This window comes from Ylistrum balloti, unplaced genomic scaffold (assembly GCF_031769215.1).
Source record: "Ylistrum balloti isolate Yb309-2 unplaced genomic scaffold, AGI_CSIRO_Ybal_v1 Utg370124, whole genome shotgun sequence".
Taxonomy (NCBI): Eukaryota; Metazoa; Mollusca; class Bivalvia; order Pectinida; family Pectinidae; genus Ylistrum; species Ylistrum balloti.
The window spans coordinates 997,048-1,069,136 of NW_026782139.1; the positions used below are offsets into that span (position 1 = coordinate 997,048).

A 72,089-nucleotide genomic window follows, 5' to 3' on the forward strand; every position below is an offset into this window, starting at 1 on the left:
ATGGACTGATTATGAACTGTCGTCCAAGACGCGTGGTGCTGTATCAACGACGACACACTCGCTGTCACCGGGACCTGTATAACTTTCAACTAGACTCCGGGCCAATCAGTCATAAACAACCGCTGCCGCTTTGACAGTGTTGTCCATTTAAGTTAATTGTCAATGGTCTCACATAGGAATGAATCTATCTATTATAATCATTCACAGCTGTAGGTTATGCCATATGATGTTAAAAGCATACCATTTCAACATCCATGTTGTTAAGGAAGGGTATCATTATAGGAGTATGTGTGATGCTTTAATAATTTTGTTTTGTGAGGAGAAGTATAGATTAATGACTATATTAATAACATAGTACGGAAGAGCACAAAACACAAACATTCGAAACTTCTTGGAACTGCAGTTATAGTATTTTGGTTAAAACCAATGTATCACCATCTAGATAATAAAAAGGAGAAATAACTTTCCTTTTTGGTTTGTTCAAATTTACGTTCAGCAAAATACAGTAAGTAAATAGTCATTTCGAGAAACCTAACTCGCCTTTTTGAGAACAAGTATATAATACTTTCTTTTTTTTTCTATTTAAGTTTTAAAGGCAACGATGATCACCATAACAATATATATGGAATAGGCTATCGTTAGTAATATACATACATTCTTTTACTTTTTAATATTATATCAGATCAGCCAAGACTGAAGATACAAACTATCCGGCGTAGTGACTGTATTGTAAAATATAAATTATCAGTGTTTATTGATTTCAGAATTTTCTCAACAATATATCTCCATAACACATGAGAAAATAAGTAATGAATGTCTGAAAAATCAGAGCTCTCCAGTCTTCTCCAGTTAGCTATCAAATTAAGAGATGACGTATTTAACTAAATGCAGTTAGTGGATTACAAGTATATATGAACACCTGCTTCATGTAGCTGGCATGTTTTTGTCAGACCAAGATGAAAAAAGAAGGATTTAACTACTTGATATGAAATTTATAAATAATGTGATGTCCACTTTGGTCATACAAACAGAGATATGCTTACAACAGAACAGAAGTATTGTGCTTCCCAGATGATATGGTAAAAGTCTAGAAACTGGAAAAACATTCCTATGGACGTTGGAAGTATGGTGCATTTTTTCATTTTTGTTTTTGTTTTAATGTATCTAACTGTTATTAACATGCGTATCTAGAATAGTAGTTTTCATAACACAACCAGTAGAAGATTAGAGTGTGATTTTTCGATGACTACATGGTCACCTTCATCAGACAAATGACTAGTGTGGAGCGTACTAGTATTGACTTACGTACCGTCCGAGATGGTAAGAAATCAAACAAATTTTTCGGCTTTGCTATAATCCTATGTACACTACGGTCGAAAATAGTGTGACGAAATGGTAAACCAGTTACAGAAAAAAAAAATAAAAAAAAAGACTTTTTGACCTTGTTAATCCTATCTTATTCTGAGAGAGTACCTGTTTGATATTTACAGTAAACCAGGATTGACAAATTAGATGGGTTCTCCGAAATTGTACGTCTTCACCTATAAACAGTGAAAACCTGATATGATGACAATATAATATTCATTCGTCTCTCGCAGAAAGGACCATGGACAAAGCACCAGTCCAACTCAGTTAAACTTACCTAAACATAGTCACTAAATTGTCTTGAATCTTGACACTATATAACAGAAATAAATTTTGATCGTCCTTGCTTTATAATGTGTTATTTTCTGCGAGTAGCGGATTTGTGTTCACGAAAAACAATATGAACGTATGTGTCATAGGAAACACCAACAGCAGAATTCAAATCATAAAATAAGAAGACAAAGGTGAAAGTAAAAAATGAACAACACTGAAGCTCCTTATATTCCTTTTGGTATCTCTATCGTCCCTTAAATAGAAGACGTCGAAAAAATAATCCGATTCTACTTTGTTATCATCATTTCAGAACCAAGTGATCAACCTTTATACTGAATTGATTAGCACTAAATATGTATAACTGTTATTTAGTCTAAAGTGATATTAGTCACGGCTACAATCGATAGGTCTGTGATCTTCTCTGGCAGTTTCCAATGATCAATTATCTATAGGACGAGATTGTTTTCATGACATTGCCTTTTGGAATACGATTTGTTGGTCAACAACCCATGCGGTAGCTCTATCGCCAGGATTTTTAACCCACTAACATAAAATAACGGTAAACTGGTAAATAGAAATATCCCATTCCAAGGAGATTCAGGTAGCTATTACGTCTAAACTTACATATGTCTTCTTCATAGGCTTTGCTGCTTTAGCCGTTAGGCTCTTGGCCAAATGAAATATCTTTATGGATAATAATACAAAGTCCAAAGCCTTTCCTTGTCTATTTGTGATCGATGTCCTTTTCTTGACATTCTTGTCCCAGACGTTGCTAATACCCGCAATTACATGTAATATTTGTCTGGTATAAGACAGGCTATTTACATCACGTTCTTCACTAATTCCTCTTAAATGTGTTTATAAATAAAGGATTTTTTTGTTAGAGGAATATTAATACATACGAACTCTCCTACAGTGTAGTATACGCTGCAGTTAAGAAATATAGACTATATTTTCTTCAGCATCACTGACTCCTGAAAAACCACAAGGAGAATAAGATCGGATGTTCAAGACGAGTAAGCGTCTTCTGCTTCATCAACGACACTCGCCATGTAGACCTTTGTCAATCCGAAAAAAATTGTCACGTTCTCAAATGAGAAGAAGGTATACAACAACGAAACCAACAGGCAAATTACGAGCATCAAATACCTCCAGCTTCATATCGCACACAAGATGTATTAATATGACATGGTATTCAAGTATGCTCTGGAAATGCGAAAAATCGATTTGTTATTTTCACGTTCTCACCAATACTAAACAGTTTTTGAGGTATTATCACACTTAACAACAACACGAAAATCTAGAGTAGATCAACAACATCCGCCATGTAGATCTTGGTCAATCCTAGTAAGTCATGTCACGTTGTCAAATGAGAAGAAAAAAAAAGACTAGTGATTAAAATATGACACAAGTAAAAACATCAACGAAACCGTGAATATATACCATCCTTGTATTTGGTAGGTAGAATATTTGTGTCACGTCACTATATTACAAATGCTCAGATTTTCAGAAAACAAAACGAACGTTGTCGTCTTTCTTATGATCGAACTTTAAAAATCTCATATCTATCACATAATGACCCAAAGCATAAAGCTATCAATTTGGTGTTTGTTTTTGATGCAATTTTTGCCACAATATCCTATCAATGTTTTCTGTAATGATATACTATTTTGTTGTTTGTTACACTGACGTTCATTCAGTAATAAAACCAACTGACGATGCCTCGTAAAAGAAAAAAGAAAAGATTACTGTATTTACTAGTACTGGAAGGATCAACCATATATAGCTTGAGAAAAAAGAACTGACAAAGCACCATAGTAAATGTGCTGACAGAATTAACCTCGGATGTGATTGTAACGCGTTTGTGTTGACCAGCAAAGATAATCACTGACGCCAGCCCCATTGGGATTCAGCATATCAGATCTGCCTCTGGTTTGATTGAGACCCGGGATGATGTTATTAGTGTAGCACGGATTTAATGGAGCATGTTATGAGAGGTCGGGGATTGGGAACATCTTATGGGGATCTGCCATTACTGTTACTGAATCACCGGTATTATCAAAGCCACAACAACTGATAACACTTATATATTATATGATGAAAATGTATTTTTTCACTATATATATCCGAACTTCCTAACTGTTAAAAATGCTAGTCGGTTATTCCATACGAATGTTAATAATGCTTATTCATATTTTATACTTAGGCTTAATGAAGAAATTCATCTTTTGTATCATCTCCGGTTCAAATCGGAAATGGAGTCAATAGAGCGCAGACATGGACTTAGTGCTAGACGAAATAGTATCGGACAGACGCAGGTAATATATGTGCCATCAGATCACATGACCGCTCAAACGGTAGTATTTTGTGCGGGTGTCTACGTTAAACTTCAAAATTCTGGCTTGTATGATGTGATCATCATAGTATCAGACAGGGTCCTTTGAAGACAACCAAAACGGAAAGGACGATACTCCAAGGTCGTATATAGTGTAGCTGTAGGATTATCTCCAAAATCAATTCAAATCTGTGTTGCTTCTTTACACATCATTACACTATAGATTAGGTTCTGACAGGATTTATATCGTCTGCAATGGCTCGTTTTCGTTTAAAGAGGTAGTCTGTGCTGCTGATGTCCTAAGCATGGACGGCGTTTCTTACCTGACAGTCAATTTCACATTGTTTGACATGTGAAAAGAATGATACAATAATAGAAACAAAATGCGGATCCCTTTCTATTCTGTATGTAAATGTCATAAATGCTGAAATTAACATTTCCTTTGTACAATGTAAATCCTTTTTTCCAGTAAACCATCAAGAAAATACCAACATGGCAACATAATCATAATTCAAACTCAAATTCCATAACACTAGGGTAAAATGTGAACAAAAGAAAGACTTACACGGACATTCCTGAAAAAGTACAATGGGAACGAGACCAGGTGTTCATAATTAAAGTTTCAGGTAAATGGTAAAAAAAAATCAATATAGGCTCCTACGAAATAAACATTAGATCCTTTGATTAAGACATGCATTTCGGCAAATTGTCTAAAATGTCAAAACAATGCAACCATGATTGTGGAAATGTATAAATGACAATGACATGTTGGTATATTATGAAATTTAAGTAAAACTGTCAATGAAGCATTTAGAACAAAACAATCATAAGCAAAAAGTTATTTTACTTTGAGATTAGATTAATATCCACTTATGCTACCAAACTATCAAGTGCTAGCATACTGAAATGTTTTTAAATCGGTAGATGATATACAATCAGCAACCATTATAAATCCTTATCGCCAATACACTTCATGCTGAATTAATTTTCACCCAGCACCCAGAGAGCACAGAAGCAAATTCCGAGCCTGGTGTTCATTTCTGTTTCTTTGGCCTGCAAATGTGACGTGAACAGTGTGATCAAGAACTAATGCAGACATAAAAATGATGCCAGAACCATCATAAAATTACACAATAACTCGATATACAGAGTTGGAAAGCATTGTTCACAAAGGGATGCTTAGATATCTTTAGAATCAAAACGAGTTCTTGTTATGCTAAAGTATATGATAAACCATACGTCTGCAAATAGAAGATAAGACTTTCATTTGCTGAATGTAATAGAGTGATCACGATCGACCTGTTTTGGATGTAAGGCCACCATCAGGACATCGCTTTTTCTGAAACCAGAGACGGTTGTTCCCAGGAGAGTAGGACAATTTACATATATTTGAACCCATTCCTCTGATACGCGCTTCGCTCAATCATGGAATGCTTGATGCAATCAGCACGAATATACCTAGGTACGCGTTTCCCGTAATTCAAGTCCGCTGACAAGAAAAACATTTCATGTCAAACTGTTTATTACATAGATCACAATAGAAATTAACTCTTAGCCAATGGTTATCCAGTGGTATTCTTGTCTGCAAAAGAAAAATGAGCACATAATTTTTGCCACTGTATATATAATATTTATCCAAAATAATCCCTACAAATTTGGTAAAAAAATGAGATTTTTGAAAATATTTCATAATCTGTATTTCTTTTATATTGACTTATGAGATTTTAGATATAAAATACATATTATATAAAGAATAAATCCTTAAATAAATATATTTCTATAAACATTGCGCGTGTGGCTTTGCCGATAAATGCTTATTATTTCCCCGTTTAAGTAATTAGCAGTCAGGCTTAAATTCAGTTTAGAAACAGATTTTATGTATGCAAGAACGTATTTTGTTATGATGACTGACTTCATTTTCAAAACATTTGCTTATGTACGGGACGACAAATAAGGAAATTCGAATGATCCTTAAATTGTTAACGTAATTATGAATAAAATTGTTTCTATCATATTAGAATACCTACAATGGTTTCGCCTCGCATATAGCACCCTGCGGGAACGGACAGTAGTTGTCATTCCAGTGAGTGTGTAAGTTTAGTTCGAGGCAATGTTCGTTACCATGGGAATTATTTGGTTGGTCTTTGTTCCACTTGCAATAATTATGAGCATGGCCACAGGGTCGCATTGGCACAGGATTATTGTTTTCTATCCACACCCAGCTGCTATTGGCATTCATATTTGTACCTCCTACCCAGAAAGAAGCATCTGCAAGAATGAAATGAAAATTTCAATGCATTCTGTACGTTAAGATAAGAAACAGTGTCTTCTCAATATCAGTTTCAATAGATCAATTGTTATTGGTAAAGACGTACTATAACTAAAAACATATTGCTTTGTGCAATAAAATTAACTATAAGTGTAAACACCGCAGCGATAACATCTTTCGATTGACATTTTTCATACCCTACCATAATAACGTCATTTTGAAATGCAAATATAAAATTGTATTGATAAAGACATTGCAGAAGTACATGTAAGTCTCTCACATCTGCATCGTGATCGAAAGTAATTTTGTGTGTGAGTCGACCTTCCAAACAAATCGTACTTCTGATAATACCTAAAGTTACACTGGTTGTGAAAGTGTACATCAACTGAGCATTTTCTAACTACGATTTAAGTAACTAAAATATATGTTACATGGAAGTTAATCATCACGCTATTGTTAGACTCTAAGTTTAAATATCGCACCAAGGAGGAGTCATACAATAAACAATTGGAAAATTATTGATATGGGAGAAGGTAGGACTAAACGAAAGAAAGGAATTCCACAGTTCATTTCCGTTCTACCCCTAAACGACCGTACAACATGCAGTTTCTTATAAATGTATCTGACGAAAGAACCATCATCAAATAAAGAGTTCGCACAAGTTAACACAACGTCCAGAGGTCAGAGGGCAAATATGAGATGATTCCTCATACACGAGGACTGACATTACCGTAATTAGATTATGCACGAGCAGAAGAGAAAATGAAGGAAGACAATTGGCGTTTGGGCAATTTTCGTTTGGTAATTCCATCTTCTCGGAGTAGAGGGAACAAGTAAAAAACCTCCAAATGTTGCTTAGGTGTTCTCGTATCAGATATCACAGACAATCTTGCTGTTATTCGCAAACCTTCAGATGTGACCTACACAGCATGCAATTACATGTCTCGCATGAAGCAAAAATCAAACCTGATAGATATTTATTACAACGTTATTAGAATGTTCATATTTTTAATTGTTGAGACCAAATGATATTCTCCGTAATATGCAATATAATTCTGAAATCGAATTGGCTATAATATCGAATGAAGTTTTAATTGTTTGAAAGAAATGTCAGGAATGTAGGATGGGAAATTAGAATTGTGTTAGGATGTGATATGGAGTTGACAGGTCTATACCATAAATCTATCAATGGTGAAGGATTCAATGTGGCTACGTCAACCATAAAATAATACACATCAAATGACACCAATCCTCTTAATACTTAAATTATAGTGAATATGCATACGTCGCACCCGCACTCCTCCCTCCAGAAATCTGTTCTCCTCTTCCGAGTCGATAGAGGCCAAATGCCCACCGATGAGGACACAGTGTTGCTGAAAGACAAAATGCCGCCAAACGTCAAACTATTCTAAACATGGACGTATTATTATTTGCATTGAATTTTATGCCCTCTTAGAAACTTAACGAAATTGAGAATAAGTGCATGTGGTTTTGCCGTTTGGGAGATTGTTTGTGTCATCCTATTGAAGCAATATTACTATATCCAATGTGACTGCATGCTTTCTGTAATGACTTTTCCAATGTCCTTGTAGGGGCGAGAAGACCTGAAAACTACAACACATGGTAAAACAAAGAACAGGAATAGCTAGTATGACAAATTAAGTTCCTAGTCTTACAGATAGTTTATGAAATATAGCCAAGAGCAAAAGTTTTCCTTCCTGAGAGTAGAGACTGGTATACTTGATTTTAATAGTCATATTGTGTCTAAATATTTCGAAATAGAAATCTTATCTGTTGCATTTTGGCGCTTGTCGAACTCCAAATCTGGATTTTAACTTTTCTGCGATCAATTTGGATGAGATGAAGCAGTAAGATGCAGTTGAAATAATAATTTCGCACTTTACAATGTCCTAATCAAAATTTGCATTAAACTTTTTTTTTTCACTTGTGTGTTCATTTTTTAATCTTCAACGGTTCTGTCTAGGTCAAAACAGAATAAAAAACGTTGTATATATGCTAATTATAATAAGAAGAAAACGAAAATTGATTATCATCCTCTATTGTGATACATCATCTATGTCTGTATCCTCTCGTCATTACCAAGGAGAGGCCTCAGTTAAACCAACACTTTCTGTTTTTATAAAGATTGAATTCCCTAAAATTTTGACATTTTTTCTAACGTTAGTGACTACAACATCGTTCAAAGACTATAAACGAATAAAGATATTTACAGCAACACGCATACTACTGACTTACCATATGTTCGATCCAGGAATCAGATGTATTGACGAAGATGTAGCACGAGTGATCATGCAATACCCAACCAGCCTTACATCTTGAATTGGCTACAAATAGACAGTACAGGTTTACAATGTTGTACTCTCTTGTACAATTGTTTACATCTTTAAATGGCTACAAATAGACAGTACAGGTTTACAATGTTGTACTCTCTTTTACAATTGTTTAATTTGCGGGGATAATATTTCGCGTCTGTCACGGTTGTTGGGATTAGATAGGTTAAAGTGTCAGCAGTGGTCTGTTTCTCAAGTTAATGTGAAGCACAGATTACAAGGGATTAGGAGAGTCGAACCACGCACCTCGGGGTTATGTTCACCAATGCATTAACTAACTGAATTAACTCGGGAAAGTAAAACATTTCATTGTGAGGGCATGTAATTATAATTAATCACATGATACTTTCTCTGGTAGTAACGATGATATACGGTATCAATTTGTCTTGCTTATTATTTATTAAACTGTTTAAAAAAACATTAAAATTATACATCACCTTTTGTGCAGTACCATTCGGATGCAAATATTAACACCAGGAATACACGAAGTCTCAACATATTCACCTGCAAGAACATCAAGTGCGAATCTATTCCTAGTAGGGCTGAAATCTAGATAAGAGAGCACGTACTTCGGTATCATAAGATAACATTGTGGTTATCGAGACCTACTGGCTTTAGAAGAAATAACATTGCCCTTTACTTTGAAAGCGGCTTATATACCTCAGAAATGGATTGAGCAGTTGTAATAAGTAATTATTTGCAAATGATAAATCACTCTTTTTTATGGTTTATCGGTTAAAACGTGAAAACATTAAACAATACAATAACGCCAAAAGGGGTATGGGATAAAGTGTTGAAGATTTGTAAGTGAATGACATTTAGGACAAGATAGTTGACAATGACATCTCACTTTTTTCAGATATTTATGACTAGGTTTTGCATTATCAAAGCAAAAGTACAAACCAAGGTCAAAATACTTGTCTATTTTATCAACATGTGACGACTGTACATGAATGGAAGGGTTGAACGCTTTGAACTATGAAATTTACGAGGTGGTGAGAGGATAACCATATGTCTTTTGTGATAAGTAATGTATACAACAGTTAAACAACTAATCTGTAGCTAAAATAGTAATTATTGAAATCACCTGATCATCCTGAACGTGAAAAAAGACAATTTGGAAATGCATAAACATAAAAGAAAATTATCAAAATTGCTGTAGAAATTAACATTCCAGGTCCTTATGTCAGCGCCTTAGAAACCTGGCATTGCATCGGATGTAAGGATCTAATAGAAAATTACTATCTCTACACTGGTTCCAAATCCGAAATCTTTAATCAATAAAAGTACTATTCATGTCATATTTGCTACAAGGCATATACCGATATAATACATAGCATTTTGAACTTCAACAGGTTATCACAGAATTGCTTTGGGGCTACACGTGTTCTCATCCATAAGCACAGGGGAGTTGTCTCGCTTTCAATTATTATGATCTTCACAAAACGATGATTCATAAAATCTTGCGTTTTTGGAATTACAATTTGATATCAATGCTTTTTAAAATGAACTTCCTGCGTCGATGGTTTGCAGGTAAATACACATTCATGCTACTATAAACACAGAATAACCAGCAACTCAAAACGTTGACGTCTTCATATATGTATATATATATATATATATATATATATATATAGTGGTATTGCAAAGGCGCTTCTAAGTGGCAACATCATATGTAACTATATATGTATATAGCTACATATGATGTTGCCACTCGGAAGCGTCTTTGCAATACCACTACACTAAAATATCTACACCTGGGCAAATATTTACACCTTGACACTGGATCATGATATCCTGATCCGTAGAATAACAGAATTGGACCAATGCATTATTACACAATACACCTCCATTTTTGACATGTACTGCTGAAGCAAGCGTTCGTCAAGTAAACGAGACATCATATGAAGTATAATTCATATTGTAATATGCAAGATTTGCCGAAAACATAACAATTTTGGGAAATGTCCTTACAGGTCAATGAAAGCATTATTTTGATAACGCTAGAATATTTTGTATAAATTTGTAGTTTGGCCAGATGACAATTTGTGTGATTATGACGTAACATTTGTATAGATTATGGTTCTCCAGAATCAACAACCTTTTGTGTGCAGATGTATGCTCAACGCGCACAGCCAACACAAAGACGATCACATGTTATTGAAAAATTACATTTGATTAGGGTAGATAATGAACCATGACAAAGGTTCCTATAACAGTTGAATATTTTAGTGTGACGTTTTGATGACAACATGGTGACTTTCATCAGACAAATGACCAGTGCGAAGCGTACTAGAACAAGAATTGTCTTGACACTATGAAAAAATTGTTGAAAATTCGTGAAATTCCAAATTTAGTTCAATTCGAAGTCTTTTGACGTTTCCTGTCTCGTTAACTACCTATATAGTGCAATAAAATAGTACAAAAGAAAACATTTATTTCCAAAAATGTTGAGTTTCACAAAGCTACCATTGTGTCTTCAATGAAAGTTTGTTAATAAGAATAGTACATGTATATTAATCACTAACAGGTATATATTTTATTAGGACACGTTACAGAGGTCAAAAACACCAATTAAAATACCTGAACATAGGGAACGAATGTCTGCGAACATGATGGCGTACACCTTAAGCATTTAAAACAATAAACTTGAGGCTGACAGGAAAACCTGGCGTTCTCCTATAACGTATAAAATGAAACTTTAGACTTTCTCACCGGTTAATCGTTTTGTCCAATCATAAAACGCGTCACCATCGAGATGCATATGCCATACTACAACTTCATACTAAATTTATGTCAATAAAATTGAAAAATAACTAAATTTCGGATAATCCGACGCCTCCATTTTGTAGCTATTTCGGTGACAATGTCATTTAACTGCATTTTAAGAAGTGACCTATAGATATCCTTTCAAGGATTTTTATCCTGATGTGCTGCATACAACAAACTGTAGATATTAAAAGGTTTAGGCCAATCAGAAGGCAGAAAAAGACGGCCATCTTGCGAAATCAGAACATGAAAGATTTTTCCATGTCTATAGGTAATCGATATAACTACCCCAAAGTTTTTTCTCTAATAAGTGGAAGGAGAAAAAAGAAGAAATGTAGGATAAAATAATTGTAGGAATTGTCGTAAAATCAGTTAGTACAAAGCTTGGTAAATAGATAAATTAATAAATGAATTAAATGCGTTGAATTTTCGCATTTTATTTCGTTATTGTACACTCAAAGAAAACTGTGGAAAAAAGGTGGTCCCGGGAGGTCAGTTTCCCGCCCATACACTGCGCATTGTTTAAACGCACATGGACTTTCTTGCCAAGCATATCGGACTGCAGACACGGTCATCTGGTCACATTGCGTGGTGTTCAGTGTAACAGACGATATGTCATATGCTTCTATTGTAGCTGCTTTCCAGTTATCAAAATTTTTATCACATATCCTAGCTGCACAGCATACCTGTAATTTGTCAAAGATAAAATGAAATGAATGGAAATGAAGTTGTAAAAACTATATCACCATGATCTCATTACACTAGATTAAATCTCTGGCTTCTGCAGAAGTCAATAACTGATTATATATATGTTGTTTAAGTAATGCACAAATTTCGGATATGAAATACAAACGCTTTTTCCTCATTTGCATTCCTCCGTTTTCTGCTTAATTATTTAAGCGTTGAATCTTGCTTTTGTCGATTTCATGGAGTGGTGAATTAGTTGATCATTACACAAATTTAATGAACTGCGCAAAAAGCAGTTCATGTTGAATTTGTCCTACGAGTAATTCAATTTGTTACTAGCTAAAATCAGCAAAAGTAAGGTTTTTTATTTTGAACAAATCCAAGTCTGCAGTACCAGAACTTGTGCAAGTCTAGATCTGGTCATATTCGTGGGAAAAAAACTAGACTTAATTTGGTGATGACGAGTGATACTTGCGTAGAAACTGAAATATATCAAAATACGTTTCAGTTTTTTTTAATAAGATATGTGTTTGAAAATTACCAGCGACTCACATATTCGGTTATCTACGGCGTCGCCTGAACCCATGTAATCGTCAATAGGTACAATTACGCCCGAAAACAGTTAAGAATAAAAAAGTATTTCTCCAAATCTTCATCGCACAAAGAACTAAATTTTAATTACATTCTTTTTGTGTTTGATTGATTTTAAATTTCGCTACGGACGTTATGAACATAAATTTTGTGTGTTTATTTTTCTTTAAACCAGAAATTATTCATTTATCTTAATAGATATATATCACATTTAATCTCTAGCGATTTGTTCTTAGCGTCATTTACATCGTACGACATTGTATAGTATATCAATTATGTAAAGTCAATGGTTTTAATATTTTCTTGTTGTAAAATTACCAATGTTGGCCATGCCTCATCTAACTATTTTCCTTGCAAACTCCACAAATGATTTCCAGACTTTCCTATTTAGCACTCTCTTAAATATTACCTTAATAAACAACTCCGATTCCCGTTATGACAATATTTTTCAGTCGCAATATATTTAGAAAACAACTTCTATCTTTCTATATGTGTCGCATTAATTACAGGCATAAGGGAGATAACTCTTGTATATGTTGTATTTTAAATCACGACACTTGTACTCAATTGTATTGCAATCTATCTCAACTTCTATTTAAAGTTTCTAATTATCGCCAAAAAGAACCGTTTAACATGCAGTCTTTTGACGGTGGAACTAGAATATAAAAATAAGGTTAATTTCAGATTGATACAACCTTATTCATGTACATTTTTTATCTGAATGCATTCATGGTTGTCTTGGACCGATATATATATATATATATATATATACTGGTGTTGAATCTATTGTAACTATGATGGTTTGTTTCGGTTTTACGAATTTTGAAATGTATGATTAATCACAGTTTTTGATTTAGAATATTTACAAGATTTTCTTGGAGTAATTTTCATCTTCGGATTTCAAACGTTGTTATAAAACTTATTAAGTCACTTGCATAATAGTTTGTATTAGTTTCCAAATGTAGTAAAGCTTAAATAAGTATTGTTGTTTACCTCAAAGTTACTGCTGAGGGCGTCCACCCTTATTGGAGTTCGTCCCTGGTCATACTCTATATTTAGGGTGTGGCTAGACAAATGGTAATCCGATGGATAAGGACCTTCATAGTCCAGTCCCGATTGATGGTACGCTACCCCGAGAGCTGAGAGAACTAGACGGGAGGCTACGTCATGTTTATACCGAGGATGTATGCTGATGATAATAACGCAAAGCCATAAAAATAAATGTAATATAAAGTCAAATCTGACAGAAGAAGCAATTAAAACACCATTTTATGAAAAGTTGATAGATTCAAGAAATCATTCGTTGGTTTAAATTTGACATTTCCGTGCATCGGATGTCGATAATCGGGCCCCTAAGGTGTTGGTGAAATTGATGTTGACCTCTATCAGTACCAAGTATCCACACTTGTTTTATGTAATCAAAGGGGAAAAATACGTTTTAGTGGTTTTAACGTTTGAACAGATTTCGGAAGACCATAAAACGATGGAGCAATGACAACAAGTACGATGACGAATTCTGTTTGATGTAATATTGGTGAGTAAGTTGATAATCTACTTTGATTCCTGTCGAACACCAATAACTTTATGACGTCTTAGTAAAATCTTATATGAGATACAACTACAAGCGATTTGGAAGTTTGTAGTCTCAGCTTCAGGATATCCTTGCTTTCTAAGTGATATGGTAAAATACAAAAACGACTTAATGGAAATGATTTAGAGTATTAACCGATAAATTAACCATATGTAGTCTCAGCTTCAGGATATTCTTGCTTTTTAAGTACTATAGTAGAATAATAAAAAAAAACTTTATGGAAATGAAAAAGCTGGTTTTTGAGTGCGATACAAAACAAACCAAAATATCTGCTTTCGATTTAGTTACGTCCGTGTTATTTTATCTTTTTTAAAGTCATATGCAATTCCGGTTTGTGAAATCGATTATGTTAATAGAAGTGGCAAACGCACGTGTTCATATATTATTCTACTGCAAATACACGTTTTACAAAATTCTAAAATGATAACGAAACGGACTACGAATATTGTTTACTCAGAATATTACAGAAATATATCATGAAAAAGTGTACTGAAATACGGGGATGAGAAATCTCAGAGGGATCCTGTCCGCTGTCATCACTTAATATCAATTAGTTATGCATCATTGGATTCCATTTTACTCTTTCCGATCAGTTCGAACATGCAAAACATGGACAAAATATAACCTACACATACACCAGAAACGTGAGAATAACTCATCAAGTAATTAGCTCTCAAGGCAGTGATAACTTCTTATCCCTAGTAAAATCAAAGATGGCCGCTTGTCGACAGTTTCGGTTTGCTTATTAGGTCTTAAATAACAATCTACAACTGAAGACCAAGAGAAACATACACATTGGATTTCAGAATTATTCACCGAACATTTTCAATATTTAACGATAGGCTATAATTGCCAGAATCGAAGAATTCTTCCAGTCAACAATTTCCTTTTTACGGCGACTCCCAAATGTATAATGAACAAAAAGGGAACAAGAAATTTTTTTTACTATACCTGCCGTACGGTGATTTAAAGTCGGGTAGGTCCAAGGCCACAGACATGAATGTATTCGGCATTTTTGGGTTTGGTACTTTTCCGTATCCGGCCGTTTGAGCCCATCTCAGCGCTGGGAATCCTTTGGCTATCGTCTCAGGCGCATTGGGTGCTAGCTACATAACTAACTCATGGGAACATTTAAGAAGAATTTTTATTTCTCTAAATGGAAACGAGAATGATATTCTATTCCTCAAATGCAACATTTGCCTTTGTACGTACTTTATCATTGCTTATTATTAAGGTATGTAATTAAAGCCCCAATATACGTAAAAATCACCATAAAAAACAAACTTTATCTTATTTTCCCCGTAATATATGTAACAAAACAAATACTTTCCTTTAATTAAAGAAAATAAAACTGACTGTTTTCAATTTAAATAAAAATTGAAAAAATCGGAAAATAAACAATGTGGGACCCACACTAATTCATACATTACCGCTCGTAGCGATGACATTGCGCATGCGCATATTCCGCGTGTGTAAACATGGCAGACACAGTACCGACGGCCACCAGTCGCTTCCTTTTTTTTCCAATCATACATCAGGCCAGTTCTGAATTCTTACGTTATAATTGTGCGTCGTATCGTTTCTAAACTAATTATTCCTTCTAATAATTTCCCAAAAACTGAATGTTTATCACAGGAATACATCAAGTCTACGACAAGACTTCGCAAACAATGTTTGTAAACAAAAACTTACCGTAGACATATCTGCATGTACTTCCTCTATAAGTAGAAACCTCAACTCTCGCGAGATCAGGTCATGAACTTTCCGACGTGGTTCGGCAACAATCGTAATTTCGATGGCGGCGTGTTTAAAATGGAGGTGTGTTTACAAATAGCGAGTTTCAACTGCTCATGTATCAATACTTTATGCACAAAGTCATGGTAACTATTGTTTGAATAACTTAATTTTAACTACGTCTTAGAGAATATCTCAATAATTATGTGTGATTATACACTAAATTTTTGGTGAATGTTACGTATATTGGGGCTTTAACAGCAATTAACTTTATTGATTTAAAGTCAAATTTGTTTGTTGAAAAGAAAATATTTCTTAAAAATAAATGTCATATTTTTTTTTTATTTTTTTGTCCTTCTTTAGGTCGCTGTTGGCGACATTTTCTGTGTGGAAGGGCCGTAGCAAAGAAAATTATATAAAAATAATATTATAACGTGTTCACCCTTTCAGTCATCGACTATTTACCAGTATCCGTGTATAGTATTTCTTACCTGTACAAAACCAAACGGAAATTCTGCTGACGTTGTGTGAAGGGATGCCGAGCTGAATCTTTGTCTCCAGTCGTTTATCATAGCCGGGAACTGACAACTATACAAATCAGATGTTGCTAGGTTCGCCTCTCCTATAATGGAAAAATGAATACATTTGTTGTGAAAACAGCACTAAAGATAAAATTTATTACTGCAAAATGATAATCTTTATGGTAACAAGAAGTATGGTATAGTATAATAAAGTATCTAAGATATTTACAACGAACCTGGTAGATTTACACTGTAAGTCAGTGCTTTACACTTTGGCAGGGTTCTTTCATAGGGGCCTATAATTAGAGATCGATACATAAACACCAAGGGCATACATTGCACCATATTATTGAATTATGAAAGGTTCGTCAATACAGAGTCAGGCCATTAAGAACCATCAATTATCAACGTAAAACCCAAAGCTCCCGCATACGCTGCTGAAAATAACAACGTGGTCATGGTATATCTTGTTAAACAAATAGAGCATTGTACAAAACAGTAACGAGTAAAAAGCACATCGCAATGCTTTAGAATCAAAGACGTTGGAGCCACTTAATGCAATCAACTACATCATATAGCTGTTTCGACCTTACTGGAAATTAAATTGAATGAATATAACGACACAAAGACATGAATTATTACCTTGATACCAAATAACTCCGTAAATAGTGTTTCTCGTAAGAGGATTCATCATAGCGTTCCATAGATCCGAGTTATGGATAACTCTTAAGATTGAAAACATCAGACGGTTAATCACGGTTAATTATTGAGAAAACAATTACAAATATAATTTCATAATATGTGCAAATCATCTTTTCTCATTCTAAAACTATTGTAAATGTACTCAATTCGGAGCAATTACAATCAAACAAATTATCAATCTTTTAAGGAAATTTAAAGCTATGATAATTACGTGCATCCATAAAGTGACTGCATTTAGTAAATATATCTAAGCCCAATGCTTTCAGCAAGACAAAAGCTAAACTAAGATTACAACTTATATACAATACATGTATGTTTACAGTGTTACAATACACATGGTATCTTGGTGTTTCTTTTAACTCCTAAATTGATCATAGGGCTTTTAATTCGCGGTTGTTGTCCCGATCTCCGATCCGTCATGGAGATTAATTTCGTGCAACCCTTTCGTGTCATCCTTTCACAGTGAACGTGAACAGTCAATGCTGACTAGGTCTGAATTATCACGATTTTTAATCACCTTGAATATCATACCGTGTTATGCCAGCTATGCAGTAGCAAATACTATACTTAGTCAGTTGAACATACCTTTTTACCTGGTGAGAACATTTGCTTAAGGCAGAGGTCGAAGACCACCATTCAATTTTTGTTCCACCCCAATTTGACTCGATAAGCCCGATTGGATATTTGAATTGTGAAGACAATTGCTTGCCAAATAGCCAGCATACGGCAGAAAAGCCTACCAAATTTCCTGTAAAAAATCAGGGAAATTTGTTCAATATTTGTATAAGATTAGACAGCTTAAACAATGTTCACTGTTTACATAGATAGGAAATTAGGGTCCAATATTATCATTATACTTAAAGCCCAAATATACGTAAATGGGATACACTTTAATGTTTCAGTACTAATCTGAGATCAATTTCGTTTAACATTTCTGTTAAACTTATGCAAAAGTGGACCGTTTTGTTCCAAATCAAAAGTCAAACAAATGTGAACGATTTTAGGACAGATAAACGCACAAAGCGAAAAATGGACACCTCTTTACAAAATAATATGTACTTCAATTTTTCTCAGATACATAAGTTTTCAGCATTATCATTTAAACGTTTGTTTATATTCCTCTCCAATGTTTGAAATGATATCCCAGTTACGTATATTGTGGCTTGAAACCACGCTGTCCTATATTCATTTTTCCTATATCTATTGAACGTTAATGATTTTTATTTTGGTCAAGTATAAAGTAGAGGCAACTTAAATGATTTTACACACGGTCAAGAAACCAACGATCTAGATATCACAGATAAATTAGATACCCGCAAATTTACCATATGCAACTGGACACACCATTGTCGGGTCGAAATCTGCGTTCACCAGAGCAATAAATTTGGCTCTTTTAACGCGGCCAGATGGGTTATTTTCCTGTAACTGATACTATAAACGCTAGCTACAAGTCACACATCACATGTTGCGCTAGCTCCTGACCTTCAAGTTCGTCTTCGTATGACCTTGGGTGGTTCGCCATTAATTTGTTTGCAACAGCAATAGTCATACAGGGACATTATACATCGATGAACGTGCCACTTATGTGCGTTTTACAGTGCAATCATACTAAAACATCATCGCCCGGATTCGGTAACAGGACAAATAACTGCGGTAAAAAGCCTTTTACTACTAACTAAATTTAAGCTGAACGGCAAGGAGAGCCAAGGTAGAACCGAAAATTTAAAACTAAATTAGGTTATATTAGCGAACAAACACCAAATTTGGAGTGAGCGAGCCTTCCAGTGAGAGGCATTAAGTATACATTAAAAAGTTCTTCTATGACGTATGAATACTCCGCTCTAAATTGTAATGCGGAAGTTACTAACACTAACTAACTAACTAACTAACTGACTGACTGACTGACTGACTGACTGACTGACTGACTGACTCACTCACTGACTGACTGACTGACTGACTGACTGACTGACTGACTAACTAGATAACTGATTGATTGACTAACTAACTAACTAACTAACTAACTAACTAACTAACTAACTAACTAACTAACTAACTAACTAACTAACTAACTAACTAACTAACTAACTAACTAACTAACTAACTAACTAACTAACTAACTGACTGACTGACTGACTGACTGATTGACTGACTAACTAACTAACTAACTAACTAACTAACTAACTAACTAACTAACTAACTAACTAACTAACTAACTAACTAACTAACTAACTAACTAACTAACTAACTAACTAACTAACTAACTAACTAACTAACTAACTAACTAACTAACTAACTAACTAACTAACTAACTAACTTACTTACTAACTAACTAACTAAATAACTAAATAACTAACTAACTAACTAACTAACTAACTAACTAACTAACTAACTAACTGACTAACTAACTAAATAACTAACTAACTACATAACTAACTAACTAACTAACTAACTAACTAACTAAATAACTAACTAACTAACTAACTAACTAACTAACTAACTAACTGACTAACTAACTGACTAACTGATTGAACTAACTAACTAACTAACTAACTAACTAACTAACTAACTAACTAACTAACTAACTAACTAACTAACTAAATAACTAACTAACTAACTAACTAACTAACTAACTAACTAACTAAATAACTAACTGACTAACTAACTAATAACTAACTGACTAACTAACTAACTAACTAACAGTTGTGTATTAAAACCAGCATGTGTATTCCTTGTATTTATAAGGCAACAATTATTAAGAATGTCATAGTCTTTAACATAGTAGAAACAACAACAAAATACCATCTTTTTCACATATTATAATAAAACTAAGGCAAAATATGAACCAAAGACAGGTTCACACGGAGACTGGACACATCGACGCCACCCGCCACGGAACATCTTCTGTCTATTGCTATTGCTATATATATATATATATATATTTACACTACTCACGATCACTATCAAATTCTATCAAAACAAAAAAAAAAAACAAAAAAAAAAAAAAAAAAAAACTGCAAAAACGGTATTTGCTGCTTTCTTGAGCTTAAGTTTCATATTACTTAATGTCCTGGCCACACATATGGTTATTGATGGACAGAAATCAATAGAGGAAGTAGGTGGTTGAGTGTGTGTATTCATGGAAGGTTGTGATATGGTTGTGTAAGCCTCGTTGTGATAGTTCTATCACACTGAATATAGTGTCAAAGGTTCCAAGCAGGAAACAAGTCACATTTTAGTAACAACGAAAAATCCAATGAACAACCATTTTTGTATAATTTAGTCATTTAAAGCCGGCTGGACTATGCAGTTTCTAGCTGAACCACGTAAATACGGTTATGATCTAAAGTGCAGAAACATACCAGGAGATATCACAATGATGTATCCGTTACATGCATGTGTTTGGTTCAGGATTGCATTTGCCTTTGGTGATGTTAGGAATACATGCATATTAAAGGTGACATCATAGGATAAACGTAATCTAATATCGATGATTTACATAATAGTCGTACCTTGATTCGGAACTGACCACTGTGAAGTTGCTGTCAGATTGAAGTCATGTAGTGCAACGCTGGCCAGCGAATGCTTAGCTTGAAATAAGCGGATATCACTGTAGTTCGAAGCCTCTGCGAGCTCGGCGGACGCGTTTGTAAGCTACATTTCACCAAAAGAATATATATTTTATGTAAAAATGCTCATTCGTTTGATTATACTGGTTTTGTAAACTATTACATACAAGGGAAAAATCTTTACTTATATCAATGTATTTCATGTCCTGTAACAGTGATTTAACTGCCAGTACATTTGATATCGATATGAAGGAAAACACTCATAAAATGAATCCAAGGTCCTCCTGCAAATAAAAAGTCAATAAGTTGTACTCACGCCATACATGGTAAATTCCATGTTGCTCTGATCGGAGCATACCCATACATCACCGAACATCACGTCATGTAAAGTTATCGTCCCTTCACTTGATTTTGCCGACAGGGTGTAAGGACCATAATTGTCATTAGTGACGGCCACCTTCGCAATCCACGTCATAACTCCCGATTCATTGAATGTGACAACATCATCAAAGACCTTATGACCGTTCAGAAACAGTTGAACCGTGTCCCCTATGTGTGAGGATGTTCCCCACACGATCGCTCCACCAGCGCCATGCTGCAGCACCATGTGGTCGGTGTAGTAGGAAGCAAACTTAAACGTTGATATCCCCACTAATTAATGTAAATTAAGATAGCAGTGATTATCATATTGTTTTATTTTTGTATCATTTTATACCTATCAACAATTAGGTCATTTGTCGAAAACACTAGGTTTTATAAACATTAAACAAATCCACGCTTTGTCGTACATTTTAAATGCGATAAGCTTTGATCTAAGGTTTGCCAATACACGATTGACGCATAATGTCGAAATAACATCCGAGGATAATATAAACAAAACCATATTTCTATTTTTTCCGTTCCAGTTTTAAAGAATAGTAGAGGACTCTGATAGAAAACGATAGAAAATAACATGACTTACAGCCGACAACATTGCATATAGTGAGACAACAAAGCAGCCAATGAATTCCCGTCATTGTTCTAAGTCTATTTCTTACTGTCTGAGCAAGTGCTTTAACACCAATACCTTATCTCTATATGCAATGACTTATCGTGTTGACCCTTAACATACGTGAGTACATGCTAAAAGAGAACAACACTACAGCTAAAGCCAAGAAGAGAGCACGTAGGAGAAATGGTGTAAGTGTTTTCGTCTGGCAACAGATTCTATGACCCCCCCATTTGAACGACGATAGTACCTTTCTGAGTGACTGCATTATGAACGCACCTTCCAATTACTCCCATTATCCGATGTCAGCTTCTTCATAACGACTCTAGCTGTTAAGAGGGGTTATGTAAAACGCCTCTGTCATCGATATCATAAAAAGTGTAAAACACTTTTAAAACGATGCACATTTGTATGATTTAGTGGACATTGAAACGTGTCCTGGCTTGCCCAAAATGTGCAAGTCTTTTTGGAGTTACTGGATAAACAGAATATCACACTCATGTTCATATCATACTGAATGTATGAATGTCGTCTTCTATTTCAATGATTTGTGTCATGCCATATTATAGAAATCGTACAATAACTTCATTATATAACGGAAAAGCAAGTTAGTCGGCATATTCAATAGATATAACCTATCAGCATACATTATTTTTTTACCTAGGGTAGTGTTGTTCGCTCCTACAGACTTTATACTATAAACTCAGTCGTCAACCATAAACAGAAAGTAGATCTTCTGTAAGAATGATTTTTATCATTTCCCCAAGAGAAGTATGGCAAAAAAACATCAAAAAATGATTTCAAAGAAGAGAGTAAAATATCAAATTGAAAAAATAATTAATTAAGTTAACTAAATTAATTTCCTAACGGCATTTTCTACTCCTGAACTACTTATATATACTCAATTTTGATTTATGAAGGAACAAATTTGAAAGAAGTGAAATCAAGTTGAATATCAGGTTTTATTTTGTCGTTTTATATACACTCAAAGGAAACTGTTGTAGAATGGTGGCCCCGGGAGGTCTGTATCCCTTCCGTACACAGCACACTTCTTGAACTCACATGGGCTTTCTCGCCACGCATATCGGACAGCGGAGACGGTCGTTTGGCCACACCGACTCGTACTGAGTGTTACAGACGATATATCGTGTGATGCCACAGGTGCTGGTAACCAATTTCCGTTGTTTTTATCGCATATTGTAGTAGAGCAACAAACCTATCATATGTAATGATTAATTATTAGTATGCATTCACAAATGTTTCTCTATCTTTTTTTCTCTCTATTTTTGTTTTAAATAAAACATTTGGTTGTACATCTGTTTTCTAGATCTTAAGCGACCAACGCATTCATCATTAAGATGATTAACTGTTTGTCCCTTAGGTCTGTAATAATATTTTCCCGGCATACTTAATAATTAAGGAAACACTTTATATAGTCAACCATTTCTTTATATGATTGTAAAACATAGAAATAAATAAATACAAATATCATACCACGTTTTCATTAGTAGAACAATATTAACAAATAATTCAAAGGATGGCGTACTTAGATCAAATACTTAATTTGATCATTCAGGTGTTTTACAGTGACGGTGCAAAATCTTATGTAGAACTAGAAAGAAATAGAACACAATGTCCCGTATGGAGGAAAGTAGTAAAATGCGAACTTCAGTATGCACGAATATCAGTCGTTTGTTTGCTTGAGTTTTTTGCGAGGAATTACGATAATTTTCAAGGAACAATAGAACTTTCAATCACCCCCCCCCCCCCCCCCCCAAAGGAAAACCCCCCGATTTGATTCAAATTAGTTGAAAATACAACAGTCTTGTTGGCAGGCAGACCAGACCGAGAATAAGATCGAACCAGGCCCTTTCCATTCATCAAACGCTTAACTTGATTGAGTAAGTTCTGTTGTAGATTAATATAGACATTGGCGTTGGTCAGGAACATTCATTTGTATAAAATTTTATTATTGGTTTATATTTTTTCACTCGTTCGGGGGAGGAAACTCTTAAAAAACAGTGCTATACTAACAAACCAACAGAAATCGACGTAACGCAGGGATCTATCTCACAGAGAAAACGGCTTAGAGGTCCTAAGGTTAATCTCAACCGATACTGACACATGGGAAAAAAACATGTATGTAATGTTAGCGTTAAGCAAAAAAAAAAACTTAAAAATAAATACCCCCCCCCCCCCAAACAAAAAACAAAAAAAAACAAAAAAAAACAAAACAAAAATAATAACCCCCCCCCCCCCCTCCAAAAAAAAAAAAAAAAAATAAATAAATAAATAAAATACAATCAAAAAACTGATATAACATTTTAAAAACTGTTCAAACACTTAAATCATATCCCGCACTTTAGGTATGGAGCATGCATGCAAGAGTATTTCGAAAATTATTTCGTTTTTGGATTGACCTCACTTATAAAACTGAAATTTGACTGGAACTTACAAAGTTTGTTTAGATGGATATTTATAGATTCTCAGTTACCTCAAAGTTAGTAACGTTATCGTTCACTCTAATGGGCGTTCGTCCTTGGTCGTATTCTATGTTTAGAGAGTGTCCTGTCAAATGGTAGTCTGACGGATAAGGACCTTCAAATTCCAGTCCAGACTGATGGTACGCTACACCGAGTGCTGACAATGCCAAACGGGAAGCCACATCCTGTTTGAAACGTGGGTGTATGCTAATTCATAAAGAAACATATAAAACATAGGTCAGTATGATGTCATACAAAAAGGCATTGGAACAGATGGACAAAAAAAATGGTTTCTGCTGTGGCTACGTAATATATTCGTTTGAACATTCGTAATGTCTTTAATTTTCATAACTTAATTCTTACATGTATTGCTTAAACTATTTCCAACATTTAATTGACATAGTCTTTACACATCAAAAAGCCGAAACAGAAATTGAAAATACTTTGAAGATTTTAAAGTTTGATGTACATGTGTGGAGCAAAAATATAGCAAGTCTTTATAGGAGTAGATAAATAGAAACGTCTTGATTTCAACAAGTTAAAGGGTACATACAAGTAAACCTACACTTACCTGCCGTATGGGGAAGTAAAATCTGGTAGGTCTATAGTCACAGACATGAATGTATTTGGCATCTTCGCGTTTGGTACTTTCCCATAATGTGCTGTTTGGGCCCATCTCAGAGACGGAAACCCTTTATTTTCCTCTCCTGTTCTCCAAGGTGCCAGCTGTAGATATAAGAACTTTTTGTAATGTCTGGATTATATCACAGATATTTACGGATGAAATACAATTCACATCTTCAACATTGGCATCAAATATATATAACAGACATTTGCGATGTTTGGTTACTTTATAACTTGTATCAGCGTTCTCAGTTGATTTTTTTATATATACCAATCATACATAAACATTAAACTCTTTATTAACGATACGTTTGATAATTAATTGATTATTGTCTAATAAAAAAAGTGCATTTTATGATGGATGACATAGTTTTAAAAATATATGACGAATACATATGCAACTTTTTACATTATAAGTCATACAGAATTACTAACATTTTATTAAGTTTGATTTTAAAATGTTTGTCATAACACCATTATACTGTTTTCGCGGCGGCTTGATTAGCATGGAATACCTGTACAAATCCAAATGGAAATTCTGCTGACGTTGTGTGAAGGGATGCCGAGCTAAATTTTTGTCTCCAGTCGTTTATCATAGCTGGGAACTGACAACTATACAAATCAGGCCGTCCAGCATTTGCCTCCCCTACAACAAGCAAAAGCATGAACATCCCTTATACAACGTACATAATGTCTATCACATTTCTATAAAAGAAATTAAATAGAGTGGTTTATTAATGTATTATATATAATAGTAACCTGGTTGTTCGAAATAATGTTTGTCAGTCGCCATAAATGTAAGAACATATTCAGTCAATTTTCTTGTTCTGAGTGGGATTTTTTCTGCTGTCATTTACACGTCAGACAGGTATACAAGTTCGATGAAGGACATCATCTAAGTTTACCGTTGAAGAATTACGGAAACATGTTAGTGTTTCCCAGCTTTCCGACATATATTGACATCTTTCTTGGAAGTTGGGACCTAGTGCTTCAAGTCACCATGCGACAAATGCATTTATGTATATTAAGTCTTCTTTGTAGACGATAAACATCATCAGCACATGTAAGTAACTTGAGTGAGTTGTTGTCAGTACGCGAACAACAGAATAAACAGACAGAACGTATGGTAATGGAGTCAATAACAGTGCAGTAAAAATTCGGTTTATACTGCATTGATGTATCCTTCGTCTTATGAACAATAGACATGTTTACAGCGAACGAGAAATGAATAGCGTATAGTTATCATACATTAAACAATACCTTGGTACCAGATAGCGCCATAAATTGTGTTTCGAGTCAGAGGATGCATCATTGCATTCCACAGATCAGAGTTATGGATGTTTCTGAAAATACAATATAGTACATTAATTTCTCAGACGTTCTATTTTTGAAAATGATTGAGTATCAACATGTTTGTATCTTAAAGATAAATTATCTTCAGAGGTTCAATGCGGATTTTCTGTGATAATTGCGAATCGTTTTAAATGCCAGATAACTGTTGAATTTGCTGAAACATAGGAAAAAAAAAAAAAAAAAAAACCAATTTGTCGTCTTTCCTTGAGGATTAGGTAATATGAGATAGACTTTTCTCCATTTTTCATAGAATCGCAATTTGTTTGGAGAAATGTCAGTTTGATTTAAATATGATATGGCAATCGGCAGAAAATGGTACAGAAACATTTATAATTTACATTGATAGCCGGGGACCGTTTAGGATAAATACGGCCACGGTGTTAATGCAATATTTTGTAGATCTTAGCGGCAAATGCTATACATAAGAAAAAGCAAATATGGTTGGATGACCATTTTGATAAATGTACTGATATTCAGTATATCTATTATTCTGATCTATTTCAGTTTATTCCAAATGAGTTGAAATTTCGAAAAAGATACAACCTCTCCAATATTATCAGAATGTCATGTTCATGCACTGACAACAGTGACAGTTGAAGTCGTCTGGTGTGTATGCACTTATAACGCATATAAATAAACGGCAAGGTAACAAACAGAGGTTAAGGGACGAACACAGGCTACCTAAACTGTAAACAAGCTAATGTCATCGGGATATATATGTTACAAAGTGTATCTTTTTCAAGCCCGGATAAGGAGAAAGACATTATACAACTCTCTAGCGGATATCTATCGCTTGATGTTTTTTCCTGTTTCTTCCGCTATTTCAATGTTTCAACCCTAACCACCTTTTTCTGTTTTGATTGGCCCTTAAAATCAAACGTGTGTAACGGTAATAGAAAATATCACTGAATCTGAAGAATTCAAATAATCTGTAAACAATATCAACAATACATAACTTCTCGCCTAACACACGGCCTTCTAAATTTACTTACCTTTTTCCGGAATGAGAACATTGACTTAAGGCAGACGTCGAAGACCACCATTCAATTTTCGTTCCACCCCAATTCGACTCGATTAATCCGATTGGATATTTGAATTGTGACGACATTTGTTTTCCAAATAACCAACACACAGCCGAAAAACCACCCAGGTTTCCTGTAGGAATACAAGAGAGATAATTTCGATATCTATTTTTGGACATTGAGGAAAATCACCTCCAGGTCGCTTTATAATAATCTGTACATAGATTATGTTCACGTAACAAGAAAATCCACAGACAGACTTACAGACCGTTTCCAAGGTTTAACCTATTAAGGACGCCATCATAGTGCCACCAAACAGAACTGATAAAATCTGTTGTGATAACATATCTGTGGTGTTACCTCCCTTTGCAAAAATCAACCTCAATGTAATAACCGGAATTGAACACTCGTTTGGATACATCATATATATATATATATATATATATATATATAGCCATTCAGCTAATATTGTATCACTGTAGACATGACAGATGGCTAAATCTTCTTGTTCTTGTTCTTGAAAATTAAACAGAGCAGAATAAATATGTATGTTCTGAAAACACTCTCGTCATATCTTTTTTATTGTGACGCGAGGACGTCAAACTCAACGAAATATGATATCGGAAAATGGATAAATGACCGGATAGGATCAAAAGTAAACATTAAAAAATGGATTAAGTGTTCTTTAAAAAAATGAAAATTACAGTTGTTGGGTAGCACAACAGTACACGATTTGCGATGTGCACACGATATGAAAATTGGACGAAATAAGCTATCGCACATTTGTTCGATTCTGTCATGGTTGATATAAATTTAGGAATGACTTTTTATTTTCTAAATATCCAAGAATACAGCTAAGGATATCTCCGTAGCCATTAGTATATAGGTTGGACACTTGTAGATATATTAGATAATCACTGAATAGTTAAATACACTCGTAATTTTAAGTGTTTTGTTTACAAAGAGGCACACGTGACCAGCCTTAATATATGGACACACATCGTATATGTGAACACTAAATGGACGTCTCTTTTTGTCACAGTAATGTTAATTTAAAATCTCATACCGTCAGAAAGGAAATTTTATTGTCATTATTTCTGTATTACTCTCATTTTCATTCATTTTGTAAACAAAAAATATATGCTCAGGTAAAATCTTGTTAAACGGGTGACCCAGACGGTGCGGATCCGGACCTGCCACGTATATACCCGTATACAGGTTAACTTTTGTTGCCCGAGGGACCACTACCCACATTCTGAGGTGTGAAACTAACTACGATATGACTAATTAATGCAGGTCCAGTGTTATTTCAAATACTGTCGAATTAAAAATGACTTTTATAATCACCGATCAATTTTAATGTTCATGTGATCACTATTTCGTAATAACTTCACACGAGTTTTCCGTTTAATTTTCAATCCGTAATATTAGCCAACCATTTTACCAAATCGCAGAAAAAGCGTAATTCTATCGCACAGTTGTACACACAATACTGTTCGTGTTTGTGTGCGCACGAAGGTTTTGGTGCGTTGTAAGTACCACAACTGTACTTAGTACTTTAAACGGGACCCTCAATCCACTCACTACTGATATCAATAAGGATATTTAAAGTAACACATTTTTATCGTTAAAAAATTATAAACCATGATCAACAAAGTTTACCCCAATACTGAATTGATATCAACAATTTTTTTCAATATTAAACCCCCTAATATACTTTACTTTTGTTATAAACCTATACAAAATCCTATTTTTTTAACGAATATACCAAATGTAGCCCCTAGCAAGATATTTTATTAAATTGAACCACATTGGCTCCCGCCCTTCATCGCCTCGATTCATACTCATAAGCTCTACCTACAAAAGACTTGCGGTTGAGTGGTGGTTTATGCCCCTAAAACAAAATATTACTTCTGGTTGATGTACACTGAATACTATACCTTGAGCAGTAGTCCAATGCGAAGCAGGTTTCACATTGAAATCTTGTAGTTCAATCCCAGACTGTGCATGTTGTGCTTTGAATAAACGGATATTGCTGTAACTAGAAGCCTCTACATACTCTGCGCTAGCGTTGAGCAACTGAAATCGACCAAAAGATTACTTTTCAAATTAAATCCCTACTACTTAAAAATATGTTTCATATACACATGTGTTAAAAGTCATCTTCAGTGTCGGAGATGTACACAGTTACCCTAGTCTGTTTTAAGATTTCCAGTTGTAGATTAGTAGATGTATTGATTTGAATTGAGCGAAATCACGTATAACTGATATACACATCAGCATTTTGTCATTCTCCAAATGCGACAATAAGCAGCAGACAGTATGAACGATTGTAAATAGCAGAGGCATAGTACTGATAATCATTTCCATACACCTAGCGCATTTGTTTTGATATTTTGTCACGGGTGTACTCTAACTTCATTTAAAATCTTTAAAATGTTGGTTTTGTTTATGAAAGGCTTTATTAGACAAGGTGGGATAGTATACCACAGCATCAGGGGTATGCTATCTTAGCAAGGCTACCTTGCCTCTTGCACACAATCTGCATATCGCAGATCTCTTTCTGTAGTTGTGCAGTTTTAAATGATAAACCAATTATTCCAACGACGCATAAAAATCCCTCAAACTCGGTTTTGGCAAGTATCCAAATAAATTTTTGAATAACAATGTTTGAAAACGTGATCAATCCAAAGAGCAGTTAATCAAACTATTGCACCTTTATTACGTATTGAGTAGTTGTAGTTATCAACTGGGTGGAAAAACAAGACATCACCAACATGCAAATATAATCATAATCCAAACTCAAAATCAACAAAATTAAGGTATACTATGAACAAAAGAAATATTTTTAATGGGATTCTTGAAAAAGTACAAGTAAAATAAGACCAGGTTATCTGGAAGAGTACGCGTCTTCTGCCTCATCGACGACACCCGCCATATAAGTCTTCATCAATCCAAGTAAGAGATGTCATGTTCTCTAATGGCAACTAGATATACAACAACGGAGCCCAGAGGCAAACTAGCAAGTATCATAAAAATATAATATTTCTCAACGAAATCGCTTTGACCACCGTAAAACTTGTCAAAGTTTCCATCAACCTTCAGCTGTAACATGTAACACCATAGGTTGGGGATGCAGGAATGTTGCTCTCCAGTAACGGAAAATTTACAGAATTGAAATCATTATGGTCAGACAGCTTGGTGGAAGCTGCCATATTAGTTTCGTTTTAGGAAAAGATTGAAATACGCTTCTATTGCTGTCTGCCGTGTCCTTGATTTGCAATTCTGATGTTTATATACAATGGACGTGGCCATTAAAACTCTTGTTATTAAAAGAAGGGACGTCATTAATTAGACAATATTACTCACTCCATACACGCCAAATTCCATGTTACTCTGTCCAGAGCATACCCACACATCACCGAACATCACGTCATGTAGGGTTATCGTCCCTTCACTTGATTTTGCAGATAAAGTATAAGGACCATAATTGTTACCAGTGACCGCTACTTTTCCTATCCATGTCATAACCCCTGATGCGTTTTGTGTGACAACATCATCAGAGACCTTATGACCATTCAGAAACAGCTGAACCGTGTCCCCTAAGTGGGAGGATGTTCCCCACACGATCGCTCCACTAGCTCCTTGTTGCAGCACCATATGGTCGGTGTAATAGGAAGCAAATTTAAAAGTCGAACTTCCCACTGAAAATGTCAATATTTGTTATTTTTCAAATTGTGACATGATTCAGAATAGAGACATAAACTTGAGTTCTTCAGAACTGATCATATATATGACAATTACGAAATTTATTGAATTATAGTATACCTCCCCTTCTTAATATTGAATTTTTTTCCGATCACTAAAGATTTTCCCCAGACCCGGCTTTCAAAAGTTAAGTCTTTAGGATCACTGACGAGTCCATGCAGGACGAAACAACTCTACGATTCATTATTTGGCGCTGCTGTATCTTTTTCTAAATTTGCATAAAACCTTTTGTTCACTTGTATGTCTGTTGAACAAACTAACCGCCTAACGTCATCATGTTCAAGCTTGCTTCATCATTAAAGGTACTTTGCGCTAACTATTTGCAAACTTCATGTATAAGCTAATCTCTGGTGATGTTATATTTTAGGATGTTTAGGTTAAGGACAAGATCATTGTCAATATTCATGGAGAACCATAAACAGTTGGCGATAGAACTTTAACACCTTTGGACAAAGTTGATTTGTGGTTCAAATTTCAAAATCACTCTTACTAAAATACCAATCGGTTTTTAAATAAGAGCGTTGGCATTTATGTTTTACAGACAGGTTTTGATAACTAAATAAATGTTGTAAATTGTAAATAACAGAATTTGATGATATAGAGCATTACTTACAGTCAACACCATTGCATATGATTAGACAGCACAGTAGCCAACTCGTTCCAGCCATTGCTTTAAACCGAGTCTCCAAACAACAGTGCATCAGAACTTAATCCTTATCTATACATTTTATTGGCTTATCGCGATGGCCTTGAGTTAAGGTGAGTGTCTATATATAAAGGGAACATAGAACCAGTGGTATTTACAATAATTATTCTAAACACACGTCACCGATAAGACGACCATGTCTTTGTCTGGTGACTAATGCCAATCTAAGTTTGTAGACAATGAATTATATTTGCTTGGCCGAATATAAAATTTATATCATCTTTTCATATTCCAAATAGACAATTTGTTCTTCGCACAAAGCAGAGGGCGGTTTGAACTATTTTTAGATACTTTTCGGTGTCTCGGTAAGGGCCATGTCCTTCATGGCTTTGTTAGGTATTCAGCACTTTAAAAACGAAGTATATCTGTAATTGTAAAAAAGAAAACTTAAATGATGACTACTACAACATGAAGACTACTATATATTATACATATTGTCAATAAAACATTTCGATGACATTCATGGACGTTTTATTTACATCATTACTGTGTTCTCGTGGAATTGGTTGTTACTTTAAGTCCTCGAAATTATACGTCTGTTAGTGATAATCATGACGAAGGTAGACGTTTAATGGATCAAAATGCTAGTAGATTTTGTAAGGAAAATTTCATAGAAATCAATTCGTAACGAAAATGCATACTCTTGTAAAATTACAAAATTTGTGGACGACGGGGAAAAATGGATTTTACATCATGTCATCTAGATGTCCATAGGATTGAGTCATATTGCGACCATGCTCATGGACTGATCATCAAATTGTTGTAGAGATATGTTAACCATTAAAGTTATTGTTAATCAAAACTTTTATTACAGAAATACAATAAATTCCAGGTTCCTAAGAGATCACTAGAATAGACATAACTATTTTGATATCATGCAGTAGTTATCAATTAAATACTACGTGCAGTTTTTACCTGAAGAGAAATCACAGAATATCAAAATATTAAGAAAGTAACTATTGTTTAATACTCAAAACATATTTAAAACATTAAAAACAATAAACATTATCAAAATAATATACATCAAAGGATAGTTTGTATATCAGATTTAGTATATAAAAACAGACACCTCCCCCCCCTCCATCACAAAAAAGAAAAAGGTTTGAAATTAATAAATAATACAAATATAATACATTTTAAAAACTTTTGCTGGATACTGTGTTCTCAATTGAGAGCGTGCCCTTACTTTATTTGATTATTACAAGGCAGATGTCGTCGATGAAGCAGAAGGCTCTTACTCTTCCGGAACCCCTTGCACTTATGATATTTGTTTTTTTCAGGAATCTTTCTTTTGTTCGAATTTTACTTGTAATGTTTTCGAGGTTTGATATATATTATACAATATAGTATAATTATGATAATATAAAATGCTTTTCTCAAATTTTCAATTTACTTGACAACAGAGAATAATAAAAAACGATATTTTAGATATTTTAACAATTCATTAGGTAAGCCTGCTCTTTCTTGACTCTATATCCTTCTGTTTTTTCCTTCTGAGGATGTCTCATTAGGTAATCGTCCTGACCATTGTTTAACGAGACGTTTACACATGATATCTGTGTTCGTTTTTATTCATTAAAAGCAGTATTTCAAACTGGATGTATTTCAGTGTAATACATAGACGATATTTTAAATATTAAAAAAAAAGCAATGATGATAAAAAGAAAACCGCGAGGATCAACTGATAACACGGAAAAATTAATGACGCTCATTCATGTATCGATTTATTACATTTCATTCTACAATTAATGAAAACTGTGAAAGAACGGTGGTCCTGGAAGATCATTATCTCTTCCGTATACGGCGCACTCCTTAAAGTCACATGGACTTTCCCGCCAAGCATATCGAATGGCTGATACCGGAACGTGACCACAGGCACTTGTATCAAACGTGATAGATGAGATATCGTGTGACGTAATTGGACTTGGTAACCACACACCGTAGTTTAAGTTACATTCACGATAAGAACAGCAAATCTGGAATTCATAAACGCATGAATGATAACGTGATAATTTTAGCTGATTAGAACAAAAAATAAAATGAGAGCTTCGAAGATTCAATGCTCTTGCTGCAATCAACGTGCTTTTTGTATATTGTATTTAACGGCAATGTAATGGCAAACAGCATTGTTTAGGTAAAATTTATTTGGTTTTCAAATTACCATACAGAATATGTTCATTTTCTGTACATAACAGTTTTTTTTTTAATTTGGAAGATTTATAACATTTCAAAATATGCATTGATACCCCCTACATGTTGTCATATAGTCAAGAGAATTGATAATATATATGACATTATATGTATATATAATGCAGCCTAATCATGGCGCCATGGTAACAGATATATGACGGTGTGATAGCAGTATAAATGTGTCTACCAGTACAGCATCCAATAATCCACGGATATCGTTTTTATATGTTATTGTCTGTGTTGAGCACGTGACCTCTACACCATAAAAAGAGACGTTTGATGTAATAATGCCTCGCATTTTTATCATAACGTCAAGCGCCAAACCTAGCACGCACTATTATTGGTACTTCCCTTGAATGGAAACTTACTCGATGACTGACCAGAGCATCAAATAAGCGATTACAAATGGTTTACCAGTTATCAGTTTAAAGTGATATTAGATATGTTGTTACGTGGCCATGCCCATTTTAGACTTTGCAGTGTGTTGATGCTATCAACTAGCATTCGAACGTCCTCTTTATCCATATATTCAGTTCTTATATGGGAACAATTTTGTGAAAATGAAAAAGTTCCCTCTTTGCGCTTTATTTTCCTTTAATACCCAATGTAAACCTAGGAACAGAGTTATGTAAAGCAAGATCCTTAAGAATGAACATTTATCAATTCTATACACTCAAGTACTTATTTAATATACAAACTATGGTAAACGAAAATATTTACCTCGAAGTTACTGACGTTAGTATTCACTCTGATGGGCGTTCGTCCTTGGTCATATTCTATATTTAGAGAGTGACCAGCCTTGTGATAATTAGAGGGATACGGCCCTTGGTACTCTAGTCCGGACTGGTGATATGCAACACCAAGAGCTGATAGGGCCAGACGGGAAGCTACGTCATGTTTGAACCGAGGATGGATGCTTTTATGTAAAACAAGTATCATAAGAAAATATATGGTTACTAACGTAAATGAGCTCAGCTTTTAGCAATGCGTTTAAGAACTGTTTCAGGAAATATGGGAAATGAAGATATGCTTGTGTTAATAGTATTCCTTTCATCTTTCCTTAAGTTGTAAGTTATTAGGGTGTTGGATTTCTCCATAAATAATATAAGAAAGTGAGATGACTGATTTTGTTAGTGATTCAATTTTAAAGGTTTTAATATATTGGTTCATAACTGGGTTGTCGCTGCAATGCGGTACTGCAGTAAAACATAGTATGCAGAAATATTTATGAATTCAATACAAAACGAGTGAGCCCATTTGAAATCTTTAAAAGAGTTTTTTTGCTCTTCCATTTCCAGTAAATCTAGATTTATATTTGATGAATCAATGGGGAAATTACGATATAAACTATGTTCAATGCTGTTTTTGCTTTAAGGCATAAGGTTGATTGTGTGACCTTACGTTCCATAAGGTGATTTAAAGTCTGGCAAATCCATTGCTACTGCCATAAACGTTTGCGGCATCTTGGCGTTCGGCACTCTCCCATACCCTGCTGTCTGCATCCATCTCATCCATCCGAAAAAAGTGCCGTTTGTGCCGTTGTGGTTCCCTGCAAGCTACAATATCAGTTTCAGCTAAGGTTTTGTTCTCAATGTTACAATTAATATCCAAATAATGAACAGAGATACAGTGAACTAAATTATGTATTCCAATGAAGAACAAATGAATCATCAATGATTGGTGACAGATTGTGTTATTGTGTAGACACATGCGTTTGGTAATATTGGCAATTTGTTGGCTACTCCTCACGTCAAAAGAATGGAGGAAGTGTTTCATGTGATAATGTAAAGCCTAAATTGACAAGCTAATTGTGTTGGCGATACAATTTCAACGTTTTATGCAATTAAGTTTCATTTGATCGGAACGTATTCATGATTAGAATGTCAAACGAATTTCCATGGATTTTTCTTTAATGAAAACTTTGAAGGGTAACGGTAATAATAATCGCCATAAGTATATGTACAATAATTCTTTCATCAATGGAAAACGTATATATATGATATAGTGAGAATTTTTGCGATTACAAAAGTTTAAATGGATTTGACAATAAAACGTCAAGTTGTCAAGAAAGTATGCACACCCTTGACACCCACATACAAAATCACTTCCTGCCATGAAATTCATTTATTGTAAAATAGTCACAGGGTATATATCTGGTAACCATTTTTAGCCTTCATTTAAAAGATAATACCGGAGAGAATAAAGACGCGTAAGTGATAATACACAAGTGGAACATAATGCCACTTCAAACCGAAATATCTACAATGTATATTTCATGAGGAAGAAGACGTAATTATGAGGATTTAGTAGATACCTGTACAAATCCAAACGGAAAGTTGGGGGAAGTCGTCTGTAGTGAAGCGGTGCTAAATTTCTGCCTCCAGTCCTTAATCATGGCAGGAAACTGGCAGCCGTATTTACCGGGTTTATTCAAGTTTGACTCGCCTGTAGACACGCACACATAGTTAACATTTATCATGATTAATTGCAATGTTTTGTAACAGCTAAACAATTAAGAAATGTATCAACAACTTAAAAAAAGAAACATTAATCAGAAAAAGGTATTATTTTTATATGACCACAAATAAAGCGCGGCATAAAACTATGTATTACTGAACAGCACTTTAATTGGCTCCGTTTTCTTTATCTTGCTCTAGGGCCTTGAATTAACTTTTCTTGTATTCATTTAGAGTTTATTGTAGGTTTATGAGGCAAATCCATGATATCTACTCATTGTAAAGTTTATGATGTTTTGATGAAACGGAGAGATTGAAAACGCTTCACCATCTCGAGATACAAATTAACCACTCTTCATTTACATTCCAGTTCACAAAAGATTGTTTAAGTGTGAAGTACTGTCTACAATATCTAATAGCGGACTGTCATTGTAATCCTTCCATATTGAAATTGGAGAGTTTAACACTTTCATTAATTCCACAATTTCTTTTAGAGGCAGCTTATGTTTTCATGTTTCTGGTCAGCAGCAAGCGTTGAAGTGGAAACGTTAGAAGTAAAAGGTCTTTCGATAATCGAATGCGACCAATGGCAATAACTCCATGGAAACCACTGATTTACAATGATAACATGCTAAACGACGTTTTATTCTTTGACACACGTGTCGATTCTTATCGGTAGAAAAGGTGAAATTACAATGAAAAATCATTTATCACATTGCCACTATTTAACAAACTAAAATAAAAATGTCCTCGAACAATTGAAACACCGTTTCGGCATCGAAATATAATTACAACCATGTTTATTAAACAAGAAAACGTTAATGAACAACACAAACGTCCAAAGAAAGACAACGTAGCCGCATTGAAAAAAGGAAACTGAACAAAAAAATTATATTCGTACGTAAACTTATTTTCAAGATAATATCTTGTATGAACTAATAATCATCGTATACGCAAATCAAATAATATTGTATGTACAGCTTATTAGCTATGTTATAATACAACTTATCCCATACAAATAAGTTTAGGATAGTATATACGTGTTTTTGTTGATACGAATGGTTACCTATATAGCTGAACCTGGGATAAGAACAGCAAAAACAGCTATTCCAGTTATTTGGGAAAATGTATTTTACGACTGTTTGCGTATTCAAGACAGTACATCGATCTCACAAGTATTATGCGTACAATAACTCGTAACAGACACTAAGTTATATGTACACTTATTACTTGATTTGATGAAGAAACTTAACCTTGATGTACCAAAGAATCATTAAATTGATTTTTCCTTGAGTGAACTCATCGTTATAGTAACTTAATTTAACAATGTCTTATCGTCTTCAGAACACCGAGTTTCATATGATGACTTTCTAGGGAGGAGTTATATGACCTCAGCTGAAGTTATGAGAGTCAACCAAAGATATGACGCACTAATTTAGTGGAATCTCTTGTTTTACGACTTAAGAAGTCTAGATTATTACCGATATGTTTTATATGGGTTCCATTGACTCGATTATCAAATACAATCTCAAAGTGAATTCCAATATCACAGAAATTATTTTATAGATTACAATACCAAGCAAAGCGTTCAGAATAAACACAAAGCAATAAGGACAAAATGATTATGGTGGACTGATTGGGATTGATTTCCTGATATCGAACAGGGAATCGTAATTGTGCAGATATCACCCGGATAAATCACAACATATTATTAAATATGCCTGCAGATATCGAGATGTAATGACACATGAAAACAAACCTTGGTACCAAATAGTCCCGTATATAGTATTCCTTAGTAAAGGGCTAATCATACCATTCCACAGTGCGGAGTCGTCAAAATTGTGTGCTCTACAAATCAAAAGTCACGAAAACAGAATAATATATGTATAAAATAATCAATGTTTTACACACATACCTAAGTTTGCAGTGTAAAGAGGTTTATTCGTCGCGCTATCAAGTGACGCGATATGGTTTAATATTGCTGAAAGTCGTACATGTAAACATATATGGTCATTCAAGAACGATTTCCTTATGTATTCGAGATGAGTGCATGTGTTTTTCGGAGGCTACACTATGTTCATGTAAGCTTTCACTTGATAGTCCGGTCGTGATGCATTCCAATAGAGCTTCAGTACTAAATTATACTGTCGATAGCGCTAGCAGTACTCTACATACATTCACATTATACTCAAAACGTGTAAAGCAGTGATTGCACTTTCACAAAGCATAGCGCTAAACAGGGAGTAGTAAGTACCATTTTAGATGAAGAATTTTGCACATCTCAGCAAGGCAACTGCACCATAAAATTTCCACACAGTGACAGGTGCTCGATTAAAAGGTCATACGACAGGAAGTGTCAAGGGAGAATTTAAACATTTATTGAAGTTATATTAATACAAGTACATGTGAATGTGATTTATGACACGGCATTTGTAATCTATGCTATCAATTTGCGATGATAACCTCCCGTCATGGAAGTTCCTTGTTACATAGTCATAGAATGATGAGAACGTTGACATACCAAGGATTGAATTTTGTTCCAAGATTATGAGTACAAAACACGTTTTAAAATACATTTACTGTGCTAATGTTATTCTGAACACTATCAACAGCCAACCGGAGTAAGTTTTGTCTACGTCAGAGGCTCTAACATTCGCGGAAATTTTACTGCATATAACATATAATAAGCAAAAAATCAACATTGTGTTTATGCATTAGAGATAATTATAGCTGCTCTATGTTATTTGATAATACCCATCACCCTTTGATAATGGTTTGGGAGTATAGAAATCACATTGCATTCGATTTTTAATGGGGTCTTCGAAGAAGCTCAGTCGGTATTTCATAATGGATCTAAAAATTTAGAAAAAGTAAAAGTGTACATAAATGGGGTTAATAGACATTACTCGACATTAAATCTCGACAATGTATAAAAATAAACATATACGGAACATGCTTTAATCACCGCTTTATCTATAAACTCGAAGCTTTGGATATATCAAACAACTTGAATACGACAGCATGATAACCATCCAACAAGAAAGTAAATATTAGAAAGGTTTCCTCAAAATGAGGAAGAGGTTGATCAGTGCCAATACACCAAAGTTGTATTACAAAGGTTTAGCACCCTCCACACTCGCGCTCAACACAAACCCTCTTTTCCGATACATAAGACGACCGTCCTCACATAACCACAACAGTTGTTAAGGCAATAAATAACATAAAATTCAAAACCAAGAACACGATAACATAACATTCAATGGGGTCACGTGATAGGCATAACATTTCTTGTTCAAGGATGGAGACATTACATTCATTAACCATAAGTTAATTGCCAAGTACGATAACGAATGATAAAAATATCCAGCAATATTTAAATTCCGGATGTGCCATTTACAATATGATAATCACATATGTGTATTATTCACCTTTTCACATTTGGACATTGGGCAAGAGCGTCTTGTGAAGACCACCACTCAATTTTTGTTCCACCAAAATTTGATTCTATTAGTCCAATCGGATATCCAAATTGTGACGACAGACGCTTTCCGAACAGCCAACATATAGCAGAAAAGCTCGTCAAGGAAGCTACAGAAGATACAAGTGTGGATAAGTTGTTGTAATTGTTGTCTGGTGACCAGCCATCACAAGGAAAATCAACCAGACAATATATAATCAATAACGCAATGGAAAATCAGTCCCGGAAATAATTGATATGTTATTGATAATGAATCAATGTTTGGATGAAGTTTTATCTTTTGAATAGCATAATATTTTAGGCAACTACTTGTATATTTTAGGATCAAATCCCTATTTACCATCTTTCAATAAAATTGGTAGCTTTGGTTCATCGATGTCTTTGAATGGTTCTTTGTTTAACAAATAAGATTTTCGTTATCGATAAACTTGCCACTAACCTATTGCTATTTACATAAATAGATATCAACAGTATTTTATTGATTTCTTACTTATTTGATAAATGTATCTACTCTATATTTCAAAACCTTATTAACATTAGCATGAGCATTTTAGAACGATTGTTCTTAAACCTACATTGTGAAGGCTTTGCCCAGGGCACAATGTTATGTGCTTGGAAGTCCTCCAGACTTGATGATGAATGGAAATGTTGGGCCCTGAATACTCGAACATTTTGGTAGTTTGAAGCGTCCGCGTACTCTGATGTACTATTTATAAGCTTTTGGTAATAAAACAAATTCATTGTTATATCAATCAATAACTAGAAAAAGAAAAACGATAGATTTTGTATTTGATGTCGAATTATTACTATTATTCATTGATTAAATATATGGTATATATGAATGAAAATTTCATGATAGAGTCAACTAATTGGTTTGCTTATAAATCTGAAATAGATTGTTATTAGGTTGGAGATTTAATGTCTATACTTGCCTGACTGAGTGTGAATTCCATGTTACTTTGGCCAGAGCACAACCACACATCGCCAAACATTACATCATGTAAGGTTATCACACCTAAACTTGATCTCGCTGTAAGGTTGTACGGACCGTAATTGTGTGATGTCATAACAATCTTTACAACCCAAATCATCCCACCGTTTGTGTCATGAGTAACGTTGCTATGGGCAACTTCGTGACCATTCAGTGAAACATGGACATTATCTCCTAGTTTCGTTGATTTGCCCCATACAATTGCACCTTGAGGCCCCTTCTGTAAAACTACGTGGTCTGAGTATGTGGATGCAAATTTAAATGTTGACTCGCATACTGAAAAGAAAAAAAGACATTCAACGATTTTCAGTAACATTTGCAAAGACAGTTGGTTTGATAATCATCTACAGGCTTGAAAACAAACAGGGTTGATAGATCTACTGAATTATTCAATAGCGCCCCAAACAAACCTAAATCATGTAATACCGATAAAATGCGGCAAAATATGGATGTAAAAACAATCGAAATATGTTAAAGGGTTAATGTATTGCTCAAAAGACAAAAAGTAAATAATACCTTTCGGTGAAAACTAAAGATTGGATACAACTGAGCAAAAATCAAGAAAGAAAATACCGGCAATTCAACCGAATCTTATATCATTAAAATTAGACAATCAAAGGCAAATAAGAACTAATGATAATTTACTCAGGAGCCCGTGTACCGGAAGGGTAGGCGTCTTTTGCTTCGTTAATGACACTCGCGATGTAGATCTTGGTCACACCAACAACGAATGAAACTGCATCATACAGATGTTTTGTTTCAAAAGACAGCAATGACAATATAAGTGATTCATGCATGGCACGGACGATAAACTTAGTACTATATAGCAGCCTTCAGTGGTACTTCATTACCACTTTCATTTCTTTTAAATGAATGAAATCTTAATATTTACGTTTTGCTTTTCCTTTGCTCTTACGGATCGGCTCTTGTGAAAAGTCAAACTTTCGTGATGACTAAATTTAAATGGGAGAATTTAGATGCATGAAACATGAAAAGAAAACGATAGGTTAGTGTTCCCGTTTTCACATGGCATGTTGCTGAATTTCAGTAGTATTCTTGATGTGTTTTAGAGCTTTTTTACCATACAACATTGTTTTTTCATATTGTTAATATAAAGTGATATCATCAACTGTTCCTTTCTAATTTAACACTGGGTATTGTTTCAGAAAACAAAAAAGCAATATCCTTCTTCAAGCTTGAATTGTTGTATTATTTTCACAATCAGTATCATAGATGACAAATGAACTACCACAAACCAGATGTTTACCTTCAATTGTAAATCTACCATTTTTGTCTGCTTACTGTTTTCTAAACTCAATACCTCAAACATTACTGATTATTACTACGAAATAAAAACAATGTCAGTGGACTGCTTCTTTACAATCTAAGTTTGAGTTATCTCCCTTGACAAAAAATAATAATCAATGTTTTTTATTTCATTTTGGTTAACATATTATAACCAAGGGTAAAAAGTCAAAAATCTAAACTATATCAATAATTATGCAAAATATAACAACACTGAAATTTCAGATGCAATAAGATAAAATATCTTTACTAACAATTTTTCTTCTGTTTATAGCTGCTGAATAATCTCCCTTTTCAATGTATACAAAATTCTGAACTTTACAAAGAGCAATAACCCTTCCAATGGTTAACAAATCAAATTGCTACAAAGAATAATGGAAGTCTGTATGCTGTAATAAAGACTGAGACTTACATAAACAGAGCACTTTATGTGATCTTTTGATAAAATCATAAAATGAAATTGTCAAAATGGAAAGAACTACTGTATACAAATTCAATCATCATACACCAGAGACAGAGACATAGCTTCGCAAAAAATCCAAATTTGATTAGTGGAAGAAATTCATTTTATCTATTTCTTCTTTTCTCTCTCAACTTAACCAACAATCCTTTTAAACAAGGATTTTGATGTTGTGTCCAGTAACGATGAAACATTGCTGATTGATTAATCAATTAATTTGAAAAAAAAAAAAAAAATCCTCCGGTGCACTTGATACAAAGTAGGCCTAGAGGGGTTGACACCTCTATCCATTTGCGACAACACATTTTGCCTTATAATGTATGGTGATACCGGTGTGATCTGATGCAGCAGTCGAGGTGAACATCTCTGGTATAACATAGGTATTTCTTCTTTTGTTGCTGCAAAGGGCTACCATTGTTGTGATGTGGTATGTCCGAGATGAAATTATCAAGAGTTGGGAAACTACTGATAATAAAATAATTGTAATTCTGCAATGACAGAAGAGAAAATTAAATAACTGAATTACTGACAAGTAAATTTCAATGTTTTCACTGGGGATTTGTTTTCCTTGTATCTCTATTGCATCTTATTGTTTGCTGATATGCAGTGTGCATTCTAAATTTCAATTCCTTTGACGGTACTTTATCATATATCAGCAATGCATGCAGCGATGAAGTTGTTGAAAAATTAATTTCATGTAAAAACAACAGTTTTATTCAGGAAAAAACAGATTACACAATAGGCGACAATACCTGATGCCAGCTTTATGTTGGCAGCCATTACCCTGCTCTTTCCTTTGCCTGTGTCAACATTATTTACATGTAGACAGCAAGTAATCATTTGAACATGGAATCTGAAACACATTTAACAATATCTTGAGGTACACAATTATAACATACAAATGTGTATATATTTGTTATATATGACATAATTCCAATATTGTTATTGGTAAAGACATGATAAACTAAAACAAGTCAATAAAGAACCTACTCTGACGCTGGTGTGACTGATACTCTATACAGAAGAGTACATTGCAACAATGCAAATAAATTAATCATATTTATTCCAAAGTATTCGTTTATCTATCTTTTTAATCGTCATATATGGATTTGCCAACATACTCCTACATGATACATGTAGTGTGTTACATGATTTTGTATTTGTTTACAATAGAACAGTAGTTCTATACTTACGTACGAGTGTGTCATGTAATTTTGAGTAGTTGAGTAGTTCTTTGATAAAGAACGGGAGTTTGAGTGATTTAGTAGGAACCATAATTAAGGTTGAGGAATTCAAATGCAAACTCAATTGTCATGCAATTTACATAACAAAAAAGTCTTCCTGACACATACCTTTATATAGACAGGAAAACAAGTCAGCATGTCTGTCTGATCTCAATATCCCCATACCAGCTGAACGGTTCAATCTCTCCTCTCCATGTCTGGTGCATTCATTGTGATTTCTTATGTATAGTCATTGTATTGACTGCAGTTTAAATTGGTGTACAAACGGTCACGATCAACAATATATGAACAGTGATCATGGGAATAACGTAACCGACATTCGACCACTAATCACGACCCAGACCGACCAAACAGGATGGCTTCCATCTCTGTATAACCACATAGAACACAGTTTCTTTTCATTACATTCACACAGTTTGAGTACATAATTTTCAAAGACATGTTTGACTCTTGTCACGCTGCCCTGATATCTGACACCGTTAGCACAGTGTTGTTACCTTCGTAGTCTGCTAGTCACGGGGCTACTTATGTCGTAAATATCAATATTTTTCATAATTAAAACAAAACAAACTATTTTCTATGCTACAGTGACGATTTTGAAAATAAAGGAAACTAAAAGTCAAAATAGTATGTACTTTATTTTCTTCGAAATCAACTTCCCATTTACGTTACTCCGCTTCGCTGTCGGATTTATCTCCCTAACAACAGAACACTTTACAACCCGGAAACGTCACCAAGCAGATCCCTAACTTGTTTTATTTTTCTAATAATATATCGAGGCTGTATATATCGAGTGACTTATCAAAACAGGTTACGATGACCTTAATAATTTTAGGCATTCATATTCACTTTTAGTTATATGAATTATATCTCAAGTTTAAATGATAATGTGTGTATAGCCTACGTCTCGTACGTAACCTTCAGTATTGGTATTTAAGGTCAAAACACATTTATACATACGTCATTCGCACCTCGATCCATGAAAGAAAACTTTAAACCTACTTGTATGATAAGTTTGATGATGTCGATTCCCCTATTGTGAATTTAGAATTTATTGATGGTAACATGTCTGCTTCCTGAATCTGCGGTGTGTGTCGCACTTGATAAGATGTCCAGGGGATGGTTTCCAATATCAAGGTTTTTTGAAAGGTATCGACATCTGACAGATCAACTAATAACACAGTGTTTCGAGAGATACAAATTGATGGTCTATTTCGTCTTATTTCCGAATAGTCCATTTCATTGTGCATTGTCATACCAGGAGACATCATTGTTTTAACCTGACGTACTTGAGTCGACAAAGATTGGTAGATCCTTCCTAAGCACACTGTCTTATTGTCAGTGTACTTTGCCAATAGTGTACCAGTTAATCGTTATCTTTTTCAAAGTTCCCCCTGCCGCATAATTTCTTTGTTTTGAATAACGTATATCCTTATATGTAGATAGTGTCTTTTTTTTTGCGGTAGAGTAGTAAAAGATAGCTTTAGGATTCCATCTGTGTTTCAGGTATTACCCTCGCGTCATTCGACTCATACAGAGCAGATAAAATGTTTATTGAGTTTGTCAATAGTTAATAAAGCGGATGAAGTACGAACATGCTGATATTCTTGTACTCGGCATTGATGCAATCAGATAACAAACTTTCACATGGGTTTTTTAAAGGCGATGAAATAAGCATTTCGTTCGTACAAATCCGATTAAAATGCAGAAACGAATTCTCGTTCAATTACTCTAAAATATGAACCTTATTTATTTTACAAAAGTTGCGAAACGAGCTTTCAGCTAATATTGATCACTCTTCTTGGCCCGGATGAAAACGCGCGGGGAGGGGGATGCCGAAGTACTCGGGGAAAACACACGTGGTCGGGCAGGTGATCCCATGCCTTTAACGTCGTTTCAGGAGTCGAACCCCGAGTGAATGATATTTGAGTAAGACGTTATTTTGTTTACCACAAAATGTCGACAAAGGCTATAGTATTTTTACATGTCAGTCTTAATAAATTGCTCATAATTTTTATAATGTTCCTCACTCTGAGGTGGAGTGTTATGGAGCGATGATACGGATTTACTCATATTAGCTCTTATGTTGTGACGAAATCGTCAGTTTGACAATTCGCCTTGCAGGTGGTGCACATGTTTTTAGAACATGACCCGTTAGGGTGAAGTAGGATATGCATTTTAATCACACTGTGTTCGTTCTGTTGCAACATGCATTACTACCCAAGTAATTTCCGTAGGTTAAGCATAAACAAAGCTTTGTAATTGCACTAGACACCCATGGCTTCAGTGCTTCATTTGGTATAGAAATTGTACAAACGACAAAAAAGTAAATAACACCTTTTTATAATTTAGAGTGTGATAAAGTAGAGCCGAACAATAAATTTGGAAGCCTTGGAAAATCCAAAGTGATCGAAAGAAAGTCAAAATCTAGACGGACTTGTAGACGTAATTTCAAACATAAGACCTTTAATTGTGTTAATGGACCATTATAGATGCACTTAAACTGAATTCCACAGATATAAAACTGCATATTACCAATATTAAAACTCTCCCAATAACCTTCGTTTTAAAAAATATTGCTTGTGTTGTAATGATCTCGCCATACATATTTCATTGCTATTGTTAATGTACTTTCAGATAAACAGTGTAATAAAACGCCTTTTCGTTGTTGAAAATGATAATATTGGAAAGACAGAAACCTTTATTAATTTTAGTTAGATTAGAATAAAAACTTTTGTTGTTTATTGTAAAAGTACACTGTTTAGTGTAAAGTGTGAAAAACGTAAACTTTAATCTAAAAAACACATTATTTTACGTTTTAAAGAGGCGATAAACCAGTCAGCTCTGTAGGGCCAATGTACTTGCCTTTGTAATTCCGAGTTCATTTTGATGATCTACTTTCAGAGAGAAGATGTCTCTGCTGTCTTCGTGAGTTCAAGACGGTTGCATTGGTGACAAATTAAATTATTTAAAAAAGTAATAATTTGGTTTTCTACTGAATGACTTCAACTGTATACAGATAGCTGGTGTAATATTATCGTTTTGCCTATCGACATGTAATGCTTTTGTTTGTACAGCAAAATTAATCAAGTGACACACGTAAACTGATCCTGTAAACAAAAACAAATATCATTTTTCCAGCTAAAACAGATTTCTCAGTAGATGGATAGGTATTGTGTTCTACCTACTTGTCACACATAAGCAGAGTCCGATTATCCACAGACTATGTGAACCCGTCATGTTGAAAGTCTTCTGTCCGCCCGTTATCAGGTATCTTGAGATGTATTCAAGTCTTATCTTAGTGTCTTTCTAATACTCACATGTACTTGAGTTCACAAATGAATGAACGCATGCGTTATCTGGAGGTAAAGGAATGACATTTAAAAACGTTGTATTTGTATTGATTTACGGCCAATCGACAATCAAGAGTCTTTAAGGGCCAGAAAAAAACAAAAAAACATGAAACATACAAATCTCAAATTATTAAGCTGAAAAACAAATTATCAAAGTAACACAGGAAACGAACAAGATGTAAAATATAGCATGTTTTATGAAGTTTGAGAGCAAACCAGAATTACATATCTGAAAGCAATACGTTGATTACACACCTGACAATTAAGAATCTTCATTTCATAAAATATTAACCTGTGTTCTATGGATTCGACCAATACGTAAACCCGATAGGAACACTTCCTCTGGTGGGATGCTTTACTGATAACACATGTACTCACATTAAATTGGAAAAACATCATGATGTTTAAAAAAGTGCATTTGCCAAGATTTCAAAAGGCAGCCACCTAAACACGATTAGTATTTTTATTATAAAAAGTAACACCAAACACGACCATACTAGGCATGAAACCATTGAAAAACGTTCGTATCTTTTGTCTCAAATTTTCTGTCTTTTGTTTGCTATTTAAAAAAAATGATCAGATCTTGAATGTAAGCGTAAGCAATATTGCATGTTATGTCACCATGTTTTCAAGTTTAGTAAGATAACGGGGGCGTTACCGTCAAAAATGCTACATTCAGGAAAATTACCATCCCTAAATGACTTAAACAAATCGATTCAGGGTGAAAAAAACTTAAAATGATTATAATGTTTTGCCATACAAGATTGACTATTGCTAATCCTGTAGACATGATGCATCGCTTAATTTGCAGTGCAGTATACGCGCACGTCGGAAGACAAGAATCCCCTGCAGGCACATTTATAACAGAAACAATAATATGTATGATTTCATTATGTGAAGATTTCCATTAAGATAAAAAATTGAAATTGAATTGAAATTAAAGTGAAATAAATGCATTCAATTTCCATATTGTTTTCTTCCGCGTGCCGTGTCTGTATTTTAAAGATATAGACTTCCTCAATATTTGTGTAACATTTAGCAAATGCTTCCAGGAAGTATCTTCTGTAGTCTTTCGAGGTCTAACCGACCTTAAACGTTCTTGAGCATGCCCGATTTGGTTCAGACGCTACAATGGAGAAACAGTAGGATGGCTTGTTGCCTTTGAAACGTACAGTAACTTGCCTGTATGTTATAACATCCCAGACCACGCGGAAGCTTGCCATCTTTCAGCATTTGTCAGTGAACGGTATGTGCTTTCCTTGTCATACGCGTGCAAACGCTACATTCGGTGGCAAAGCAAAGAGTACGGGGTACTCGAGTTTAATACGAGTCATTGTTAATTTGGACGTATCGCTTGATAGCAAACGGCAACAAACAGTAAAGGATACACTGCAAGCGGTGCAAGATAATAAGACAACAAGAAATTAAGGATTGTGATCTCGAACTAATAGTCGATAAAACGAGGGCAAAATATGAACAAAGCGAAGGTATAGACGGACATACTTGCAAAAACGCAATGAGAATGAAACCAAATGTTCCGGAAGGGTCTTTGTCTCCTGCTTTATCGACAATGGTTGGATCGACTCCGTTGATAGCAAACCGTTTTTTATTCCTTTATAGCCAATATATTTGACTAAGTATGTGTGATATTTTGTCACCACTATATGATTTAATGTCAATATTGTTGAATCTGCTACAGATCTACTCCTTTGTGATAACTGATGTTTTATCAGAGCCCATGTGCTTTAACCATTTTATCTAGCTTGAAAGGAATTGGTTTTGTTAGAGCACTACCTCTTATCATTTTGGGCTTTCGTAACGCGAAAGGTAAGGCGAAATTGTCACATGGGATATAGCAATACGCAACACCATGACACACTAGGATAGTTTATAACGCGGGTATCACAACTACAGCAATGTATTGTAATGTCACATGTTGTGGATTATCAAGAGAGCTGGTCTATAAAATACAAATGAACATTATTGCCTTTAAAATGATTTGCGTAGAACAGGGAATACAAACCAAATTTGAAAATACAACATCTTTTAAAAGCCTATTCGATGGACAGTTGTGTCTGTTGGTGTATCTATTAGTTTTCTTAGTCTCGAATCCTTTCTTTTGTGATGAGTATATTTATACAAATATGTGTTTTAGAATGTATTGCATGATAAACAAGTGTCTTTTTGAACAGTTAGTGAATTGAAATACAGAATTAACTACAATATGAATGTTGCTTCTCCTACACCTACTTCAACCAATTCAAAACCTACTGTGGACGTTATTAAGAAGTGTGTTTTAAATCAATGATCCATGCACTGTAGTTCCTCTAAAGTCGTGACATTTCTTCCATCGATGCTTGGTTGCAAGAAGCTAGTCATTTGTTGCTTGTCCTCAACATACTTGCAAAATTGCGTCATCAAGCTCAATATTTCACCATACCTGAACATTTACGCCCTTAGATATCACCGAACAAAAGGTCATTGACCCATTGTATCCGAGTCAACATTGGCAAGGGCGGATGACGTTTGTACTAAATGACACGTTAAATTCTTAGTGAAATAACATCATCAAACTAAATGTTTTCAGCGATTTGCATTCGCAGTTTGACGTCTAATGAATAATCACATACATGTGTGAACAAAATTTCACCACCATTGAATTAAAGACTGGAAACGAGTATTTCTAATAACGCTGCGAATAAATTCTTGTATGCCTTTAAGCTGATTTATTGTTATCACGTTTAAGCTTGTCAGCAGAACTAGAGAAAAGTTTGTGGCAAAACTTATTATTTTCAGAACGTCTGAGATATTGATTTCGGTGTTGATAGCAGTTTTAGTTTTCCTTCAGCAAATACTATGTATTATGCTGAAATAAAGACACTGAACATTGATGTTTATATCGGTGTGCTTTGTCATAAACCGTTACTTTTCTGTTAAGTGTATCTAATAATATCTTCTTAAAGTATGAGAGAACGCTTTGCATGCCAAATTAGCATCGTTTTGAATTCTAAGTAAATTGCAATATGAATATCGTAATGGTGTCTCCCACACAACCATTTCTGAATCAACAGCTTCTAAACCCACTTTTGACGTCATTCAGAAGGATGTTTTCAATTACTGACACATACAACTGAAGTATCTATCAAGCCGTGATCATATTTCTCATTGATGCTTGTCTGCGAGAAACTAAGGTCATTGGGTTTTTGTCCGCAGCATACTTGCTGGATTCTGTGGTCAAACACACTCGATCTTTTACCATAATTGCAATAAGGCATCAATCAATTTGATCTGTGTCACTTACGGAAAGGGGTTGAAATGTTACAAAAAAAGAAGACTCAAGAATTTCGATACATTAGGCTCTGAAACACGTACGGGCAAGTAGAGTGATTTTCCTGTTAACGGAGAGTATGGTCCGTGTTATAAATTTGTGTACCTTAATTTTAGAATACACTTCAACAAAAAGACAGAATTTGGTCAGAGGTTTGACATTCAGTTTATTCGGGTTCTTATGAAAAATTGAGTATGGCGAAAGATTTTGTAACATAGAGTTTGGTTCAACACTTTATGCTCTTTACGTTAATGACGAGTCCTTGAATGACGGAACAGCTGTATGATGCAGTTAATTCATTATCTGGCTTTACTGTATCTGATACAATATTTCATTCAAAGGTGTTATTTACTCGTGTGTCTTGTGCACATCAATGACTTTGAATGACTGGTTGTTTGTTAGTACGTATGTATGTAATTGTTGGGATTGAGGTGTGATTAATTGTACACCTCCGTTCTTTTAGCCAGTCCTCCTGTCGTGCGGGGATAACTTTGCTTTTTCAAGTACTGTTACCGATATTTACTATATATGGATGCAGTCAGATACATACTATATTACTTTATTGAATCGCAATTGATAAGTTATTTATATTTTCCACTCTTGGTGTCTTTCCTGAAACAACTCCTCAAACACCAAACTAGTCAAATTTCCCTTAGGTGAAATGTCTCACAATCAGCATATTAATGGCTGGTTCTGCTACGAATACATCAAGCATTTTCAATCTTACATTTACCGTTCTTAGGATGAGGAGTCGTAATTAGTGACCCATAAGACTAAACCAACATAACTTTACATCGATTTTTGTTTGCGAAGCATAGGGCAGGTCACTTAGGGGTTGCTTTCAATATGGTTGACTATAAACTGTTGAAAAAACACTCACTAGAACTGATGATTTTATATCATAATGCTGTATCTGTCTCTTCTGATACATGTTCGCTTAAAATATTACTAAAAAAGACATGCATATCCACATCACCTTTTATGGAAGGTTTGGTTTATTTTTTGATACTGTTTGTCGTCCTGTTAATATTTAACGTAATTTTAAAATGCTCTTTTTGTGTTAGGAATGCGATTGCGTGTGATTTGCGTCTGTGATTTTGGGAGAATATGATATGATTGCGTAAGCTTCCATGCGATAGTACGGAAATGCAGCCGACTTCATAGTACTTCCATATAGATTCATAAAGCTACTGGACCCCTAATGGGCACACCCTCCCCCCTCCAAACAATGGCATTATACTTACAAAGGCACACCAAACATTATACTACCACATCGCTCATCGTAACATAATGGATAGTAATATGTATGTCTAGGTCAGGAGATAGACACTAAACCTGGTCAAGTTTGACGACGTCGCCATTTTGTTTTTTTGTTTTCGTACGTGCGGTATTGGAAACGAAGACGAAATACATAGAAATTGGTACCAATAAAAGGTTCGTTTTAGTGTCTTTATATTGGTTAAGATACTTATTCATTTCGACAAGGAAACAAAAATGTCCTTTTCTTAGATTATATTAAACACTAGGCTAAGGACACCCGATTTGATCGTCTATAGGCGTTAAACTATCAGTCTGACTATTTTGTTTAATAGCTTGATGGTACAAGTGGCAAATCAGAATCACAGGATCCAAGCTACGTAATGTTCTTCGCTCCATTTATTGAATTATGAGCTGATTATACCTTCCTAGAATCATTTGAGGACGACATACTTCTTCTGGGTTCTATTACAATACACAAGGAATTCAATAATATGTGGCCACACGTGTAATCAGAGGTCCTTTACTTCATCATTTCGCAGAAGCCATTCTCATTTAAGAATATCTGTAATTGTCGATCATAAACAACAGCGTAATTACGCGAACGATTTCACAACTTTCAAACTACAACAACTTTGCTCTATTAGATATCCTACCATTTCAATGTAATCGGCATTTATAATGTTACAACTACAAGCTGATATCAAAGATATTCTGAAAATAAAACGTCTCTTACATAAATAAAACCGCACCTTATTTTCGGTTTTACTGTATAATGATATTGCATAATGTTGCCAAGTCGCTTGCTGCCAAAAACCTCATGTTTACTTTGATATATCTGTTTCATTTAGGAAGCAATTGGATTTGACAAAAGTCAACTTAAACTTTCATCCTTTTCATATCAAATCATCTAATAAATGTTACAAGTTAGATCGACGGGGTGTTATGGATGTATGAAGGACTGGAAGGCGGAGTGGAGAATACCATTGTTTGACCCATATGCCTTTGGTTGAGGTCCCAAGGAGGCTGGAGATCAAATTCATTAAGCTGTTCAGCATCAAGTGTTAATTGCTTTTACGAATGGCATTAATGGCGGCAGTGTAGAAAGGGTTGCCATTAATAATACCTGTTATTACATTTATCCTACAATGGCTGATTCAGCTGCGCGACATTTCTATATTTCTAATCTGATTTGGCGTCATATATGGAAACGTGTATGCTACATTACTGCAGTGCATCTAGTAAACTACATATGAAAAGCCGCTATGTCTGGCAATAAGAGCAGCTTCCAAAACAAAAGGTTCATGGGGCCTGTATTCCTCACCGCGATATTTTAGCTTTCACAATAAATATCTTATTTGCCATGGTATTGTTATATTTTTCGCAAAAGTTGTAAAGCCTCAAACTGAATTAAAGAAGTCGTCTCCTTACACATGGTTTCAAAAGATGCAGATTGATAATAATCTTGGATTATGATAATATTGACATGTTTTTTGTTTGTTTGTTTTTGTTTTTGTTTTGTTTGTTTGTTTTTTTATGTTTTTGTTTTTTGTTTTTTTTTGGTTTTTTTTTTGTTTTTTTGTTTTTTGTTGTTTTGCAAAAAGGAATGATCTTAAACTTTCATACATATTTCTGTTCCCAAAGTTGGTCCTTGCTCCTTTGCATATTCCGGAGAGACAGGACCCTCTACAGGGCATTCAAACAAAATTCGGTCAAATTACTTACAGTATTATAAAGAAATTCCACCTTTTTTGGGTGCAGCCGCTTGGGCCAAAGACCTACCATTTACGTAATGTTGATAACCGTTTCCTCAATCATGATTCTAAAGAAGTATTGTAAAATGCTGTACTTGTACCTACAACGATACATTCCAAGATTGGGAGGTTAGACCAAGGATGCTTCTAACTATGTTTGCAAAAAAAAATGCTTCTAAGGAAGAAGGATACCAAATCATTTGCTTTATATTCGATTTGGCACTGCCTTTCGCGTTCCAGTTGCAAGGCCCATTAATTTTACAAAATAAGCTTTCCTATTCCCAAAGAAATATTTTTGCTGAATTAATGGAAAGTACTGTACTCCTAGCAGAAGCATTTTAAAACCAAGTCGCAACTTTACTTTCACTATTTTTCCCCGCTTCTCTGCCACCAGGGAGTAAGACACACAGTAAATACAACTCTAAATGCATTTTTTTCCTGAATGCGGCAGAAAAAGACCCCATGAAAGTAATTCATTCGAGAGAAAAAAAAAAAGAAAAAATTACTATACATTGACTTTTGAAACCTGCCTTTAGAACCCAGGGGATCGAGGTTCCACCACTTAAATAAAATTGATTTCTCTTCTCCAAAGGACACTTAGTAATAAATTTGATCGAATAGCCTTCATCCCAACGGAAGGAAAAGGCTTTTAAAACGAACCCTAAATTATTCCTTCTGTGCTTCGCTCCTCTGTCCCTTAGACCCCCAGTTATACAAATCGCGACTTGTTTACCAAAGGTTGCCACTGGTTACAATATTAAAAATGGTAAACCATAGACCTCGACACACTTATATATATCATAGGTAACTTAAGTAAAAACAAATGTTAGCATTATTATGTCTGATGTAACCAAACATTTCTGAAAGTAAAGAATTTTGTGTTCCAAACTTGAAACTGTTAAGGTTATAATTAGCACAGTTGCGTCGTGCAGGCGGAAGGTCAATGCAGTCCAGTCTAAATGCGTAACAGTAAATAATTGATGACATGCCCCTCTCAGATGCTGTTATTCCAGTTTAAATCAACGTTTAACCTTTGCCCTAGCTTCCTTCTTTATAACTATAGCACCTGTCACGAATCTTGATTAAGAAGACCGTATTTTCAAGTAAATATGAAGAACTCTAAAGAAAAAGAAAAAAAAAACCCTCAGGTAATGGGCACAGAACCGTTCATCCTTCTCATTTCGGCAGATGCCATCAAAGGTGTTACTAGGTTAAGAGTCAGAGCAGATTAATGAAATGCTAAAACTGGAAAGACACATTTTTAAAGCTTCAGCGATTATTCTGAGATAGGGAGATGTTTTTGTGTTCATCATTTTATGGAACGTGCCCTAAATACGTCGAAGAGGTTATATTTTTTCTGATAGCTGTAAAACGTGTATTTTGGCGAATTAAAAAATCTTTCCGTTTGGGGTTGTTTGATGAATACTACTCGAGAGATCCACTAATACACTAAGTCCACATCTTACTTCCTGTTGATTTGAGTACTGGTACAGTTATGGAATCAATTATTTAGAGTACTAACAAAATCCACGAAAATAACCTTCCCACGAAATTTGTCGATTTTACAGTATTGGTTTTTGTTCTGTTTGATACCGGCTTTAAAATTGGATTAAAATTTGAGTCGACAGTAATTGGAGCCAACATGCACGTAACATGTTAGTCACGTAGAATAACAACACCAAGGTAATGTGACCATGAACGTGGATTGAATTCATATAAAGCAAAATTAAGCAAATGGGTATCAAATGGCATTGGACTAGACGGATCTTTGTTTAAAAGGAATGCCATAAGGATTGTTTACCGCATAGTATGAATGCATGCCACTTCAAATCTGTCATTAACACGGTGATTAAAAACACAAGAAATCATGTCTGGCAGGCTAATATTGTATTTCGCGAACGTTCAAGGGAATGTCTCTGATGAAAGGAAATAAATGGTTCTAAATGACTATTATCAAGGTATAACAGATAACTTGGTTTTCAAATGAATGAAAATGGCCTACAATCAAAGGACACGTAAGCTAAGCCGAGCCTACTATTACATTGCTGGTGCGACGATTTGATATACGGGTTATGGTTCTGATTGCTATTTTATCTAAATCAAACTATTTTATGGCCACAAGCTACGTCTCGATCTACTGGATTCAAGGACAGCCATAAGAACTAGCAATGTGCAAGCATTTCACGTGCGTTCAGAATGGTAAACATGGTCATAATCAGCGTTTGATTGTAAATTCAAAATGAAAAACGCACTCAATAGTTTTTGGGTTATTTTTTGTAAAGAAACTTTTATTGTGTTTGTAAGGTTTGAATATCAAAAATATGCATAAAATTACAAAGAAAAGAAAAAGCTTGTATCGACCGTGTTACTTAAAGGGCGGGAGAAAAGGTTAAAGATGGAAACTATGTTTATCTTGATATCATCATAGTAATTAAATGCATTATTTCCACGACTGCTTGGCACTATTGATGTTTTCCACTTGCGAACATGGAATTGTTTAATATGTTTTGTCGGCGTCTAGGACGGGGTTTCTTAGCGCTCGTTTTGTGTAGATTTTTATCATCACTTAGAGCAAAAACTAGTTAATTATATCATATACTACTTTGCTAAGAATAACTTTCAATTTTCAATTTTGGCTATGTCATATTTTGCCAATGAATAGCAAAATCTTAAAGAAAGTAGCGTAATTTCCAAGCAAAAGAACTTTAATAAATCATGCGCAATTTCCCTATGTAAACCATAGTTAATTTATCCGCGGAAATTTGAGACATTGGGGATGATGTCATTCACAGCTTTGCTAAAGAACCTTAAGAATCTTTCACCAATGGAGAGAGAGATTTGAATTTGAGTTCATTTTACCCCTTTTTGCCCTACTCCCAAAACCCCTGGGGAGCAGGAACAATATAATTCGCAACGTTGGTTCAACTTTGCAATGGCTTTTTTATCATTTGTTATCGCTATTTCTAGAGTAGTATGGGATTGATAATTCTCAAATTCCATATGCATGTTACCCTTGGTCCCCTGTTAAACCAAACTGTCAACTTGGATTTCGCCTGTAATAGTTTGTTAACGTTATTCATGAAAACACATTATAGATATCCTTCTTACATATCATTTACTTTTGTATGTTTCCCATGGTGCTATATTGCTCTTTGTTAATTTTTCATTTGATAGCAGAATGCAAAATGGCTGACAAGCGGCCATCTTGGATTTAACATTAATTAATGGTTGCTCTGAAGAGCTGGACTACACTTTTTTTTTTTTTTTTTCAAAATTCATTAAACGGGGGAGGGGATAAAAAATATGCCTGCTATTGCGGGTTTTTTTTTATTATCATTTGTTTACAGATATAGTGTGTTATCTCTATTTCTTTAAAGTATTGGATGGTTAAATTTCACCTGGGTGTATCTCTTTGATATGCTTAGTCCCGTTTGGGACTTATTAAAACGCTGATAGATGGTCATATGGCATCCGTTTCCTTGAAGCAATGAATGGATACTTGTCTTAATAAGAATGTTTTACTTTGTGCCTTACTGTCCATATGCAGTTAACAAAGCAAATAACAGGAAATAATAGAAAAGAAAGGAAAATGTCAAACTAATAAAGGACAAATAACGACCTTACAATTGTGGGCGCCAAGATTCCTCTCGGCTCTCTTGTTAGAGACCCTGTGTTGTAAGTTTGTCAGCTGTCACCATCTTTCAGGCAAATCGTAACAGTGGTAACAAGCCTTGGAAGAGTGCCGTGATAAGTGAAATAAGTGTCAATTTGACGGATTGTGTTTGTTGAGGATGGAAGACAGAATTATAGCTATAGTCGAGATGGAGTTCGATGTTACTGACCTCATTCCAAGAGTTTCATGTCCTAACCAATGCATCAAGGTTATATTTTTTAAAGAAAAAAAGACAAATGAATATACAAATGTGCTGTATTTATTTTTACGAATTAATTTATCTTATTTTTTATTACTTTTACCTTAATTTTCATCATACACCTACATGTTAACCGGTGAAAGTGGATTGTTATTATATAAATATCGTATTTGATTTGACGTGGATTTAGTCTGTCGGTCGTGAATGATTTAAATTTGCCACTTGACGGTACACACATGATATTGTCGTGTAATTAATAATGCTATATGATCAGAATGATTTGGCGAAGGTAATCTAATAACTTCGTATCAGTCATGATGTCGGGAATTACGATCTACTCATTAATTACATTTTGAATTAACGTCAGACATTGTCAGTATTTAAGAAACTGTCGGGTACTAGGTTAGGACAACTATGCAAATCGGAAGTAAACAGTAATGCCTTCACACAGTAAATTTCATGTCTGTTTCAGTTGAAAAATGTTAAAAGTCATGTTTCCTGAGTGTTTGATTACTTTGATATTAAAAGTCATGCTTTATGAGTGTTTGATTATTTTGACATGAACTGGAAACAGCATCGACTTTAAGATCGAACAAAAGTTAAATTATTTGATATTTGCAGAGTTGTAGCAATTACTTATTGCAAACATTAAACTCTCCCAGAATTTTTCCTTGAGGATTACAAATATCAATAAATCCTTTTTATCGGTAAAGAAAATGCAAAAAATGCTGAATGCGAATTACCAATTTAAACGGAAAACGGGTCGTTCATCTTACATAATGAATATTTAAACTGTTGAGTAATGGTATGAATCTGTTAAATTGGGAAATTATACAGGACACTGTTGTGTATTTAACTGTAGTAATCAATACCCTTTTGTTTATTTCATGTCTCCTGCCATTAGAGAATTGAAAAGAACGAAGAGTTACCAATATAGAATCAATTAAAATCAAAACAGATGCAAGACACGAAATGTAATGTTCACTATCGGATGAATATCTGTTTGTGTTGTAAATGATGTTTGTAGAACATGAATTTGTGTCCCCATGGAGTGATGATAGAATAGAGCAGCTTCTGCCAACAGGTAGATTTTAAAACCAGAAAAAAATATTCGACATTGAAATATTTTGTGTTTTGTTTTGCACCTTGTCGACTGCTGAATATGTGACTTCCTCGAGGATGGTAGGCCAATCAAGACGCTATTAGAGTGCTATCACACTGAAATATCATAACGGGGACACCATGGCTCTTAAAGAATGTCACTCACTTTGTAAGACAGACAGACAGACCAAAAATTGACAGCTAGTCATCAGGTCTGTTTTTGTACTGTGTTTTGACTCGTTGACAATAATATTGCCCAAAAAGGGGCCAAACATCAAATGAGACGCTTACAATACGGAACTTATAATCTAACATTTCTTAAACGTAACAAGTAAACTGGATGCAAAGCGTTTATCTTATAGCAGCGGTACACAGCACGCAAGAAATTAAATGAGAGAGAGGCAGAAACTGCATATAATCATTTCATAGATTATAAGTTAAAAATATTTACGAGACTATTTAAAGTTAGAACAACAAGTATGGCAGCGAAAGGTAGATCAGTAACTAAGCCTTCATGCTCATTCATAGGCCGCTGACTAGGTATTGATAACGTGTTAAGTTGTCTTTAGCGTTCACTTCAGGGCCGAACACCAGGTATTGATAATGTGTTAAGTTGTCTTTAGCGCTCACTTCAGAGCCGAACACCAGGTATTGATAAGGTGTTAAGTTGTCTTTAGCGCTCACTCCAGGGCCGAACACCAGGTATTGATAACGTGTTAAGTTGTCCTTAGCGCTCACTCCAGGGCGGACCCCGGGTATTGATAACGTGTTATGTTATCCTTAGCGCTAACTCCAGGGCCGAACACCAGGTATTGATAACGTGTTAACTAGTCCTTAGCGCTCACTCCAGGGCGGGCCCCAGGTATTGATAACGTGTTAAGTTGTCCTTAGCGCTCACTCCAGGGCCGAACACCAGGTATTGATAAATGTGTTAAGTTGTTGTCAGGTATTGATAATGTGTTAAACGCTCACTTCAGCCGAAATACAGGTATTGATAATGTGTTAAGTTGTCTTTAGCGCTCAATCAAGGGCCGAACACCAGGTATTGATAACGTGTTAAGTTGTCTTTAGCGCTCACTCCAGGCCGGGTACCAGGTATTGATAACATGTTAAGTTGTCCTTAGAGCTCACTCCAGGCCGAGCACCAGGTATTGATAACATGTTAAGTTGTCCTTAGCGCTCACTCCAGGGCAGAACACCAGGTATTAATAAGGTGTTAACTAGTCCTTAGCGCTCACTCCAGGGCAGGCCCCAGGTATTGATAACGTGTTAAGTTGTCCTTAGCGCTCACTCCAGGGCGGGCCCCAGGTATTGATAACGTGTTAAGTTGTCTTTAGCGCTCACTCAAGGGCCGAACACCAGGTATTGATAACGTGTTAAGCTGTCCTTAGCGCTCACTCCAGTGCCGAACACCAGGTATTGATAAGGTGTTAACTAGTCCTTAGCGCTCACTCCAGGGCGGGCCCCAGGTATTGATAACGTGTTAAGTTGTCCTTAGCGCTCACTCCAGGGCAGGCCCCAGGTATTGATAACATGTTAAGTTATCCTTAGCGCTCACTCCAGGGCCGAGCACCAGGTATTGATAACGTGTTAACTAGTCCTTAGCGCTCACTCCAGGGCGGGCCCCAGGTATTGATAACGTGTTAAGTTGTCCTCAGCGATCACTTCAGGGCCGAGCACCAGGTATTGATAACGTGTTAAGTTGTCTTTAGCGCTCACTCCAGGGCCGAACACTAGGTATTGATAACGTGTTAAGTTGTCTTTAGCGCTCACTCCAGGGCCGAACACCAGGTATTGATAACGTGTTAAGTTGTCCTTAGCGCTCACTCCAGGGCCGATAAGGTGTTACCAGGTATTGATAACGTGTATTGATAACGTGTTAAGTTGTCCTTAGCGCTCACTTCAGGGCCGAACACCAGGTATTGATAATGTGTTAAGTTGTCTTTAGCGCTCACTCCAGGGCCGAACACCAGGTATTGATAATGTGTTAAGTTGTCTTTAGCGCTCACTCCAGGGCCGAACACCAGGTATTGATAACGTGTTAAGCGCTCACTCCTTAGCGCTCACTCCAGGGCCGAACACCAGGTATTGATAACGTGTTATGTTATCCTTAGCGCTCACTCCAGGGCCGAACACCAGGTATTGATAACGTGTTAACTAGTCCTTAGCGCTCACTCCAGGGCGGGCCCCAGGTATTGATAACATGTTAAGTTGTCCTCAGCGATCACTCCAGGGCCGAACACCAGGTATTGATAACGTGTTAAGTTGTCTTTAACGCTCACTTCAGGGCCGAAATATAGGTATTGATAATGTGTTAAGTTGTCTTTAGCGCTCAATCAAGGGCCGAACACCAGGTATTGATAACGTGTTAAGTTGTCTTTAGCGCTCACTCCAGGGCAGAACACCAGGTATTGATAACGTGTTAAGTTGTCCTTAGCGCTCACTCCAGGGCCGAACACCAGGTATTGATAACGTGTTAAGTTGTCCTTAGCGCTCACTTCCAGGTATTGATAACGTGTTAAGTTGTCTTTAGCGCTCACTCCAGGGCCGAACACCAGGTATTGATAACGTGTTAAGTTGTCCTTAGCGCTCACTAAGGTATTGATAACCTTAGCGCTCACTCCAGGGCCGAGCACCAGGTATTGATAACGTGTTAACTAGTCCTTAGCGCTCACTCCAGGGCGTGCCCCAGGGATTGATAACGTGTTAAGTTGTCCTTCACTCCAGGGCCGAACACCAGGTATTGATAACGTGTTAAGTTGTCCTTAGCGCTCACTCCAGGCCGTGAACCAGGTATTGATAACGTGTTAACTAGTCCTTAGAGCTCAATCCAGGGCAGGACACCAGGTATTGATAACGTGTTAAGTTGTCTTTAGCGCTCACTCCAGGGCCGAACACCAGGTATTGATAATGTGTTAAGTTGTCTTTAGCGCTCACTTCAGAGCCGAACACCAGGTATTGATAACGTGTTAAGTTGTCTTTAGCGCTCACTCCAGGGCCGAACACCAGGTATTGATAACGTGTTAAGTTGTCCTTAGCGCTCACTCCAGGGCCGAACACCAGGTATTGATAATGTGTTAAGTTGTCTTTAGCGCTCACTGTATTGATAATGTGTTAAGTTGTCCTCAGCGCTCACTCCAGGGCGGGCCCCAGGTATTGATAACGTGTTAAGTTGTCTTTAGCGCTCACTCCAGGGCCGAACACTAGGTATTGATAACGTGTTAAGTTGTCTTTAGCGCTCACTCCAGGGCCGAACACCAGGTATTGATAACGTGTTAAGTTGTCTTTAGCGCTCACTCCAGGGCCGAACACCAGGTATTGATAACGTGTTAAGTTGTCTTTAGCGCTCACTCCAGGGCCGAACACCAGGTATTGATAAATGTGTTAAGTTGTCGTAAGCGCTCACTTCAGAGCCGAACACCAGGTATTGATAAGGTGTTAAGTTGTCCGAACACCAGGTATTGATAACGTGTTAACTTGTCCTTAGCGCTCACTCCAGGGCGGGCACCAGGTATTGATAACGTTTTAAGTAGTATATAGCGCTCACTCCAGGGCCGAACACCAGGTATTGATAACGTGTTAAGTTGTCTTTAGCGCTCACTCCAGGGCCGAACACCAGGTATTGATAACATGTTAAGTTGTCCTTAGAGCTCACTCCAGGCCGAGCACCAGGTATTGATAACATGTTAAGTTGTCCTTAGCGCTCACTTTAGGGCCGATCACCAGGTATTGATAACATGTTAAGTTGTCCTTAGCGCTCTTTCCAGGCCGTAAACCAGGTATTGATAACGTGTTAACTACTCCTTAGAGCTCAATCCAGGGCAGGACACCAGGTATTGATAACATGTTAAGTTGTCCTTAGCGCTCACTCCAGGGCAGAACACCAGGTATTGATAACGTGTTAAGTTGTCTTTAGCGCTCACTCCAGGGCCGAACACCGGGTATTGATAACGTGTTCAGTTGTCCTTAGCGCTCACTCCAGGGCCGAATACCAGGTATTGATAACGTGTTAACTAGTCCTTAGCGCTCACTCCAGGTATTGATAACATGTTAAGTTGTCCTTAGCGCTCACTCCAGGCCGAGCACCAGGTATTGATAACGTGTTAACTAGTCCTTGGAGCTCACTCAAGGGCGGCCACAGGTATTGATAACGTGTTTACTAGTCCTTAGAGCTCAATCCAGGGCAGGACACCAGGTATTGATAACATGTTAAGTTGTCCTTAGCGCTCACTCCAGGGCCGAACACCAGGTATTGATAAGGTGTTAACTAGTCCTTAGCGCTCACTCCAGGGCAGGCCCCAGGTATTGATAACGTGTTAAGTTGTCTTAGCGCTCACTCCAGGGCAGGTATTGATAACGTGTTAAGTTAGAACTCCAGGGCCGAACACCAGGTATTGATAACGTGTTAAGTTGTCCTTAGCGCTCACTCCAGGGCGGGCCCCAGGTATTGATAACGTGTTAAGTTGTCTTTAGCGCTCACTCCAGGGCCGAACACCAGGTATTGATAAGTGTTAAGTTGTCTTTAGCGATCACTCCAGGGCCGAACACCAGGTATTGATAACGTGTTAAGTTGTCTTTAGCGCTCACTCCAGGGCCGAACACCAGGTATTGATAATGTGTTAAGTTGTCTTTAGCGCTCACTCCAGGGCCGAACACCAGGTATTGATAACGTGTTAAGTTGTCCTTAGCGCTCACTCCAGGGCCGAATACCAGGTATTGATAACGTGTTAATTAGTCCTTAGCGCTCACTCCAGGGCGGGCCCCAGGTATTGATAACATGTTAAGTTGTCCTTAGCGCTCACTCCAGGGCAGGCCCCAGGTATTGATAACGTGTTAAGGTATCCTTAGCGCTCACTCCAGGGCCGAGCACCAGGTATTGATAACGTGTTAACTAGTCCTTAGCGCTCACTCCAGGGCGGGCCCCAGGTATTGATAACGTGTTAAGTTGTCCTTAGCGCTCACTCCAGGGCGGGCCCCAGGTATTGATAACGTGTTAAGTTGTCCTCAGCGATCACTCCAGGGCCGAGCACCAGGTATTGGTAACGTGTTAACTAGTCCTTAGCGATCACTTTAGGGCCGAGCACCACGTATTGAAAACATGTTAAGTTGTCCTTAGCGCTCACTCCAGGCCGTGAACCAGGTCTTGATAACGTGTTAACTAGTCCTTAGAGCTCAATCCAGGGCAGGACACCAGGTATTGATAACATGTTAAGTTGTCCTTAGCGCTCACTCCAGGCCGTGAACCAGGTATTGATAACGTGTTAACTAGTCCTTAGAGCTCAATCCAGGGCAGGACACCAGGTATTGATAACATGTTAAGTTGTCCTTAGCGCTCACTCCAGGCCGAGCACCAGGTATTGATAACGTGTTAACTAGTCCTTAGAGCTCACTCAAGGGCGGGCCTCAGGTATTGATAACGTGTTTACTAGTCCTTAGCGCTCACTTCAGGGAGGAGCACCAGGTATTGATAACGTGTTAACTAGTCCTTAGCGCTCACACCAGGGACGAGCACCAGGTATTGATAACATGTTAAGTTGTCCTTAGCGCTCACTCTAGGGCTGAGCACCAGGTATTGATAACGTGTTAACTAGTCCTTAGCGCTCACTCCAGGGCCGAGCACCAGGTATTGATAAGGTGTTTACTAGTCCTTAACACTCACTTCAGGGCCTGGCACCAGGTATTGATAACGTGTCACGAAGTCTTTAACACTCGCTTCTTGGCTGAAAACAAGGTATTGATAACGTTTTAAGTTGTCCTTAATGCTCACTTCGAGGCCGGACACCAGGTATTGATCACAAGTTATTGATTGTGATAATTCAAATTCCATGTTAAGATGAAATAATTTAATCTGGTGGCAAGTTTAACCATTGAGGACACTTTGATGGTTAATGGGTGAACTAACAGCAAATACTTCTTGTTACCATATACCGACAGGGTGAACCATTGAGGACACTGTGATGGTTAATGGGTGTACGAACAGAAACTACTCCTTGTTACCATATACTGACAGGGTAAAACCTTGAAGACGCCGGTACTTAAACGATGTACTAACAGTTAATTTGACACAAAGTACTCTTTGTTACCTTGTTTACATTCATGAAAAAAGCATTTAACTTTCTTTAACGGTCGATTATAGATAAGAAAACAGGTTCAGTGTAACAATTTTGGATATCTTACTAGTCAAAATTTTATAAATACTGACAAAACAGATTTTTTTCAGAGATATAATTTCATGCTACTTTCGAAATTTGGAAAGAAGTCGCGAAAATACATTGAAAAAAAAAAAAAAATAGCTGAAAAGCCGATGTCCGCTTAATGATTTCCGTGTGATACATGATGGTACTTAAGCCATCGAGAAAAAAAAACAAAAAACAAAACATGTACATTAAATTATATAGTAAGTATAGTAGTATGATATATACTAATACTGCTATATTTCTCTTTAGCTGCAAACAGTACTCTTTGTCAAGCAAGACAAACTATTACCGTTGGCCATTTCTTACATTAATGCATGACTCTCGTACGACACAGTTGCCTATTAATGCATTCTTTTTGTTGAGAGTAATAGAATTGCATGGTACGAAGTATAAGTAGCTTTGCCCCGATTTCCTTCCATTGTGGGGCTTTTAGGGAAACCCAGCGTATTGATTTTGTTCCAGGAGAGGCCGTTCACCACTTCCTATCAGTTATAAATACGCGGAGATGAATTTCCCACTATTTTGTCTAAGCTATTTCCTTACTACACATAATGATTCGTTCATTAACTAGCGGCGTCAATTATCATTCTATTCTAGCAGCACGACAATTATGGATATTTTCTCCAAGAACAATGTAGCAATTTGCTGCCACATTTACTTTTGAACTATGTCAAAATGTTATATTCCTGCGAAAAACTGAAAATATCTACGACGACATGAGAATACAGATCGAACATATTGATATTCCAGAAACATTTACCAGAGTATTATTAACATATGCAGAACTTCCTTTTATATGTATTTTTACTTCATGGCTTGTTTTTGGCATCTGCTACGTGTCGATTGTGATATCCCGACGTCCCGATGTCGCTCTAATCCTCGTATTGACTCAACGCCAAGCACCTGCTGAGAATCATTTACAGATATTCTAGCTTCATGACAGACCAGAGGACTCCTGACAGGCTAGAACCGACCATAAATGATGAGCACGATCTCATCACGGCACAATGATAGTGATGGACGATGTTAAAGAAATTAGTGGCCATAATTGAAAAAAAAAGTATTTTGGAATTGCTGTCCTTGCTCAGTAGAGTCTGTTAAATTGTGAATACACATTGGCAAATAGCCATTTGAAGTCTTTGTGTTTATTTCGTTTAATTTCAACACAACAACTAATTTATATGGACGGCCTGGAGAAATAAGGTAAGTTTTGCATTTAATCTTTTTTCTAACTCGAATTTTGAACTGCGGTAGATTCATTATCTCGTTTGTCGATTTCCTCAGGTTAATCTACGAAACGATAAGGCGTACTGATCTATGAATTGTGTTTAATTGTAGTAATAATACAATATTAAGAGAGTAGGCGGACTTCCATCAAAAAGTTTTTTTCCCAGAAACTTGAACAAATATTTCTTTGCCATAAGTTTGCTGTAAGCATATGTTTGCATTCTCATACCCAAGGACGGAGTTAGCCAGTCGCCAAAGAAACCAGAGACTAAGACTAAGAGAGATTTATTGCGGGTTTAGCGTTCCTGAAACACAAACATTTAAGATACTAGATGTCGGCTTAATGTGAACGGATGTGTTTTACAGGATAGATGTCTCTGACATTAAGTTTCAGTAAGATAACACTTTAATGCCGTTACAAATTTGGTGAAATTGTATATCTATTAGATAATCTATGTAGTAATAAAAATACCACGTCCAAGGATAACGTGACCTTAAAGGGTTATTTTACGCTGAATTTTATAGATGTATTCTTGTCAGAAATATAGAGTTAAAGTGTGTTGAATATTTCACAGTGTGCGTTGTCATTATTAGTGGTGTTTGGCTGCCGTTAATGCCTTTATTTGACGGTCGGCTATAAAAAGAAGTAAATGTCATCATCTAGACGTAAGATGCATAGCGCTGTGGGTTCCAAGGATGTTAAGCTCCGTAAAAAATAACACCTTTTGGTTTGATTAATAATGTAAAATATCCTTTCGACAGCTATGGTTTTTAAGGACAGCCTCTGTGAGCGAATTGTAGGTGTGTGGTAATGAAGGAAACATTACATACTCAGTGATACCTCTTCAGTGCCATTTTAACCACATCAAAGCAAATAAAGTTGTGGTAACGCATAAGGCAACACAAACTTCGTGCATACATTGTGCGCACATCGATCCTGCATACGCTGTGCGCACACACGCACTATGCAGTATCGTGCGCACGACTATGCTAAAGGACTGCTCATTTTGTGCTGTTTAATAGATGGAAATGGCGGGCTTTTCTAGCTAATATTTTTGGTTGCAGTCGTTTTAGAAAGTGGTACTGACAGCAATAATAATATCTTTTACATTTTTGCCATTGAAACATAGAAATTTATCGCTTTTCAAGTCAATGCATTAAAACTCACCGACACAAATAAATGGAGGTTGAATAAGTGCATTTTCCTTCAAATAATTCCCTTTTAATTCAAGTATTTATGGGTTTCACAAATGTGGTCAGTAACACAGATGTATAAGCAATTATTTGAGATAATTGCGTACAATGGTAGAACACATCATTTTTGAGCACCGCTTTTCCTTGATTGAATCTGCCTATTCATTCGCTTTCCCATTGAGTAATGAAAAGAAAATATCATGGTTTCCCGTAAATTATAAATTCTGTGAATACGAGTGATATTAAAGGGGAATCCATTAAAAAGCATCGCTATACACATGAAGAAGCCATATAGACAACCCCGCTGGGCCCCATTTTCCATGGACGCCATTTCCAACGGCATCGACTGTTGCCAGAACAAATAACCAAAAACAAACAAATGAGCAAAAATACTTACACTATGGAAACCTATACAGAATACATATCCTGGTAACCCAGTATGCCCATAGTAGCAGATATATAATAAGCGTTGATTCATAACATTCTTGGGCTATGTCTCTGAATAAATATCTTGTAGATCGGTGTATCATATTTCAATGCAGCTTCACGATATCAGTTATAGTAAGCCGTATATCTATACAATGCAATGGGTAGCCATGTCATTTATTCTAGTTCCTAGGAAAGACGCATAAGAGAATGGGATCTATCAATACAATTTTAGATAAGATACAGTTGAACCAAACAATGAATTAAACTACATCACACAACTGTTTCGTAATTCCAGGACTCTTCAGTGAAAGAAATATCAAACTGCTGATGGTGAGGTACACAAGCCCAATAATATAGTAGAAACTGTTGTCTGTGGTTGTGAGGACATATTACAGAGTAAGGGCGATTGAGTCCTCTCCCTCTCCTCCTAATATTCCAAAAAAACATTCCTGACTGCTAAACACCCTTTCTCCTATACACACCTTCACCAGTTTTTTTTTTTATCAGCGTACCTCGTGTTGAAGGAAAACTTTGGAATTTGATTTCTCGTTGCTCACATTCTGGATACGAATATTTCTAATTGTGTCAAGTAAGGTATTATCTACCATTATCTCTGATAATTTCCGTCAGCTGCGATGTCCTGTGGAAATATCACCACCGTTAAAAGCACAACGGAAGTAGAAAAAGCCACAGGAACGGATGTAGACAGTCCTAAGCCGTTGTAAGACGTACGGACTAGCAGGTAGAGGGAAACATACACCTTATTATGTTGAGATGTCGGATTTTCTTTATCTTATATATTTAAGCAAAGCAATTTTCTATTAAACTTTCCTAACGTGATTCATTTTCAATCAGTTAAATGAGTTTCCTTACATGAGATACGATATCAATTATACATGTGTATGAGTAAAAAACTATTTGATTACTTATCTTAAGCTACCAGCTTGTCTCCAGCAACCCGTTTACATATTGTTTCTACTCTCATGATACCATTATATCTAAAATTTGCCCTGTTTAGACGTGCACTTCGCATCACGCTGGTACATTGTTCTCTATTATATGAAATCTTTAAACATATACCCAATGGTTTCTTTTATTACAATATAGTGTTACAATGCATTTTACAACTAATAAAACAAAACATTATTTATAGGAAAAGACTAGGAAGGTGCTCATAACTAGAGGCAGAACAAGTAGAGCCACGGGAGTTGAATCGGTTCTGATTTAACTAAAGTTTAGTTAATTTAAAAACATTGAGTGGCGAAGGACGGGTTAGAGAGAGCAGACTCAATAGCCATTTGAAATACCGTAAAATAGGTAATTTTCATGAATATCTTTAAAATATACTAATTGCATTATCCCCTTAAGTTTACTGTCTGCAATTCTATATTTAAAAGAATTGAAACAACAATAAAAAAAAAAAAAAAAAAAATCGCTTCAGATAATAGTCACGATAACAGAATTATATATCAACATGACGTGTTAACGTGTCAGTTAAAACACAAACAACGTTTGGGTATTGAATGCATGTTACTATGCCGTATAATATGATGATGTGATAAATTGTCGCGTGTCTATCGATTGTTAATTAACGGAAGCTGATTCTATACACGCATCCTTGTTTTCAAGACACAGAAGTAATTAGGTAAGTTTAATTGTGTATTTGGAAGAAGTTAGTGCTGATTTAGAGGCGTTGGCAATGTCAACCAAATGTCTTCTCATTCCAGCAAGTGAGCAAGGCTGTGAAAGCATCTGGCCTTTACTGTCTTGATAGGCGATTAGGATCAGAATAATAATACAGAGCCAAACATTTCCTTATTCTGGCACGTGTACATGTAGCAATTCAATGGGTGTTCAGTTTGGTGCGATTATAGACTAGTAGACACACACGTTCAATACTTCGTAAGTATATAATTGTAAGTAAAAAACAAGAAAATACCAACAAGTCCACCTAGTCATAATTCAAACTCAAATTCAATAAAATTAGGTCACATATGATCAAAAGAAAGATTAACGCGGAGACTCCTGATAAAGTACAAGGAAAATAAAGCCGGATGTTCCGGAAGAGTATACAGCAATGAGACGCACACTGGTGCATTAATGCGATCTCGTGAACAGGAAACTGAGGTAGGCGAACCTGAAAATAAGTACTCACTAAATGGTAGCCTCTTGCAGGGAGCGAGGACATTCCTTTCTAAAAACTTAAGCCATTGCTACTTAGTGAGCAATCGGTCCAAAAGTTAATACAAATGACCAAAAGGAAAATGTAACAATACTATAACACTGACCTCTTCGTAGTCGTCTGGGAAAATGAAACAGGACACCACTGGACAAATAAATAGAAATAGGCAAGGTTAAACATTGGCTGCTTGATTTAACGCAACTGCAATATACATGTTAGTTGATAAAAAATAAGTAATGTGAAAACTCAAACGATCACCAAGATTTGAGCAACTTAACCACAAAGTGTATGTATGCTACGATGTATTAGACATGAGTATATACAATGTACTTATAGATTCACATTATATATGATGTTTCAGGGAGAATATATCCAGATATCCATCCTTAATTACTAGTCACATCCTGAATATCGTAATATGAATTTACGCCCCGTACATTATAAGAGACTTTGCCTTCGGGATTGGATCCTATGTCTATATTACTTGTTTATTACAGCTGTTGGAATATGTACCAGCAGGATAGATATAATCTCAAAAAAAAAAAAGAAGATTAATGTTCGTGTCGTAATATCTAACACTGCTTTAATAAGATAATACTTATATATACTGTTGAACGAGATGCTCCTTTCATCAGTCTGCCCCAACATTTTATAGGGTAACTACATAAGGCTGAATGCCACAAACACATTTACGTGACGAGATTAGAAGCCAGATAAAATGCACATTCGGTAGTTTTTACAGCATACATATGGTAAGGAGAGCATCGCTATATTAGCTCCTCTGTTCGACCAATTTAATACTTACAGACGTCGTTATGGAGCTTGTAAACATACAAAGAAAGACGCATTATTACTTGCATTTCTACTTAACTGCTAAAATCCCAGACGAACGAAAGATCGTCTGTCTTGCTGTACGAAAGGATAAGTAATCTGTTATGAAATCAATATGACTAGCTGAGATAGTGTACTACCGTGTGTGTCTTTGTTACGATAAAACGATTTATAATCAAAGGACGCCGATTTTTCTCTGTCAAAAGACATATTACGGTAAAAAACAAATATATTTCGCATTTTCATCGAAATCCAGCTTGGAATCTACGTTCTATCATTCCATAAATAACCACGAATTTACATTCTTCCATGCCATAAATAGACTCGATTATGTAGAGATACAAAATGATTGGAAAATGAAACCCCGGAAACGGTATCATATAGCACAAACCGAAACTGCCATTTGTATAACTCTATTGAGGTCATACCCTACATCCATACGTTTGAAATTAGAATGTCTTTAAGTGTATATATATACATATTACAAAACCAATGAAACACGGACCATGTTTCATTAATAAGACAATGAACGTTAATATTTGATCATCAGCGTAGTCGCGTCTCTTGTCTCATCGTATCAAACGTAGACTGCCGAAGCAAGCAAATAAATGAGTCTATGTCTAGAATGTTTCTTTTACGGACAAAGGCACTATGGCACTGTCTAGGGGAGGTTACCTTCAAATAGTTAAAGAACATAAGACCTCCATACAAACCCGGCAATGTCGCCAAGTTTACTTTTGACCTGGTCACAACATACACGACAACAGGAAAACCGTTGTCAGTACCGAACACTTGCCCTTTAACAAAGTGCAACGAGTATACATTAAAAGACGTATTGATAATCTCCGTGAAGAGGTTCTTTTGCCCTTTGTCATCGACGAAAGTTCAATATGTAGCTAAAAACAAGATGTTGGTAAATGAGGCATAAATACGAGTTTAAAATAGAATGGAGTGAAACCATACTGATCAATCTCTTAGTGCAAGACACAGAAAAGCGACCGCGTTGAAAAGGTTGTGTGTCACGATTTTATTTTCTCATCCCAAACTACAGAGTACATTGAACGAAGTGAAACAAACTGGTGCCATTTCTCGTAAATCGGTTGATACCATCGTTGTGATTAAAACACTTGTCTCCTGTGATTCCGACATATGTCATGATCATAGTGGCACATTCGTCTCAATACGGAACATATTTGTAGCTAAAATATCGTTTTCAACTTCCTTTTATTACTGTTATTATCATATCCTCAATTAGCCACCAACACAAAATAGGTTATTAGATCCGAGAACGATGGATGAAAAGGGTTACAATAGACCGACAGCACACAGACGAAAAAAGTAAAAGGCACACTTACACTTATACAGTTTAGAATAGTAAAATGGCGCACTGATGTTTCAAAATGTAGACTGATAGCATCACTGACGAGTCTGAGAAAAACGTCTACATGATACGGTTACAGTTATTGTTTAGTCCTTCTGTACGTCCATTTTAAGGTAAACTTCACTTTTAGACGATTGTGTTAAACAAATAGCTTTCGGACA

At 35.6% G+C, this 72,089-nt stretch overlaps 4 protein-coding genes across 4 annotated transcripts; all 4 read right to left on the reverse strand.

The window, feature by feature from the left end:
• Positions 1-5,524: 5,524 nt before the first annotated feature.
• LOC132550421 (perlucin-like) lies at positions 5,525-9,091 on the reverse strand. Its single transcript, XM_060214483.1, has 5 exons — positions 9,031-9,091; positions 8,499-8,587; positions 7,528-7,615; positions 6,001-6,241; positions 5,525-5,555 (listed from the first exon to the last, which is right to left on the reverse strand). Exons 1-5 carry the CDS (start codon positions 9,089-9,091, stop codon positions 5,525-5,527), a joined length of 510 nt encoding a protein of 169 aa, XP_060070466.1.
• Positions 9,092-11,817: 2,726 nt separating this feature from the next.
• Positions 11,818-21,770, reverse strand: LOC132550455 (sialate O-acetylesterase-like). The gene is made up of 9 exons (XM_060214523.1): positions 21,716-21,770; positions 21,071-21,405; positions 20,698-20,839; positions 17,774-17,936; positions 17,129-17,211; positions 16,457-16,587; positions 15,183-15,337; positions 13,634-13,829; positions 11,818-12,048 (listed from the first exon to the last, which is right to left on the reverse strand). Exons 1-9 carry the CDS (start codon positions 21,768-21,770, stop codon positions 11,818-11,820), a joined length of 1,491 nt encoding a protein of 496 aa, XP_060070506.1.
• Positions 21,771-22,727: 957 nt separating this feature from the next.
• LOC132550456 (sialate O-acetylesterase-like) lies at positions 22,728-30,920 on the reverse strand. The gene is made up of 8 exons (XM_060214524.1): positions 30,594-30,920; positions 29,165-29,303; positions 27,195-27,357; positions 26,110-26,192; positions 25,365-25,495; positions 24,797-24,951; positions 24,237-24,432; positions 22,728-22,958 (listed from the first exon to the last, which is right to left on the reverse strand). The coding sequence occupies exons 1-8, from the start codon at positions 30,882-30,884 to the stop codon at positions 22,728-22,730; spliced, it is 1,389 nt and encodes a 462-aa protein (XP_060070507.1). The 5' UTR covers positions 30,885-30,920.
• Positions 30,921-33,443: 2,523 nt separating this feature from the next.
• Positions 33,444-43,358, reverse strand: LOC132550457 (sialate O-acetylesterase-like). The gene is made up of 9 exons (XM_060214525.1): positions 43,331-43,358; positions 40,755-41,089; positions 40,398-40,539; positions 39,773-39,932; positions 38,104-38,192; positions 36,203-36,333; positions 35,290-35,444; positions 34,609-34,804; positions 33,444-33,674 (listed from the first exon to the last, which is right to left on the reverse strand). The coding sequence occupies exons 1-9, from the start codon at positions 43,356-43,358 to the stop codon at positions 33,444-33,446; spliced, it is 1,467 nt and encodes a 488-aa protein (XP_060070508.1).
• Between the last annotated feature and the right edge of the window lie 28,731 nt (positions 43,359-72,089).

Coding starts and splice junctions, on each gene's coding strand:
- LOC132550456 (XM_060214524.1), bottom strand. CDS start 30,884: ATGGTGCTGCAACAAGGAGCTAGTGGAGCGATCGTGTGGGGAACATCC. Junction 25,496..26,109: donor TGGCGCTATCTGGTACCAAG/GTATTGTTTAAT, acceptor TGCTTGTTGTAG/GGGAGGCAAATGCTGGACGG. Junction 22,959..24,236: donor ATAACGTTACTAACTTTGAG/GTAACTGAGAAT, acceptor TACATATGATAG/GTTTGTTGCTCTACTACAAT.
- LOC132550457 (XM_060214525.1), bottom strand. CDS start 43,358: ATGGCTGCCAACATAAAGCTGGCATCAG. Junction 36,334..38,103: donor CGGGACTATTTGGTACCAAG/GTTTGTTTTCAT, acceptor GCGTGTCTACAG/GCGAGTCAAACTTGAATAAA. Junction 35,445..36,202: donor TTCCGTTTGGATTTGTACAG/GTATCTACTAAA, acceptor CTGATATTGTAG/CTTGCAGGGAACCACAACGG.
- LOC132550455 (XM_060214523.1), bottom strand. CDS start 21,770: ATGACGGGAATTCATTGGCTGCTTTGTTGTCTCACTATATGCAATGTT. Junction 20,840..21,070: donor TGGAATTTACCATGTATGGC/GTGAGTACAACT, acceptor GGTGAAATGTAG/CTTACAAACGCGTCCGCCGA. Junction 13,830..15,182: donor TTTAAATCACCGTACGGCAG/GTATAGTAAAAA, acceptor TATTATCATCAG/CATACATCCTCGGTATAAAC.
- LOC132550421 (XM_060214483.1), bottom strand. CDS start 9,091: ATGTTGAGACTTCGTGTATTCCTGGTGTTAATATTTGCATCCGAATGG. Junction 7,616..8,498: donor ATTCCTGGATCGAACATATG/GTAAGTCAGTAG, acceptor TTTGTCTTTCAG/CAACACTGTGTCCTCATCGG. Junction 6,242..7,527: donor GGGAGGAGTGCGGGTGCGAC/GTATGCATATTC, acceptor TCATTCTTGCAG/ATGCTTCTTTCTGGGTAGGA.